The sequence below is a fragment of the Macaca nemestrina genome, chromosome 12 (genome assembly GCF_043159975.1).
Source record: "Macaca nemestrina isolate mMacNem1 chromosome 12, mMacNem.hap1, whole genome shotgun sequence".
In the NCBI taxonomy this organism is placed as follows: domain Eukaryota; kingdom Metazoa; phylum Chordata; class Mammalia; order Primates; family Cercopithecidae; genus Macaca; species Macaca nemestrina.
Window position 1 is genome coordinate 2501 of NC_092136.1, and position 65000 is coordinate 67500.

Genomic DNA, 65000 nt, shown 5'->3' on the forward strand with positions numbered 1-65000 from the left:
CCTAACCCTAACCCTAACCCTAACCCTAACCCTAACCCTAACCCTAACCCTAACCCTAACCCTAACCCTAACCCTAACCCTAACCCTAACCCTAACCCTAACCCTAACCCTAACCCTAACCCTAACCCTAACCCTAACCCTAACCCTAACCCTAACCCTAACCCTAACCCTAACCCTAACCCTAACCCTAACCCTAACCCTAACCCTAACCCTAACCCTAACCCTAACCCTAACCCTAACCCTAACCCTAACCCTAACCCTAACCCTAACCCTAACCCTAACCCTAACCCTAACCCTAACCCTAACCCTAACCCTAACCCTAACCCTAACCCTAACCCTAACCCTAACCCTAACCCTAACCCTAACCCTAACCCTAACCCTAACCCTAACCCTAACCCTAACCCTAACCCTAACCCTAACCCTAACCCTAACCCTAACCCTAACCCTAACCCTAACCCTAACCCTAACCCTAACCCTAACCCTAACCCTAACCCTAACCCTAACCCTAACCCTAACCCTAACCCTAACCCTAACCCTAACCCTAACCCTAACCCTAACCCTAACCTAACCCTAACCCTAACCCTAACCCTAACCCTAACCCTAACCCTAACCCTAACCCTAACCCTAACCCTAACCCTAACCCTAACCCTAACCCTAACCCTAACCCTAACCCTAACCCTAACCCTAACCCTAACCCTAACCCTAACCCTAACCCTAACCCTAACCCTAACCCTAACCCTAACCCTAACCCTAACCCTAACCCTAACCCTAACCCTAACCCTAACCCTAACCCTAACCCTAACCCTAACCCTAACCCTAACCCTAACCCTAACCCTAACCCTAACCCTAACCCTAACCCTAACCCTAACCCTAACCCTAACCCTAACCCTAACCCTAACCCTAACCCTAACCCTAACCCTAACCCTAACCCTAACCCTAACCCTAACCCTAACCCTAACCCTAACCCTAACCCTAACCCTAACCCTAACCCTAACCCTAACCCTAACCCTAACCCTAACCCTAACCCTAACCCTAACCCTAACCCTAACCCTAACCCTAACCCTAACCCTAACCCTAACCTAACCCTAACCCTAACCCTAACCCTAACCCTAACCCTAACCCTAACCCTAACCCTAACCCTAACCCTAACCCTAACCCTAACCCTAACCCTAACCCTAACCCTAACCCTAACCCTAACCCTAACCCTAACCCTAACCCTAACCCTAACCCTAACCCTAACCCTAACCCTAACCCTAACCCTAACCCTAACCCTAACCCTAACCCTAACCCTAACCCTAACCCTAACCCTAACCCTAACCCTAACCCTAACCCTAACCCTAACCCTAACCCTAACCCTAACCCTAACCCTAACCCTAACCCTAACCCTAACCCTAACCCTAACCCTAACCCTAACCCTAACCCTAACCCTAACCCTAACCCTAACCCTAACCCTAACCCTAACCCTAACCCTAACCCTAACCCTAACCCTAACCCTAACCCTAACCCTAACCCTAACCCTAACCCTAACCCTAACCCTAACCCTAACCCTAACCCTAACCCTAACCCTAACCCTAACCCTAACCCTAACCCTAACCCTAACCCTAACCCTAACCCTAACCCTAACCCTAACCCTAACCCTAACCCTAACCCTAACCCTAACCCTAACCCTAACCCTAACCCTAACCCTAACCCTAACCCTAACCCTAACCCTAACCCTAACCCTAACCCTAACCCTAACCCTAACCCTAACCCTAACCCTAACCCTAACCCTAACCCTAACCCTAACCCTAACCCTAACCCTAACCCTAACCCTAACCCTAACCCTAACCCTAACCCTAACCCTAACCCTAACCCTAACCCTAACCCTAACCCTAACCCTAACCCTAACCCTAACCCTAACCCTAACCCTAACCCTAACCCTAACCCTAACCCTAACCCTAACCCTAACCCTAACCCTAACCCTAACCCTAACCCTAACCCTAACCCTAACCCTAACCCTAACCCTAACCCTAACCCTAACCCTAACCCTAACCCTAACCCTAACCCTAACCCTAACCCTAACCCTAACCCTAACCCTAACCCTAACCCTAACCCTAACCCTAACCCTAACCCTAACCCTAACCCTAACCCTAACCCTAACCCTAACCCTAACCCTAACCCTAACCCTAACCCTAACCCTAACCCTAACCCTAACCCTAACCCTAACCCTAACCCTAACCCTAACCCTAACCCTAACCCTAACCCTAACCCTAACCCTAACCCTAACCCTAACCCTAACCCTAACCCTAACCCTAACCCTAACCCTAACCCTAACCCTAACCCTAACCCTAACCCTAACCCTAACCCTAACCCTAACCCTAACCCTAACCCTAACCCTAACCCTAACCCTAACCCTAACCCTAACCCTAACCCTAACCCTAACCCTAACCCTAACCCTAACCCTAACCCTAACCCTAACCCTAACCCTAACCCTAACCCTAACCCTAACCCTAACCCTAACCCTAACCCTAACCCTAACCCTAACCCTAACCCTAACCCTAACCCTAACCCTAACCCTAACCCTAACCCTAACCCTAACCCTAACCCTAACCCTAACCCTAACCCTAACCCTAACCCTAACCCTAACCCTAACCCTAACCCTAACCCTAACCCTAACCCTAACCCTAACCCTAACCCTAACCCTAACCCTAACCCTAACCCTAACCCTAACCCTAACCCTAACCCTAACCCTAACCCTAACCCTAACCCTAACCCTAACCCTAACCCTAACCCTAACCCTAACCCTAACCCTAACCCTAACCCTAACCCTAACCCTAACCCTAACCCTAACCCTAACCCTAACCCTAACCCTAACCCTAACCCTAACCCTAACCCTAACCCTAACCCTAACCCTAACCCTAACCCTAACCCTAACCCTAACCCTAACCCTAACCCTAACCCTAACCCTAACCCTAACCCTAACCCTAACCCTAACCCTAACCCTAACCCTAACCCTAACCCTAACCCTAACCCTAACCCTAACCCTAACCCTAACCCTAACCCTAACCCTAACCCTAACCCTAACCCTAACCCTAACCCTAACCCTAACCCTAACCCTAACCCTAACCCTAACCCTAACCCTAACCCTAACCCTAACCCTAACCCTAACCCTAACCCTAACCCTAACCCTAACCCTAACCCTAACCCTAACCCTAACCCTAACCCTAACCCTAACCCTAACCCTAACCCTAACCCTAACCCTAACCCTAACCCTAACCCTAACCCTAACCCTAACCCTAACCCTAACCCTAACCCTAACCCTAACCCTAACCCTAACCCTAACCCTAACCCTAACCCTAACCCTAACCCTAACCCTAACCCTAACCCTAACCCTAACCCTAACCCTAACCCTAACCCTAACCCTAACCCTAACCCTAACCCTAACCCTAACCCTAACCCTAACCCTAACCCTAACCCTAACCCTAACCCTAACCCTAACCCTAACCCTAACCCTAACCCTAACCCTAACCCTAACCCTAACCCTAACCCTAACCCTAACCCTAACCCTAACCCTAACCCTAACCCTAACCCTAACCCTAACCCTAACCCTAACCCTAACCCTAACCCTAACCCTAACCCTAACCCTAACCCTAACCCTAACCCTAACCCTAACCCTAACCCTAACCCTAACCCTAACCCTAACCCTAACCCTAACCCTAACCCTAACCCTAACCCTAACCCTAACCCTAACCCTAACCCTAACCCTAACCCTAACCCTAACCCTAACCCTAACCCTAACCCTAACCCTAACCCTAACCCTAACCCTAACCCTAACCCTAACCCTAACCCTAACCCTAACCCTAACCCTAACCCTAACCCTAACCCTAACCCTAACCCTAACCCTAACCCTAACCCTAACCCTAACCCTAACCCTAACCCTAACCCTAACCCTAACCCTAACCCTAACCCTAACCCTAACCCTAACCCTAACCCTAACCCTAACCCTAACCCTAACCCTAACCCTAACCCTAACCCTAACCCTAACCCTAACCCTAACCCTAACCCTAACCCTAACCCTAACCCTAACCCTAACCCTAACCCTAACCCTAACCCTAACCCTAACCCTAACCCTAACCCTAACCCTAACCCTAACCCTAACCCTAACCCTAACCCTAACCCTAACCCTAACCCTAACCCTAACCCTAACCCTAACCCTAACCCTAACCCTAACCCTAACCCTAACCCTAACCCTAACCCTAACCCTAACCCTAACCCTAACCCTAACCCTAACCCTAACCCTAACCCTAACCCTAACCCTAACCCTAACCCTAACCCTAACCCTAACCCTAACCCTAACCCTAACCCTAACCCTAACCCTAACCCTAACCCTAACCCTAACCCTAACCCTAACCCTAACCCTAACCCTAACCCTAACCCTAACCCTAACCCTAACCCTAACCCTAACCCTAACCCTAACCCTAACCCTAACCCTAACCCTAACCCTAACCCTAACCCTAACCCTAACCCTAACCCTAACCCTAACCCTAACCCTAACCCTAACCCTAACCCTAACCCTAACCCTAACCCTAACCCTAACCCTAACCCTAACCCTAACCCTAACCCTAACCCTAACCCTAACCCTAACCCTAACCCTAACCCTAACCCTAACCCTAACCCTAACCCTAACCCTAACCCTAACCCTAACCCTAACCCTAACCCTAACCCTAACCCTAACCCTAACCCTAACCCTAACCCTAACCCTAACCCTAACCCTAACCCTAACCCTAACCCTAACCCTAACCCTAACCCTAACCCTAACCCTAACCCTAACCCTAACCCTAACCCTAACCCTAACCCTAACCCTAACCCTAACCCTAACCCTAACCCTAACCCTAACCCTAACCCTAACCCTAACCCTAACCCTAACCCTAACCCTAACCCTAACCCTAACCCTAACCCTAACCCTAACCCTAACCCTAACCCTAACCCTAACCCTAACCCTAACCCTAACCCTAACCCTAACCCTAACCCTAACCCTAACCCTAACCCTAACCCTAACCCTAACCCTAACCCTAACCCTAACCCTAACCCTAACCCTAACCCTAACCCTAACCCTAACCCTAACCCTAACCCTAACCCTAACCCTAACCCTAACCCTAACCCTAACCCTAACCCTAACCCTAACCCTAACCCTAACCCTAACCCTAACCCTAACCCTAACCCTAACCCTAACCCTAACCCTAACCCTAACCCTAACCCTAACCCTAACCCTAACCCTAACCCTAACCCTAACCCTAACCCTAACCCTAACCCTAACCCTAACCCTAACCCTAACCCTAACCCTAACCCTAACCCTAACCCTAACCCTAACCCTAACCCTAACCCTAACCCTAACCCTAACCCTAACCCTAACCCTAACCCTAACCCTAACCCTAACCCTAACCCTAACCCTAACCCTAACCCTAACCCTAACCCTAACCCTAACCCTAACCCTAACCCTAACCCTAACCCTAACCCTAACCCTAACCCTAACCCTAACCCTAACCCTAACCCTAACCCTAACCCTAACCCTAACCCTAACCCTAACCCTAACCCTAACCCTAACCCTAACCCTAACCCTAACCCTAACCCTAACCCTAACCCTAACCCTAACCCTAACCCTAACCCTAACCCTAACCCTAACCCTAACCCTAACCCTAACCCTAACCCTAACCCTAACCCTAACCCTAACCCTAACCCTAACCCTAACCCTAACCCTAACCCTAACCCTAACCCTAACCCTAACCCTAACCCTAACCCTAACCCTAACCCTAACCCTAACCCTAACCCTAACCCTAACCCTAACCCTAACCCTAACCCTAACCCTAACCCTAACCCTAACCCTAACCCTAACCCTAACCCTAACCCTAACCCTAACCCTAACCCTAACCCTAACCCTAACCCTAACCCTAACCCTAACCCTAACCCTAACCCTAACCCTAACCCTAACCCTAACCCTAACCCTAACCCTAACCCTAACCCTAACCCTAACCCTAACCCTAACCCTAACCCTAACCCTAACCCTAACCCTAACCCTAACCCTAACCCTAACCCTAACCCTAACCCTAACCCTAACCCTAACCCTAACCCTAACCCTAACCCTAACCCTAACCCTAACCCTAACCCTAACCCTAACCCTAACCCTAACCCTAACCCTAACCCTAACCCTAACCCTAACCCTAACCCTAACCCTAACCCTAACCCTAACCCTAACCCTAACCCTAACCCTAACCCTAACCCTAACCCTAACCCTAACCCTAACCCTAACCCTAACCCTAACCCTAACCCTAACCCTAACCCTAACCCTAACCCTAACCCTAACCCTAACCCTAACCCTAACCCTAACCCTAACCCTAACCCTAACCCTAACCCTAACCCTAACCCTAACCCTAACCCTAACCCTAACCCTAACCCTAACCCTAACCCTAACCCTAACCCTAACCCTAACCCTAACCCTAACCCTAACCCTAACCCTAACCCTAACCCTAACCCTAACCCTAACCCTAACCCTAACCCTAACCCTAACCCTAACCCTAACCCTAACCCTAACCCTAACCCTAACCCTAACCCTAACCCTAACCCTAACCCTAACCCTAACCCTAACCCTAACCCTAACCCTAACCCTAACCCTAACCCTAACCCTAACCCTAACCCTAACCCTAACCCTAACCCTAACCCTAACCCTAACCCTAACCCTAACCCTAACCCTAACCCTAACCCTAACCCTAACCCTAACCCTAACCCTAACCCTAACCCTAACCCTAACCCTAACCCTAACCCTAACCCTAACCCTAACCCTAACCCTAACCCTAACCCTAACCCTAACCCTAACCCTAACCCTAACCCTAACCCTAACCCTAACCCTAACCCTAACCCTAACCCTAACCCTAACCCTAACCCTAACCCTAACCCTAACCCTAACCCTAACCCTAACCCTAACCCTAACCCTAACCCTAACCCTAACCCTAACCCTAACCCTAACCCTAACCCTAACCCTAACCCTAACCCTAACCCTAACCCTAACCCTAACCCTAACCCTAACCCTAACCCTAACCCTAACCCTAACCCTAACCCTAACCCTAACCCTAACCCTAACCCTAACCCTAACCCTAACCCTAACCCTAACCCTAACCCTAACCCTAACCCTAACCCTAACCCTAACCCTAACCCTAACCCTAACCCTAACCCTAACCCTAACCCTAACCCTAACCCTAACCCTAACCCTAACCCTAACCCTAACCCTAACCCTAACCCTAACCCTAACCCTAACCCTAACCCTAACCCTAACCCTAACCCTAACCCTAACCCTAACCCTAACCCTAACCCTAACCCTAACCCTAACCCTAACCCTAACCCTAACCCTAACCCTAACCCTAACCCTAACCCTAACCCTAACCCTAACCCTAACCCTAACCCTAACCCTAACCCTAACCCTAACCCTAACCCTAACCCTAACCCTAACCCTAACCCTAACCCTAACCCTAACCCTAACCCTAACCCTAACCCTAACCCTAACCCTAACCCTAACCCTAACCCTAACCCTAACCCTAACCCTAACCCTAACCCTAACCCTAACCCTAACCCTAACCCTAACCCTAACCCTAACCCTAACCCTAACCCTAACCCTAACCCTAACCCTAACCCTAACCCTAACCCTAACCCTAACCCTAACCCTAACCCTAACCCTAACCCTAACCCTAACCCTAACCCTAACCCTAACCCTAACCCTAACCCTAACCCTAACCCTAACCCTAACCCTAACCCTAACCCTAACCCTAACCCTAACCCTAACCCTAACCCTAACCCTAACCCTAACCCTAACCCTAACCCTAACCCTAACCCTAACCCTAACCCTAACCCTAACCCTAACCCTAACCCTAACCCTAACCCTAACCCTAACCCTAACCCTAACCCTAACCCTAACCCTAACCCTAACCCTAACCCTAACCCTAACCCTAACCCTAACCCTAACCCTAACCCTAACCCTAACCCTAACCCTAACCCTAACCCTAACCCTAACCCTAACCCTAACCCTAACCCTAACCCTAACCCTAACCCTAACCCTAACCCTAACCCTAACCCTAACCCTAACCCTAACCCTAACCCTAACCCTAACCCTAACCCTAACCCTAACCCTAACCCTAACCCTAACCCTAACCCTAACCCTAACCCTAACCCTAACCCTAACCCTAACCCTAACCCTAACCCTAACCCTAACCCTAACCCTAACCCTAACCCTAACCCTAACCCTAACCCTAACCCTAACCCTAACCCTAACCCTAACCCTAACCCTAACCCTAACCCTAACCCTAACCCTAACCCTAACCCTAACCCTAACCCTAACCCTAACCCTAACCCTAACCCTAACCCTAACCCTAACCCTAACCCTAACCCTAACCCTAACCCTAACCCTAACCCTAACCCTAACCCTAACCCTAACCCTAACCCTAACCCTAACCCTAACCCTAACCCTAACCCTAACCCTAACCCTAACCCTAACCCTAACCCTAACCCTAACCCTAACCCTAACCCTAACCCTAACCCTAACCCTAACCCTAACCCTAACCCTAACCCTAACCCTAACCCTAACCCTAACCCTAACCCTAACCCTAACCCTAACCCTAACCCTAACCCTAACCCTAACCCTAACCCTAACCCTAACCCTAACCCTAACCCTAACCCTAACCCTAACCCTAACCCTAACCCTAACCCTAACCCTAACCCTAACCCTAACCCTAACCCTAACCCTAACCCTAACCCTAACCCTAACCCTAACCCTAACCCTAACCCTAACCCTAACCCTAACCCTAACCCTAACCCTAACCCTAACCCTAACCCTAACCCTAACCCTAACCCTAACCCTAACCCTAACCCTAACCCTAACCCTAACCCTAACCCTAACCCTAACCCTAACCCTAACCCTAACCCTAACCCTAACCCTAACCCTAACCCTAACCCTAACCCTAACCCTAACCCTAACCCTAACCCTAACCCTAACCCTAACCCTAACCCTAACCCTAACCCTAACCCTAACCCTAACCCTAACCCTAACCCTAACCCTAACCCTAACCCTAACCCTAACCCTAACCCTAACCCTAACCCTAACCCTAACCCTAACCCTAACCCTAACCCTAACCCTAACCCTAACCCTAACCCTAACCCTAACCCTAACCCTAACCCTAACCCTAACCCTAACCCTAACCCTAACCCTAACCCTAACCCTAACCCTAACCCTAACCCTAACCCTAACCCTAACCCTAACCCTAACCCTAACCCTAACCCTAACCCTAACCCTAACCCTAACCCTAACCCTAACCCTAACCCTAACCCTAACCCTAACCCTAACCCTAACCCTAACCCTAACCCTAACCCTAACCCTAACCCTAACCCTAACCCTAACCCTAACCCTAACCCTAACCCTAACCCTAACCCTAACCCTAACCCTAACCCTAACCCTAACCCTAACCCTAACCCTAACCCTAACCCTAACCCTAACCCTAACCCTAACCCTAACCCTAACCCTAACCCTAACCCTAACCCTAACCCTAACCCTAACCCTAACCCTAACCCTAACCCTAACCCTAACCCTAACCCTAACCCTAACCCTAACCCTAACCCTAACCCTAACCCTAACCCTAACCCTAACCCTAACCCTAACCCTAACCCTAACCCTAACCCTAACCCTAACCCTAACCCTAACCCTAACCCTAACCCTAACCCTAACCCTAACCCTAACCCTAACCCTAACCCTAACCCTAACCCTAACCCTAACCCTAACCCTAACCCTAACCCTAACCCTAACCCTAACCCTAACCCTAACCCTAACCCTAACCCTAACCCTAACCCTAACCCTAACCCTAACCCTAACCCTAACCCTAACCCTAACCCTAACCCTAACCCTAACCCTAACCCTAACCCTAACCCTAACCCTAACCCTAACCCTAACCCTAACCCTAACCCTAACCCTAACCCTAACCCTAACCCTAACCCTAACCCTAACCCTAACCCTAACCCTAACCCTAACCCTAACCCTAACCCTAACCCTAACCCTAACCCTAACCCTAACCCTAACCCTAACCCTAACCCTAACCCTAACCCTAACCCTAACCCTAACCCTAACCCTAACCCTAACCCTAACCCTAACCCTAACCCTAACCCTAACCCTAACCCTAACCCTAACCCTAACCCTAACCCTAACCCTAACCCTAACCCTAACCCTAACCCTAACCCTAACCCTAACCCTAACCCTAACCCTAACCCTAACCCTAACCCTAACCCTAACCCTAACCCTAACCCTAACCCTAACCCTAACCCTAACCCTAACCCTAACCCTAACCCTAACCCTAACCCTAACCCTAACCCTAACCCTAACCCTAACCCTAACCCTAACCCTAACCCTAACCCTAACCCTAACCCTAACCCTAACCCTAACCCTAACCCTAACCCTAACCCTAACCCTAACCCTAACCCTAACCCTAACCCTAACCCTAACCCTAACCCTAACCCTAACCCTAACCCTAACCCTAACCCTAACCCTAACCCTAACCCTAACCCTAACCCTAACCCTAACCCTAACCCTAACCCTAACCCTAACCCTAACCCTAACCCTAACCCTAACCCTAACCCTAACCCTAACCCTAACCCTAACCCTAACCCTAACCCTAACCCTAACCCTAACCCTAACCCTAACCCTAACCCTAACCCTAACCCTAACCCTAACCCTAACCCTAACCCTAACCCTAACCCTAACCCTAACCCTAACCCTAACCCTAACCCTAACCCTAACCCTAACCCTAACCCTAACCCTAACCCTAACCCTAACCCTAACCCTAACCCTAACCCTAACCCTAACCCTAACCCTAACCCTAACCCTAACCCTAACCCTAACCCTAACCCTAACCCTAACCCTAACCCTAACCCTAACCCTAACCCTAACCCTAACCCTAACCCTAACCCTAACCCTAACCCTAACCCTAACCCTAACCCTAACCCTAACCCTAACCCTAACCCTAACCCTAACCCTAACCCTAACCCTAACCCTAACCCTAACCCTAACCCTAACCCTAACCCTAACCCTAACCCTAACCCTAACCCTAACCCTAACCCTAACCCTAACCCTAACCCTAACCCTAACCCTAACCCTAACCCTAACCCTAACCCTAACCCTAACCCTAACCCTAACCCTAACCCTAACCCTAACCCTAACCCTAACCCTAACCCTAACCCTAACCCTAACCCTAACCCTAACCCTAACCCTAACCCTAACCCTAACCCTAACCCTAACCCTAACCCTAACCCTAACCCTAACCCTAACCCTAACCCTAACCCTAACCCTAACCCTAACCCTAACCCTAACCCTAACCCTAACCCTAACCCTAACCCTAACCCTAACCCTAACCCTAACCCTAACCCTAACCCTAACCCTAGCCCTAACCCTAACCCTAACCCTAACCCTAGCCCTAACCCTAACCCTAGCCCTAACCCTAGCCCTAACCCTAACCCTAACCCTAACCCTAGCCCTAGCCCTAACCCTAACCCTAACCCTAACCCTAACCCTAACCCTAACCCTAACCCTAACCCTAACCCTAACCCGAACCCCAACCCTAACCCTAACCCCAACCCCAACCCTAACCCTAACCCTAACCCTAACCCTAACCCTAACCCTAACCCTAACCCCAACCCTAACCCTAACCCTAACCCTAACCCTAACCCTAACCCTAACCCTAACCCCAACCCTAACCCCAACCCCAACCCCAACCCCAACCCTAACCCTAACCCTAACCCTAACCCCAACCCTAACCCTAACCCTAACCCCAACCCTAACCCTAACCCCAACCCCAACCCTAACCCTAACCCCAACCCTAACCCTAACCCCAACCCCAACCCTAACCCTAACCCCAACCCTAACCCTAACCCTAACCCTAACCCTAACCCTAACCCTAACCCTAACCCTAACCCTAAACCCTAACCCTAACCCTAACCCTAACCCTAACCCTAACCCTAACCCTAACCCCAACCCTAACCCTAACCCCAACCCTAACCCTAACCCTAACCCTAGCCCTAGCCCTAGCCCTCGCCCTCGCCCTCGCCCTCGCCCTCGCCCTCGCCCTCGCCCTCGCCCTCGCCCTCGCCCTCGCCCTCGCCCTCGCCCTAGCCCTAGGCCTCGCCCTCGCCCTAGCCCTAGCCCTCGCCCTCACCCTCGCCCTCGCCCTCGCCCTCGCCCTCGCCCTCACCCTCGCCCTCATCCTAACCCTAACCCTAACCCGAACCCTAACCCGAACCCTAACCCTAACCCAAACCCGAACCCGAACCCGAACCCGAACCCTAATCCGAACCCGAACCCGAACCCGAACCCGAACCCTGACCCTAAACCCTGACCCTGACCCTGACCCTGACCCTGACCCTGACCCTGACCCTAAACCCTGACCCTGACCCTGACCCTGACCCTACCCCTACCCCTGACCCTGACCCTACCCCTACCCCTGACCCTGACCCTGACCCTGACCCTGACCCTGACCCTAACCCTACGGTTTGAGCCGGTTTGATCTGGTTCCATCCAGTTTGATCCGGTCTGAACCGGTTTCATCGGGTCTAATCTGGTTTGAACCGGTTTGAGTCGGATTGATCCGGTTCCATCCGGTTTGATCTGGTCTGAGTCGGTTTGATCCGGTCTGAACCGGTTTGAGCCAGGTTGATCCGGTTACATCCGATTCGATCCGGTCTGAAACGGTTTGTTCCGGTCTGAACCGGTCTGGTCCGGTTTGAACCGGTTTGAGCCGGTTTGATCCCGTTTCAGCCGGTTTGAACCGGTTTCAGCTGGTTTGATCCGGTTCCATCCGGTTTCATCCGGTCTGAACCGGTTTCACCCGGTCTGATCCGGTTTGAAACGGTTTGAGCCGGTTTGAGCCGGTTTCAGCCGTTTTGAACCGGTTTCAGCCGGTTTGATCCGGTTCCATCCGGTTTGATCCGGTCTGAGTCGGTTTGATCCGGTTTGAACCCGTTTGAGCCAGTTTCATCAGGTTCTATCCCGTTTGATCCGGTCTGAACCGGTTTCATCCGGTCTGATCCGGTTGGAATCGGTTTGAGCCGGTTTGATCCGGTTCCATCCAGTTTCATCCGGTCTGAACCGGATTTATCCGGTTTGAACCAGTTTGAGCCGGTTTGATCCGGTTCCATCCGGTTTGAACCGGTCTGAACCGGTTTCATCCGGTTTGATCCGGTTTGAGCCGGTTTGAACCGGTTTCAACTGGTTTGATCCTGTTCCATCCAGTTTGATCCAGTCAGAGCCGGTTTGATCCGGTTTGAACCCTTTTTAGGCGGTTTGATCCGGTTCCATCCGGTTTGATCCGGTCTGAACCGGTTTCAACGGGTCTGATCCGGTTCCATCCGGTTTGAGCTGGTCTGAGCAGGTTTGATCCGGTTTGAACCGCTTTGAGCCGGTTTGATCCGGCTCCATCTGGTTTGATCCGGTCTGAACCGGTTTCATCGGGTCTGATCTGGTTTCAACCGGTTTGAGTCGGTTTGATCCGGTTCCATCCGGTTTGATCCGGTCTGAGCCGGTTTGATCCGGTTTGAACCGGTTTGAGCCGGTTTGATCCGGTAACATCCGGTTTGATCCGGTCTGAAACGGTTTGATCCGGTCTGAACCGGTCTGGTCCGGTTTGAACCAGTTTGAGCCGGTTTGATCCGGTTTCAGCCGGCTTGAACCGGTTTCAGCTGGTTTGATTCGGTTCCATCCGGTTTCATCCGGTCTGAACCGGTTTCATCCATTCTGAACCGGATTGATCCGGTATGAACCAGTTTGAGCCAGTTTCATCGGGTTTGATCCGGTCTGAACCAGTTTCATCCGGTCTGATTTTTGATCCGGTGTGAACCGGTTAGAGCCGGTTTGACCCGGTTTCAGCTGGTTAGATCCGGTTCCATTCAGTTTCATCCGTTCTGAACCAGATGGATCCGGTTTGAAAAAGTTTGAGCCAGTTTCACCCGGTTCTGTCCCGTTTGATCCGGTCTGAACCGGTTTGATCTGGTTTGAACCACTTTCAGCTGCTTTGATCCGGTTCCATCCGGTTTGATCCGGTCTGAACCAGTTTCATCCGGTCTGCTCCGGTTTGAACCGGTTTGAGCCGTTTTGATCCGGTTTCAGCCGGTTTCAACCGGTTTCAGCTGGTTTGATCCGGTTCCATCCGGTTTGATCCGGTCTGAACCGTTTTTACCCGGTTTGAACCAGTTTGATCCGGTTCCATCCGGTTTGATCCGGTCTGAACCGGTTTCATCCGGTCTGATCCGGTTTGAACCGGTTTCAGCCGGTTTGAACCTGTTTCATCCGGTTTGAACCGGTTTCAGCTGGTTTGATCCGGTTCCATCCGGTTTCAGCCGGTTTCAACCGGTTTCAGCTGGTTTGATCCGGTTCCATCCGGTTTGATCCGGTCTGAACCGGTTTGATCCGGTTTGAACCAGTTTGAGCCGGTTTGATCCGGTTTCAGCCGGTTTGAACCGGTTTCAGCTGGTTTGATCCGGTTCCATCTGGTTTGATCCGGTCTGAACCAGTTTCATCCGGTCTGATCCGGTTTGAACCGGATTGAGCCGGTTTAATCCGGTTTCAGCCGGTTTCAACCGGTTTCAGCTGGTTTGATCCGGTTCAATCCGGTTTGATCCGGTCTGAACCGTTTTTATCCGGTTTGAAGCAGTTTGAGCCAGTTTGATGCGCTTCCAACCGGTTTGATCCGGTCTGAAACGGTTTCATCCGGTCTGATCCGGTTTGAACCGGTTTTAACCTGTTTCAGCCGGTTTGAACCGGTTTCAGCTGGTTTGATCCGGTTCCATCCGGTTTGATCCGGTTTCAGCCGGTTTCAACCGGTTTCAGCTGGTTTGATCCGGTTCCATCCGGTTTGATCCGGTCGGAACCGGTTTGATCCGGTTTGAACCAGTTTGAGCCGGTTTGATCCGGTTTCAGCCGGTTTGAACGGGTTTCAGCTGGTTTGATCCGGTTCCATCCGGTTTGATCCGGTCTGAACCGGTTTCATCCAGTCTGATCCGGTTTGAACCGGTTTGAGCCGGTTTGATTCGGTTTCACCCGGTTTCAACCGGTTTCAGCTCGTTTGATCCGGTTCCATCCGGTTTGATTCGGTCTGAACCGTTTTGAACCGGTTTGAACCAATTTTAGCCGGTTTGATCCGGTTCCATCCGGTTTGATCTGGTCTGAACCGGTTTCATCCAGTCTGATCCGGTTTGAACCGGTTTGAGCCGGTTTGAACCTGTTTCAGCCGGTTGGAACCGGTTTCAGCTGGTTTGATCCGGTTCCATCCGGTTTGATCCGGTTTCAGCCGGTTTCAACCGGTTTCAGCTGGTTTGATCCGGATCCATCCGGTTTGATCGGGTCTGAACCGGTTTCTTCCCGTCTGATCCGGTTTGAACCGGTTGCAGCTGGTTTGATCTGGTTCCATCCGGTTTGATCCAGCCTGAACCGGTTTGATCCAGTTTGAACCAGTTTGAGCCAGTTTCATCCGGTTCCATCCTGTGTGATCCGGTCTGAACCGGTTTCATCCGGTCTGATCCGGTTTGGACCGGTTTGAGCCGGTTTGATCCGGTTTCAGCCGGTTTGAACCGGTTTCAGCTGGTTTGATCCGGTTCCATCCGGTTTGATCCGGTCTGAACCGGTTTCATCCGGTCTGATCCGGTTTGAACCGGTTTGAGCCGGTTTGATCCGGTTTCAGCCGGTTTCAACCGGTTTCAGCTGGTTTGATCCGGTTCCATCCGGTTTGATCCGGTCTGAACCGGTTTGATCCGGTTTGAACCAGTTTGAGCCGGTTTGATCCGGTTTCAGCCGGTTTGAACCGGTTTCAGCTGATTTGATCCGGTTCCATCCGGTTTGATCCGGTCTGAACCAGTTTCATCCGGTCTGATCCGGTTTGAACCGGTTTGAGCCGTTTTGATCCGGTTTCAGCCGGTTTCAACCGGTTTCAGCTGGTTTGACACGCTTCCATCCGGTTTGATCCGGTCTGAACCGTTTTTACCCGGTTTGAACCAGTTTGATCCGGTTCCATCCGGTTTGATCCGGTCTGAACCGGTTTCCTCCGGTCTGATCCGGTTTGAACCGGTTTGAGCCGGTTTGAACCTGTTTCATCCGGTTTGAACCGGTTTCAGCTGGTTTGATCCGGTTCCATCCGGTTTGATCCGGTTTCAGCCGGTTTCAACCGGTTTCAGCTGGTTTGATCCGGTTCCATCCGGTTTCATCCGGTCTGAACCGGTTTGATCCGGTCTGAACCAGTTTCATCCGGTCTGATCCGGTTTCAACCGGTTTGAGCCGGTTTGATCCGGTTTCAGCTGGTTTGATCCGGTTCCATCCGGTTTGATCCGGTTTGAACCAGTTTGAACCGGTTTGATCCGGTTCCATCCGGTTTGATCCGGTCTGAACCGGTTTCATCCGGTCTGATCCGGTTTGAGCCAGTTTCATCCGGTTCCATCCGGTTTGATCCGGTCTGAACCGGTTTCATCTGGTCTGATCCGGTTTGGACCGGTATGAGCCGGTTTGATCCGGTTTCAGCCGGTTTGAACCGGTTTCAGCTGGTTTCATCCGGTTCCATCCGGTTTGATCCGGTCTGAACCGGTTTCATCCGGTCTGATCCGGTTTGGACCGGTTTGAGCCGGTTTCAGCCGGTTTCAACTGGTTTCAGCTGGTTTGATCCGGTTCCATCCGGTTTGATCCGGTCTGAACCGGTTTCATCCGGTTTGAGCCGGTTTGATCCGGTTCCATCCGGTTTGATCCGGTCTGAACCGGTTTCATCCGGTTTGAACCAGTTTGAGCCGGTTTGATCCGGTTTCAGCCGGTTTGAACCGGTTTCTGCTGGTTTGATCCGGTTCCATCCGGTTTGATCTGGTCTGAACCGGTATGATCCGGTCTCAACCAGTTTCATCCGGTCTGATCCGGTTTGATCCGGTTTGAGCCGGTTTGATCCGGTTTCAGCTGGTTTGATCCGGTTCCATCCGGTTTGATCCAGTCTGAACCGGTTTCATCCGGTCTGATCCGGTTTGAGCCAGTTTCCTCCGGTTCCATCCGGTTTGATCCGGTCTGAACCGGTTTCATCCGGTCTGATCCGGTTTGAGCCAGTTTCATCCGGTTCCATCCGGTTTGATCCGGTCTGAACCGGTTTCATCTGGTCTCATCCGGTTTGGACCGGTATGAGCCGGTTTGATCCGGTTTCAGCCGGTTTGAACTGGTTTCAGCTGGTTTCATCCGGTTCCATCCGGTTTGATCCGGTCTGAACCGGTTTCATCCGGTCTGATCCGGTTTGGACCGGTTTGAGCCGATTTGATCCGGTTTCAGCCGGTTTCAACCGGTTTCAGCTGGTTTGATCCGGTTCCATCCGGTTTGATCCGGTCTGAACCGGTTTCATCCGGTTTGAGCCGGTTTGATCCGGGTCCATCCGGTTTGATCCGGTCTGAACCGGTTTCATCCGGTTTGAACCAGTTTGAGCCGGTTTGATCCGGTTTCAGCCGGTTTGAACCGGTTTCTGCTGGTTTGATCCGGTTCCATCCGGTTTGATCCGGTCTGAACCAGTTTCATCCGGTCTGATCCGGTTTGAACCGGTTTCAGCCGGTTTCAACCTGTTTCAGCTGGTTTGATCCGGTTCCATCCGGTTTGATCCGGTCTGAACCGTTTATATCCGGTTTGAACCAGTTTGATCCGGTTCCATCCGGTTTGATCCGGTCTGAACCAGTTTCATCCGGTCTGATCCGGTTTGATCCGGTTTCAGCCGGTTTCAACCTGTTTCAGCTGCTTTCATCCGGTTCCATCCGGTTTGATCCGGTCTGAACCGTTTATATCCGGTCTGAACCAGTTTCATCCGGTCTGATCCGGTTTGATCCGGTTTCAGCCGGTTTCAACCTGTTTCAGCTGGTTTCATCCGGTTCCATCCGGTTTGATGCGGTCTGAACCGTTTATATCCGGTTTGAACCAGTTTGATCCGGTTCCATCCGGTTTGATCCGGTCTGAACGGGTTTCTTCCGGTCTGGTCCGGTTAGAACCTGTTTGAGCCGGTTTGATCCGGTTTCAGCCGGTTTGATCCGGTTTCAGCTGGTTTGATCCGGTTCCATCCGGTTTGATCCGGTCTGAACCGGTTTCATCCGGTTTGAACCAGTTTCATCCGGTCTGATCCGGTTTGATCCGGTTCCATCCGGTTTGATCCGGTTTCAGCCGGTTTCAACCGGTTTCAGCTGGTTTGATCCGGTTCCATCCGGTTTGATCCGGTCTGAACCGGTTTCATCCGGTCTGATCCGGTTTGAACCGTTTTGAGCCGGTTTGAACCTGTTTCAGGCGGTTTGAACCGGTTTCAACCGGTCTGATCCGGTTTGAGCCGGTTTGATCCAGTTTCAGCCGGTTTCAACCGGTTTCAGCTGGTTTCATCCGGTTCCATCCGGTTTCATCCGGTCTGAACCGGTTCGATCCGGTTTGAACCAGTTTGAGCCGGTTTGATCCGGTTTCAGCCGGTTTGAACCGATTTCAGCTGGTTTGATCCGGTTCCATCCGGTTTGATCTGGTCTGAACCAGTTTCATCCGGTCTCATCCGGTTGGAACCGGTTTGAGCCGGTTTGATCCGGTTTCAGCCGGTTTCAACCGGTTTCAGCTGGTTTGATCCGGTTCCATCCGGTTTGATCCGGTCTGAACCGGTTTGATCCAGTTTGAGCCAGTTTCATCCGGTTCCATCCGGTTTGATCCGGTCTGAACCGGTTTCATCCGGTCTGATCTGGTTTGAATCGGTTTGAGCCGGTTTGATCCGGTTTGATCCGGTTTCAGCCGGTTTCAACCGGTTTCAGCTGGTTTGATCCGGTTCCATCCGGTTTGATCCGGTTTCAGCCGGTTTGAACCGGTTTCAGCTGGTTTGATCTGGTTCCATCCGGTTTCATCCGGTCTCAACCGGTTTCATCCGGTTTGAACCAGTTTGAGCCGGTTTGATCCGGTTCCATCCGGTTTGATCCGGTCTGAACCGGTTTCATCCGGTCTGATCCGGTTTGAACCGGTTTGAGCCGGTTTGAACCGGTTTCAGCTGGTTTGATCCGGTTCCATCCGGTTTGATCCGGTCTGAACCGGTTTCATCCGGTCTGATCCGGTTTGAGCCGGTTTGATCCGGTTTCAGCCGGTTTCAACCGGTTTCAGCTGGTTTCATCCGGTTCCATCCGGTTTCATCCGGTCTGAACCGGTTCGATCCGGTTTGAACCAGTTTGAGCCGTTTTGATCCGGTTTCAGCCGGTTTGAACCGATTTCAGCTGGTTTGATCCGGTTCCATCCGGTTTGATCCGGTCTGAACCGGTTTCATCCGGTCTGATCCGGTTTGAGCCAGTTTCATCCGGTTCCATCCGGTTTGATCCGGTCTGAACCGGTTTCATCCGGTCTGATCCGGTTTGAACCGGTTTGAGCCGGTTTGATCCGGTTTCAGCCGGTTTCAACCGGTTTCAGCCGGTTTGATCCGGTTCCATCCGGTTTGATCTGGTCTGAGCCTGTTTGATCCGGTTTGAACCAGTTTGAGCCAGTTTGATCCGGTTCCATCCGGTTTGATCCGGTCTGATCCGGTTTGAGCCAGTTTCATCCGGTTCCATCCGGTTTGATCCGGTCTGAACCGGTTTCATCCGGTCTGATCCGGTTTGAACCGGTTTGAGCCGGTTTGATCCGGTTTCAGCCGGTTTCAACCGGTTTCAGCTGGTTTGATCCCGTTCCATCTGGTTTGATCCGGTCTGAACCGGTTTGATCCGGTTTGAAACAGTTTGAGACAGATTCATCCGGTTCCATCCGGTTTGATCCGGTTTGAACCGGTTTCATCCGGTCTGATCCGGTTTGAGCCGGTTTGATCCGGTTTCAGCCGTTTTGAACCGGTTTCAGCTGGTTTGATCCGGTTCCATCCGGTTTGATCCGGTCTGAACCGGTTTCATCCGGTCTGATCCGGTTTGAACCGGTTTGAGCCGGTTTGATCCGGTTTCAGCCGGTTTCAACCGGTTTCAGCCGGTTTGATCCGGTTCCATCCGGTTTGATCTGGTCTGAACCTGTTTGATCCGGTTTGAACCAGTTTGAGCCAGTTTGATCCGGTTCCATCCGGTTTGATCCGGTCTGAACCGGTTTGATCCGGTTTGAACCAGTTTGAGCCGGTTTGATCCGGTTTCAGCCGGTTTGAACCGGTTTCAGCTGGTTTGATCCGGTTCCATCTGGTTTGATCCGGTCTGAACCGGTTTCATCCGGTCTGATCCGGTTTGAACCGGTTTGAGCCGGTTTGAACCTGTTTCAGCCGGTTTGAACCGGTTTCAACCGGTCTGATCCGGTTTGAGCCGGTTTGACCCAGTTTCAGCCGGTTTCAACCGGTTTCACCTGGTTTCATCCGGTTCCATCCGGTTTCATCCGGTCTGAACCGGTTCGATCCGGTTTGAACCAGTTTGAGCCGGTTTGATCCGGTTTCAGCCGGTTTGAACCGGTTTCAGCTGGTTTGATCCGGTTCCATCCGGTTTGACCCGGTCTGAACCAGTTTCATCCGGTCTGATCCGGTTTGAACCGTTTTGAGCCGGTTTGAACCTGTTTCAGCCGGTTTGAACCGGTTTCAACCGGTCTGATCCGGTTTGAGCCGGTTTGATCCAGTTTCAGCCGGTTTCAACCGGTTTCAGCTGGTTTCATCCGGTTCCATCCGGTTTCATCCGGTCTGAACCGGTTCGATCCGGTTTGAACCAGTTTGAGCCGGTTTGATCCGGTTTCAGCCGGTTTGAACCGGTTTCAGCTGGTTTGATCCGGTTCCATCCGGTTTGATCCGGTCTGAACCAGTTTCATCCGGTCTGATCCGGTTTGAACCGGTTTGATCCGGTTTGAACCAGTTTGAGCCGGTTTGATCCGGTTCCATCCGGTTTGATCCGGTCTGAACCGGTTTCATCCGGTTTGAACCGGTTTGATCCGGTTTCAGCCGGTTTGAACCGGTTTCAGCTGGTTTGATCCGGTTCCATCCGGTTTCATCAGGTCTCAACCGGTTTGATCCGGTCTGAACCAGTTTCATCCGGTCTGATCCGGTTTGAACCGGTTTGAGCCGGTTTGATCCGGTTTCAGCTGGTTTGATCCGGTTCCATCCGGTTTGATCCGGTTTGAACCAGTATAAGCCGGTTTGATCCAGTTCCATCCGGTTTGATCCGGTCTGAACCGGTTTCATCCGGTTTGAACCGGTTTGAGCCAGTTTCATCCGGTTCCATCCGGTTTGATCCGGTCTGAACCGGTTTCATCCGGTCTGATCCGGTTTGAACCGTTTTGAGCGGTTTGAACCTGTTTCAGCCGGTTTGAACCGGTTTCAACCGGTCTGATGCGGTTTGAGCCGGTTTGATCCAGTTTCAGCCGGTTTCAACCGGTTTCAGCTGGTTTCATCCGGTTCCATCCGGTTTCATCCGGTCTGCACCGTTTCGATCCGGTTTGAACCAGTTTGAGCCGGTTTGATCCGGTTTCAGCCGGTTTGAACCGGTTTCAGCTGGTTTCATCCGGTTCCATCCGGTTTGATCCGGTCTGAACCAGTTTCATCCGGTCTGATCCGGTTTGAACCGGTTTGAGCCGGTTTGATCCGGTTTCAGCCGGTTTCAACCGGTTTCAGCTGGTTTGATCCGGTTCCATCCGGTTTGATCTGGTCTGAACCGGTTTGATCCGGTTTGAACCAGTTTGAGCCGGTTTGATCCGGTTCCATCCGGTTTTATCTGGTCTGAACCGGTTTCATCCGGTTTGAACCGGTTTGATCCGGTTTCAGCCGGTTTGAACCGGTTTCAGCTGGTTTGATCCGGTTCCATCCGGTTTCTTCAGGTCTGAACCGGTTTGATCCGGTCTGAACCAGTTTCATCCGGTCTGATCCGGTTTGAACCGGTTTGAGCCGGTTTGATCCGGTTTCAGCTGGTTTGATCCGGTTCCATCCAGTTTGATCCGGTTTGAACCAGTATAAGCCGGTTTGATCCGGTTCCATCCGGTTTGATCCGGTCTGAACCGGTTTCATCCGGTCTGATCCGGTTTGAGCCAGTTTCATCCGGTTCCATCCGGTTTGATCCGGTCTGAACCGGTTTCATCCGGTCTGATCCGGTTTGATCCGGTTTCAGCCGGTTTCAACCTGTTTCAGCTGGTTTGATCCGGTTCCATCCGGTTTGATCCGGTCTGAAGCGTTTTCATCCGGTTTGAACCAGTTTGATCCGGTTCCATCCGGTTTGATCCGGTCTGAACCGGTTTCATCCGGTCTGATCCGGTTTGAACCGGTTTGAACCTGTTTCAGCCGGTTTGATCCGGTTCCATCCGGTTTGATCCGGTCTGAACCGGTTTCATCCGGTCTGATCCGGTTTGAACCGGATTGAGCCGGTTTGAACCTGTTTCACCCGGTTTGAACCGGTTTCAACCGGTCTGATCCGGTTTAAGCCGGTTTGATCCAATTTCACCCGGTTTCAACCGGTTTCAGCTGGTTTCATCCGGTTCCATCCGGTTTCATCCGGTCTGAACCGGTTCGATCCGGTTTGATCTGGTTTCAGGCGGTTTGAACCGGTTTCAGCTGGTTTGATCCGGTTCCATCCGGTTTGATCCGGTCTGTACCAGTTTCATCCGGTCTGATCCGGTTTGAACCGGTTTGAGCCGGTTTGATCCGGTTTCAGCCGGTTTCAACCGATTTCAGCTGGTTTGATCCGGTTCCATCCGGTTTGATCTGGTCTGAACCGGTTTGATCCGGTTTGAACCAGTTTGAGCCGGTTTGATCCGGTGCCATCCGGTTTGATCCGGTCTGAACCGGTTTGATCCGGTTTGAACCAGTTTGAGCCGGTTCGATCCGGTTCCATCCGGTTTGATCCGGTCTGAACCGGTTTCATCCGGTTTGAACCGGTTTGAGCCGGTTTGATCCGGTTTCAGCCGGTTTGAACCGGTTTCAGCTGGTTTGATCCGGTTCCATCCGGTTTCATCAGGTCTGAACCGGTATGATCCGGTCTGAACCAGTTTCATCCGGTCTGATCCGGTTTGATCCGGTTTCAGCCGGTTAGAACCTGTTTGAGCCGGTTTGATCCGGTTTCAGCCGGTTTCAACCGGTTTCAGCTGGTTTGATCCGGTTCCATCCGGTTTGATCCGGTCTGAACCGGTTTCATCCGGTTTGAACCGGTTTGAGCCGGTTTGATCCGGTTTCAGCCGGTTTGAACCGGTTTCAGCTGGTTTGATCCGGTTCCATCTGGTTTGATTCGGTCTGAACCGGTTTCATCCTGTCTGATCCGGTTTGAACCGGATTGAGCCGGTTTGAACCTGTTTCAGCCGGTTTGAACCGGTTTCAACCGGTCTGATCCGGTTTAAGCCGGTTTGATCCAGTTTCACCCTGTTTCAACCGGTTTCATCTGGTTTCATCCGGTTCCATCCGGTTTCATCCGGTCTGAACCGGTTCGATCCGGTTTGATCTGGTTTCAGGCGGTTTGAACCGGTTTCAGCTGATTTGATCCGGTTCCATCCGGTTTGATCCGGTCTGTACCAGTTTCATCCGGTCTGATACGGTTTGAACCGGTTTGAATCGTTTTGATCCGGTTTCAGCCGGTTTCAACCTGTTTCAGCTGGTTTGATCCGGTTCCATCCGGTTTGATCCGGTCTGAACCGTTTTTATCCGGTTTGAACCAGTTTGATCCGGTTCTATCCGGTTTGATCCGGTCTGAACCGGTTTCATCCGGTCTGATCCGGTTTGAACCGGTTTGAGCCGGTTTGAAGGTGTTTCATCCGGTTTGAACCGGTTTCAGCTAGTTTGATCCGGTTCCATCCGGTTTCAGCCGGTTTCAACCGGTTTCAGCTGGTTTGATCCGGTTCCATCCGGTTTGATCCGGTCTGAACCGGTTTGATCCGGTTTGAGCCGGTTTGATCCGGTCTGAACCGGTTTGATCCGGTTTGAGCCGGTTTGATCCGGTTTCAGCCGGTTTGAACCGGTTTCAGCTGGTTTGATCCGGTTCCATCCGGTTTGATCCTGTCTGAACCGGTTTCATCCGGTCTGGTCCGGTTAGAACCGGTTTGAGCCGGTTTGATCCGGTTTCAGCCGGTTTGAACCGGTTTAAGCTTGGTTGATCCGGTTCCATCCGGTTTGATCCGGTCTGAACCGGTTTCATCCGGTCTGATCCGGTCTGAACCGGTTTGATCCGGTTTGAACCAGTTTGATCCGGTTCCATCCGGTTTGATCCGGTCTGAACCGGTTTCTTCCGGTCTGGTCCGGTTGGAACCTGTTTGAGCCCGTTTGATCCGGTTTCAGCCGGTTTGAACCGGTTTCAGCTGGTTTGATCCGGTTTGATCCGGTCTGAACCGGTTTGATCCGGTTTGAACCAGTTTGAGCCGGTTTGATCCGGTTCGATCCGGTCTGAACCGGTTTCATCCGGTCTGAACCGGTTTGAACCGGTTTGCACCTGTTTCAGCCGGTTTGAACCGGTTTCAGCTGGTTTGATCCGGTTCCATCCGGTTTGATCCGGTTTCAGCCGGCTTCAACCGGTTTCAGCTGGTTTGATCCGGTTCCATCCGGTTTGATCCGGTCTGAACCGGTTTGATCCGGTTTGAACCAGTTTGAGCCGGTTTGATCCGGTGTCAGCCGGTTTGAACCGGTTTCAGCTGGTTTGATTCGGTTCCATCCAGTTTGATCCGGTCTGAACCGTTTTCATCCAGTCTGATCCGGTTTGAGTCAGTTTCATCCGGTTCCATCCGGTTATATCCGGTCTGAACCGGTTTCATCCGGTCTGATCCGGTTTGGACCGGTTTGAGCCGGTTTGATCCGGTTTCAGCCGGTTTGAACCGGTTTCAGCTGGTTTGATCCGGTTCCATCCGGTTTGATCCGGTCTGAACCGGTTTGATCCGGTTTGAACCAGTTTGAGCCAGTTTCATCCGGTTCCATCCGGTTTGATCCGGTCTGAACCGGTTTCATACGGTCTGAGTCGGTTTGATCCGGTTTCAGCCGGTTTCAACCGGTTTCAGCTGGTTTGATCCGGTTCCATCCGGTTTGATCCGGTCTGAACCGGTTTGATCCAGTTTGAGCCAGTTTCATCCGGTTCCATCCGGTTTGATCCGGTCTGAACCGGTTTCATCCGGTCTGATCTGGTTTGAATCGGTTTGAGCCGGTTTGATCCGGTTTGATCCGGTTTCAGCCGGTTTCAACCGGTTTCAGCTGGTTTGATCCGGTTCCATCCGGTTTGATCCGGTTTCAGCCGGTTTGAACCGGTTTCAGCTGGTTTGATCTGGTTCCATCCGGTTTCATCCGGTCTCAACCGGTTTCATCCGGTTTGAACCAGTTTGAGCCGGTTTGATCCGGTTCCATCCGGTTTGATCCGGTCTGAACCGGTTTCATCCGGTCTGATCCGGTTTGAACCGGTTTGAGCCGGTTTGAACCGGTTTCAGCTGGTTTGATCCGGTTCCATCCGGTTTGATCCGGTCTGAGCCGGTTTTATCCTGTTTGAACCCGGTTTGAACCAGTTTGAGCTGGTTTGATCCGGTTCCATCCGGTTTGATCGGGTCTGAACCGGTTTGATCCGGTTTGAACCAGTTTGAGCCGGTTTGAACAGGTTCTATCCAGTTTGATCCCGTCTGAACCGGTTTCATCGGGTCTGATCCGGTTTGAACCGGTTTGAGGCGGTTTGATCCGGACTGAACCGGTTTGAGCCGGTTTGAACCGGTTCCAGCTGGTTTGATCCGGTTCCATCCGGTTTGATCCGGTCTGAACCGGTTTCATCCAGTCTGATCCGGTTTGAACCGGTTTGAGCTGTTCTGATCTGGTCTGAGCCAGTCAAAACCGGTTTGAATTGGTCTGATCCGGTTTGATCCGGTCTGATCCGGTTCGATCCGGTTTGAACCGGTCTGATCCAGTTTGATCCAGTCTGAGCCGGTCAAAAAGGGTTTGAACTCGTCTGATCCGGTTTGATCCGGTCTGATCCGTTTTTTACCGGTCTGATCCGGTTTGATCCGTTTCGAACCAGTCTGATCCGATCTGAGCCGGTCAAAACCGGTTTGAACTGGTCTGATGCAGTTTGATCCAGTCCGATCCGTTTCGATCCGGTTTGAACCGGTCTGATCCGGTTTGATCTGGTCAAAACCGGTTTGATACGGTTTGATCCGGTCTGATCCGGTCTGAGCCGGTCAAAACCGGTTTGAACTGGTCTGATCCGGTTTCATCCGCTCTGATCCGGTTCGATCCGGTTTGAACCGGTCTTATCCGGTTTGATCCGGTCAAAACCGGTTTGAACTGGTCTGATCCGGTCTGATCCGGCTCCATCCGGTTTAAACCGGTCTGATCCGGTTTGATCCGGTCAAAACCGGTTTGAACTGGTCTGATCCAGTTTGATACGGTCTGATCCGGTTCGATCCGGAGTGAATCGATCTGATCCAGTTTGATCCGGTCTGAGCCGGTCAAAACCGGTTTGAACTGGTCTGATCCGGTCTGATCCGTTTCGATCCGGATTGAACCGGTCTGATTCGATTTGATCCGGTCTGAGCCGGTCAAAACCGGCTTGATGCAGTCTGATGCGGTTTGATCCTGTCTCATCTGTTACGATCCGGTTTGCAACGGTCTGATCCGGTTTGATGCGGTCTGAGGCGGTCACAACCGGCTTGAACCGGTCTGATGCGGTTTGATCCGGTCTGATCCGGTTTGAGCCAGTGAAAACCGGTTTGATGCGGTTTGATCCGGTCTGATCCGGTCTTAGCCGGTCAAAACCGGTTTTAACTGGTCTGATCCAGTTTGATCCGGTCTGATCCGGTTCGCTCCAGCTTGAACCGGTCTTATCCGTTTTGATCTGGTCAAAACCGGTTTGAACTGGTCTGATCCGGTTTGATCTGGTCTGATCCGGTTTGTACCAGTCTGATCCGGTTTGATCCGTTTCGAACCGGTCTCACCCGGTCTGATCCATTCTGATCCGGTCTGAACCGGTCTGATCCGGTTTGATCCGCTTGTATCTGGTGTGATCCGGTCTGATCTGCTCAAAACCTGTTTCATCCGGTCAGATCCGGTTTGATCTGGTCTGAACCGGTTCGATCCGGTTTGATTTGGTCCGATCCGGTCTGAGCCGGTCAAAACCGGTTTGAACCCGTGTGATTCGGTCTGATGCGGTTTGATCCGGTCTGATCCAGTTTGATCCATTCTGATCCTGTCTGACCCGGTCTGATCCAGTCTGATCCGGTCTCATCCGGTCTGACCCGGTCTGATCCGGTCTGATCCGGTCTGAACCGGTCTGATCCGGTTTGATCCGCTTTTATCCGGTATGATCCGATTTGATCCTGTCTGATCCGGTCAAAAGCGGTTCCATCCGGTCTGATCCGGTTTGATCCGGTCTCATCCGGTTTGATCCGGTTTGAACCGGTATTATCTGGTTTGATACGGTCTGATCTGGTCACAACCGGCTTGAACCGGTCTGATCCGGTTCAATCCGGTTTGATCCAGTCTGATCCGGTCAAAATCGGTTTGATCCGGTCAAAATCGTTTCCATCCGGTCTGATCTGGTTTGATCTGGTCAAAACTGGTTCGATCCAGCCGCCACCACCTGCCCGCCCCCCTGGCTTCTGGGAGCCCCATCGCCGGGGGGTCAGGCACCCCCCACGATCGGGCTCCCAGCCACCACCACCGGCCAGCCCCCCTGGCTTCTGGGAGCCCCATCCTCGGGGGTGCAGGCACCCCCCGCGATCGGGCTCCCAGCCACCACCACCGGCCAGCCCCCCTGGCTTCTGGGAGCCCCATCCTCGGGGGTGCAGGCACCCCCCGCGATCGGGCTCCCAGCTGCCACCCCCGGCCCGCCCCCCTGGCTTCTGGGAGCCTTGTGGACTCACAGCCTCTTTCTGATATTGTGAGTAATATCATCTCCCCATCTGAAAATTTTCATCTCCTTCTCAGACGATTGTACACCCCCAGTGTGCACATCCTCAGAAGGAGTAACCCCCTCTGTATTAGGAGTCATATCAGCCTCTTCCTCCCTGAATATTCAGAACAGTAACCCAGGGTTGTTTCTACTTCCAGTGGTACTGATTGTCATATCCTCCTCTCCCAAGCAGAAGTTCGAAACACTATTATGGGGGGTGTACACCGTCTGTGATATAGAAATTAACATCGTCCTCTCCCCGGTGGATATCAGGAACAAGTCTATTAATCATTAATATTAGTAATTATATTAATATTAATAATAATTATTGATATTAATGATCACAATAAAGACAGTAAAAATTAATACTGGTTTAAAATGTTAATGATTTGTAACAATAATTATTAGTAATATCACTATTAATAAGAATATTATATTAGCAATTAATGTGACTTAAATCAATACCCAGTGATGCTGGGAATCAAATAATAATTAGTATTAGGAACTAATAATATTATTTGATGACATTAATATTAATAATTAATTGAAAGCATGCATAATCATGTATTTAAAATCATTATCCGGAATTAATAATGGTATCCTATAAATTTTTAGTATCATTCATAATTATTAAAATCGATCATTGATGATTAATAATCATATTATTATTCCTAATTCCACAGGAAGTGTAAACCTACTTGTGATGCTGTTCTTAATATCCAGGGACGGAAAGCAGGATTTTAGGTTTTTTTTGGTTTTTTTTGTTTTTTTTTTTTTTTGAGATGGAGTCTTGCTCTGTTGGCCAGGCTGGAGTGCAGTGGCCGGATCTCAGCTCACTGCAAGCTCCACCTCCCGGGTTCACGCCATTCTCCTGCCTCAGCAGCCTCCCGAGTAGCTGGGACTACAGGCGCCCGCCACCTCGTCTGGCTAGGTTTTTGTATTTTTTAGTAGAGACGGGGTTTCCCCATGTTAGCCAGGATGGTCTCGATCTCCTGACCTCGTGATCCGCCCGTCTCGGCCTCCCAAAGTGCTGGGATTACAGGCTTGAGCCACCGTGCCCGGCCGGATTTTAGTTTTAATATCACAGTAGGTGTACGCTCACCACCTGATGCTGATCCTAATATAAAGTGGGGTAGAGTATCACATGACTCCAAACATAGCAATGAATGGATAGCTACCCGGTAATATTGCTCCTAATATTCCCGGAAGAAGCCTATGCTATTAGTCCGAATATGGCACTGAGGGTACAGCTCTTCTGAGATACTGTTCCTAGTATGCAGAGGGGGAGAGGATGATAATAATTCGCAGGCTGTGTGCTCCCGCCCAGTGATATTGTAATTACTATCCTGGGAGGGAGAGGATGATATAGCACTCTGTACAGCAGGAGGCGTACACCCAGTCTGGGATATTGTTCCTAATATCCATGGAGGGGACAGGCTGATATTACTCGCAATGTGGCACAGCGTGCACATTCACCCTGTTTCATCCTTCTCAATATTCCAAGGCCGAGAGACTGATATTAATCTCAGTATCACAGACACTGTACAACCCCTTGTGATACTCTTCCAAATATCCAGATCAGGTTCCCAGCAGCCACCCCCAGCCAGCCCCCCTGGCTTCTGGGAGCCCCGTCGCCGGGGGTGCAGGCATGCCCCCCTATCGGGCTCCCAGCCGCCACCCCCAGCCCGCCCCCCCGGCTTCTGGGAGCCCCGTCGCCGGGGGTGCAGGCATGCCCCCCAATCGGGCTCCCAGCCGCCACCCCCGGCCCACCCCCGGCTTCTGGGAGCCCCATTGCCGGGGGTGCAGGCACCCCCCGCGATCGGGCTCCCAGCCGCCACCCCTGGCCCGCCGCCCCGGCTTCTGGGAGCCCCGTCGCTGGGGGTGCAGGCACCCCCTGCGATCGGGCTCCCAGCCGCCACCCCCGGCCCACACCCCTGGCTTCTGGGAGCCCCATCGCTGGGGGTGAATGTCCCCTTTGTCCTTATCAGCATGTAGCTAGCAATATTGTGACATTTTTACTGCAGAGTGAATGATGACTGGGGCATCTTAAGAGGAGTTGTAGGGTGTTTCTTTCTGCATAGGTACCTCTTCTCCCTCCTACCCGCAATTGACAAGTGCCCATCCACTCCAGCATTAGAGATGCTACTAATATGTGAATTTTTGGTGGTCCCTCCAGGTGAGCCTTCCCAGACTTTCCCTTTTCCAGGAGCTCAACCTCCTGTTCATGTCTAGCTGTCTATCTACTCTAACAGAGCCCACTATCCTGTGTCTTTCCCAAAAATAGTGAGGGAACAATGAATTGGAAACCATAGCAAATGATATACATGTAGATGAAAACTTTACAACTTACACAAATAATCACTCAAAATCATCCTTACACTAAAAATGCAAGACTATACAATTTCTAGAAGAAACTATAGAAGAAAAGCTATGTGCCTTTGGGTTTGGTAATGAATTTTAACAAATGGCAAAAAAGGTTGATATACCCAGAAGAAATGACAATGTGAATTTCTTAATATTTATAAATATTTAAAGTTTATACTCTGGAAAATACCTTGTGAAGGGAACAAAAAGACATGTCACATATTGAAAGAAAATATTTGCAAAATACAGATCTGAGAAAGACTTTGTATTCAAAATACATACAAAATTCTTAAAACTGAACAATAAGTTAAACAGCCCAATTAAAAATGCACACAGATCTGAACGAACACCTCACCAAAGACGATCTACAGAAGGCAAGTAAACATACCAAAAGATGCTCAACATAGTACATAACTGAAAACCACAATGAGATAGCACAGCTGGTCTATACCTCTTACAACTGCTAAACTCTTTAAAAAATGACAAATTGCTGGAGGAAAAACAAGAACTCTTTTCATTGCTGGTGGGACACTGTGTATAAGACCAAAATATGCCACCCTAAAATATAATGGCAGGAAACCAGAATATGCCACCCAAAAATATGTCCCTTTGGCTTAAGAATTATTCCAAGCTGATTATTTTGGAAAAAAAAAAAAAGCCAACAAAGGAAGTTCTGAAAACAGAGTAGAAGTTACCCTTGTGTAAGGAAAATTTACATCTATAAAGGAAATCCCCATTTAAAAGCTACCTCTCTCTCTCAGCACCAAGAAGAGAAGGGTAACTAAATCACTAAAGAGTCTTATCAATAAGGTATACATGTTTTTAAAACTTTTCTGTTTTTCTCATTTTAATCTGTTGTTTGTTACAGAGGGTCCTATCTAAGAATTCCAAAAACACAGAAAATTGTATGTCCTCCCCTATTACAAGTTGGGTAGTTTTTTCCAAAGCTAAACAACTCTCACCTTACAATCCAAAAATCACATTCCTAAGTATTTTGACAACTACTTTGATGTTATTTCTAAATAAAAGCTACCATGCAGTTATTTACAGAAGCTCTATTCATAATGACCAAAGGACAAAAAGAATCAGAAAGTCTTATAGTAGATGACTGTGTGGGAATCCACTCAGACATCGAGAGTTCTTATAAAGATTATTTAAACGAAAACATTTGAGATACTGAAGATAAAGGAAGAAATCTTACCAGAACTTACTTTATCCAATTAAAGCAGAGCTCCCAGAAAAATACAGCTGCCATTAACTCCATCCAAGGAGTTTCTTGCAAATTCAGCTGCCATGAAGACAGTGTACTCTTTCCCATTAGCATTGATAAATGAAAATGAAATCCTAAGCTCCCAACTGACTGAACAGACCAACTCTTGGATGAGGGAACCCCAGAGTAACTTTCAAAACTGAGTTCTCAGCTTGGCCAGGATGGGATGATGGGGGTCAGATACACCGCGTTATTCCCCCTCGTTTGCTAACCATGATGAGGCTTTCTTCCCTAAGGATTAAACAGAAACCAGCCCTTTCAAAGGTGCCACCACTGATATCAACCCCTCCTTTCTTGCCTAATAAGAGACCACCCATGATGGAGAGGTTCTGGCCTGTGTACAGAGGATGCACAGAGCGAGTTTTCATGTCCTCTGCTTCACCTTTTAATGTCAGAGGGCTGAAAACTCTACCCTGGGATCGTGCTAACACTGCCATCTTTTGTACATGGGACCCATGAAGAAGCAAGAAACTCAATTGCACAAGCATGCATTTCTCCTTTCATAAATATTCATGACTCCTCCTAGAGTTTATTAAATATATGTTTTTGCCAATTCCACTCAGCATAAATTACTATTTCCTTTACATCTCCCTTGAAGCATCTGTTTCTGGCTTCTGGCTGGAGGCTATGCTTCCCAGTCTGTGAGAAGGACAATCCTGCAGGCTGCAACTCTTTATAGGAAATAAATCTCTCATTGGGTGTGGTGGCTCATGCCTGTGATCCCAGCACTTTGGGAGGCCAAGGCAGGTGGATCACCTGAGGTCAGGCGTTTGAGACCAGCCTGGCCAACATGATGAAACCCTGTCTCTACTAAAAATACAAAAAATTAGTCAGGCTTGGTGGTGGGCATCTGTAATCCCAGCTAATTGGGAGGCTGAGGCAGGAGAATCGCTTGAACCCAGAAGGTGGAGGTTGCAGTGAGCCGAGATCGCACCATTGCACTCCAGCCTCGGTAACAAGAGTGAAACTCTAAAAACAAACAAACAAAAAAAAAAAACCATAAAAATAAGAAATGTCTCCTTTCCAAATTTATGAAATTGTCATTTTGTTAATCATTTTGGATGCTGAAGAACTTGTAATCCAATGAGTAGAAATGTTGGTAGCCCATTTATGGCTGTCAACCTGCCAATTCTGAGGAGTTTGTATGATCCTTAATCTGAAAGAATCTCATCCCATTAGGATTCTTGTCTCCTTTTCTGTTGCCTTTGCCCACTGGCTCTGCCAACAGGGGTCTTTCTTTCTCCTTGGCTATCTTTGGATAGGGGGGCTCCATCTTCTGTACCACCTTAAGGAATGCCTTTTGCATGCATGGCTAAGTCATTGAAAAGCCTACAGTTTCAGTAACATTTTGAGTGAGTACTCTGTGAAGCTGGGTTGGAATCTCAGGCGTCTTTGTCTGGAAGGTAACTCTTGGGATACAAGTTTCTTATCCTAGCTTTGGTTTTGAGGCCTCTGTGTTCTCCTCTTGGGTTGGAAGTTAATCCTGGCTTTTTGTTTCATGGTGTCTCTGTGATCTTGATCTTGCTCTTTTCATGGGAACTTCTCAGTTGACTAAATTCTCCCTTCTCAAACCTCTGCTGACTATGTGTTCCACCAATATGGAGCTAATTCTACTTCCTTTCCTGTTTGCATGACTTTACTAAGAATAAGAATTATTTAGAACTTTAATGGCTCCTTTGAGAAAATTTTTATCTTCCAAACTGCCTCCTTTTAGATCTTTCCCTTCCCATTTGAGTCTCTCAACTCCCTACAATCACTGAAACTTTAGGCACCCTGCTCCATGCCTTGGAGGCTCTCAACATGCTCAAGAATCTGCAAAAGCAAACACCTGGGGCTGAAAAATAAAACAGAAAAAAAAATTATTTCTCAGCCTCTGTAAGATTGTATGTCAAAACAAAAGAAAATCTTACATATCTCCAAAATTATTAGCGAGAAAAAAGCTTTAGCCCTCATATGAAGAAGGTAAAAACTTGTTCCATTTTCCAGAAACACAGTTATAATACAAATAAAAAATGGGGCAAAGACAAAAACCAAGTCTTCTGTATAAACTAGTAAATTTTGTATTATTGTAATCACATTAGTCAGGGTTCTCCCGAAAGGCAGAATCAATGTGATATATGTAGATAGATAGATGAGAGAAGACTCATTAGGGGAATTGGTTCACATAATTATGGAGGCTGAGAAGTTCCACGATAGCCTATCGCCAAGTTGGAGAACTAGGAAAGCGTAGCATGGCTCAGTCCAGGTCAAAAGGACTCAGAATGAGGGAAGCCAATGGTGTAACTCTCATTCTGAGGCCAAAGGCCTGAGACCCTAAAGTTCTGATGTCAAGGGCAGGAGAAGAAGGATGTTTCCATTTCAGAAGGAGATAATTCCCCTTTCCTCTTCCTTTTCGTTCTATCTGTGTTCTCAACCAATTGGATGGTGCCTGTATTCATCCATTTATACACTGCTATGAAGAAATACCCGAGTCTGAGCAATTTATAAAGAACAAAGCAGTTTAATGCGCTGACAGTTCCACATGGCTGGAGGGGCCTCACAACCATGGTGGAAGGGGAAGCAAAGACGTCCTTCTTCACATGGCAGCAACAAGGAGAAGTGCTGAGCCAAATGGGAAAAGCTCCTTATAAAAACATCAGATCATGAGAACTCACTCACTATCATGAGAACAGCATGGCAGTAACCACCACCATGATTCAATCACCTCCAACTGGGTCCCTCCCACGACATGTAGGAATTATAAGAACTACAATTCAAGATGAGATCTGAGTGGGGACACAGCAAAACCATATCTGTGCCCATCTACATTGGGTCAGGGTTATCTCAGTGTCTTCCAGAAATACCCTCACACATATGCCCAGAAATTGTGTTTTACCAGCTGTGTGTCTCTTAATCCAATCAAGTAGATGTCTAAAATTAACCATCAGAATATTTATGCCTGATTCATGGCTGAAATTTCAGGATGAAAGCTATGAAATCTCTATTTGTGTTTGTATGTCTATTAATGTGTGTTATGTATATGTGATATTTTCTTAACTCAGGTTAGCGTTGCAAAATTCATTTATAAAATTCTTTAAAAGTGTTCTATTCTAACTTGGCTTGGAAAAACATAAGCATTTATAAATAAATATTCACCAAACTCCTAGAAATATAGGAACTGGTCAAATGTTTTTTAAGTTAACACGATTTGGATAAAACTTAGTTAAATAAGGTTAATATAATATTTTTGGTGTAATAAAACAACTATGTCTTCAAAGTTACCACTATCGAATATAAAACAAACATAAATTCCTATTCTGCTTGAGTTCTACTCAAATAAGCTAATATTATACTTACTAGAAACGTAAAATCTTAAAGCTTTTAAATTTGATTCTAATTAAGTTGTCATTCTTATGAAAAACATTATTTCTTTTTTATGGTGAAAAGATATACATATATTTAGAGTTAGTCAGTTGGACTCGGTTTAGATGATCCCAATTTTGTTGCAACATCCAAAGCATCATAATCAGGAGCGAGTCGAACATATGCCTTCTTCTCTTTATCAGGTCGAATCAGGATGTTGACTGTGGCCACATCCATGTCCCAGAGCTTCTTCACAGACTGTTTAATCTGGTGCTTGCTGGCTTTAACATCCACAATGAACACAAGTATGTTGTTTTCTTCTATCTTCTTCATGGCCGACTCAGTGGTCAGTGGAAACTTGATGATAGCATAGTGGTCAAGCTTGTTTCTCCTGGGGGTGATCTTCCGAGGATATGTGGGCTGCCTCCGGAGTCGCAGTGTCTTGGGCCACCTCAAGGTGAATGACATGTGGATCTTCTTTTCTGTATGTTGCTGTGGACACCTTTCAACACTGCCTTCTTGGCCTTTAAAGCTTTGGCTTTGGCTTTGGCTTTAGGAGGGGCAGGAACTTCCTTCTTCACTTTCGGTGCCATCTTGTGAAAAGCGAAAAACATTATTTCAAAAATAATTTGTTTATTGTAAATCTGCTTAATAGTAGTTTCCAAAATACTTTTGGTAATTTTTAACCTTAAAGTTAAGCTAAGTAAAAGATTTGCATTAAATATCTAGACCATTTATAAATAAGATACAATACTAAAACATTACTTACTGAACATAAATAATTCAAGTTTATATAATTTTTGCTTCTTATTTTTACAGAGAGACTAAAGATATTTTGGACCATTAATAAACATGTTTTTGTCTACCACAATGAGAAATTGTACGATGAGGAAACTATTCATGTAGATGTTGGGAGATGGTATATGTAGATGTTGTAGATGTTGGGAGATGTAGATGTTGGGAGATGGTATACTCATACATTTTCTAACCTACTATGGAATGCTAATATATGACAGTTTATAACTGTTTACTTGTTAGTTTTCTCTGGAAAATAAAAGATTACTAAGTATTAAAATTATAATCAATATGTGTAAATAAAACTACTAGAAGCAATAGAATAACTAGAAACAACTCTATGCAAAGCATGCAAGAAAAGTAGGGCATGATTCACAAGTAAAGTAGGATGTATTTTTTATAAGGAAAACCTTACAAAAAATACAAATAAAAAGAGATATCTAACCTTCCCTGTGTTATATTTGTATCAGTAAAATGTTGTTTTCAGAAATTATATAAAATTCCTGGAAATTTGTCAATGTCCTCCTGATCCATGCTATGTGCCAGTATAGAGTTATGAGTCATAATTCCAATTATTATTTTAAATGTTGTGCCGGGTGCAGTGGCTTATGCCTGTAATCCCAGCACTTTGGGAGGCCGAGGTGGGTGGATCACAAGGTCAGGAGATCAAGACCATCCTCGCTAACACGGTGAAACCCCATCTCTACTAAAAATACAAAAAATTAGCTGGGCGTGGTGGCAGACACCTGTAGTCACAGCTACTCGGGAGGCTGAGGGAGGAGAATGGCGTGAACCTGGGAGGCGGAGCTTGCAGTGTGCTGAGATCACGCCATTGTACTCAAGCCTGGGTGACAGAGCGAGACTCTGTTTCTAAATAAATAAATAAATAAATGTTGTATGCCACAGAAAAAATCAAATATCCTTGTCAACTGTGGTATAATCACAGACATTTCATACTCTTTGTCATTTAGATATTATTTCTCCCTGATGCTTTCCTGAAAGCTCCTGCGATCAGCTACAGGTCAGAATGTTCATCTCCGATACAGGACTCCCTCTGAGACTCATGGAAAAGAGTATGACAGGTACTCTGGTTAAAGACTTCTGATGATATTGCTTAAATAACTTTAAGACCATACACTTGACTCAGTGAAGATCTCCAGAAGCCTGGTGGAGAAATTGATGGGGTCATGAGACTGCTAACCCAAGATCCAGCAAGACTGGAATTGATTACGTGGCACTGAATGAACTGATGAAAATTGATTATAATTTTATAGCTTTTTAGAGCATTGCTAGTTCTTTAATATTCTAGTTTCTGAATTTAAGAAATCTCTTTCTCGTAATTTAACTGTAACTTACAACAATTTGGTAGATTATACTTTTGTAAACAGAAATGAAGCGTTTACATTTTTTTCCCTGCCTAATCTCTCCAGAATTTTGAAATTCTTACTGAATACTCTTTTTTTCATGATGATATAGTTATTAGCAAAAGTCCAGTAAGAATCTGTTCACCTTATAACAGGACATAATTGGAAAATTTGGTTATATTATCAAGATTTTTACTGGAACATCATATTTTAGAAGTGTACCTAAGATCAGTTACGACCAGCAATTTTAAGGAAGTAAGGTTGACTATTATGGAGACAATGCTTACAAAACACTGTGAGAAATGGGAAAGTTCTTCTTCAAAGATTGTAAAAAGTCACAATTTCTTACTATAAGATTGCTATCCACTGTATGTGTGTGTGTGTGTGTGTGTGTGTGTGTGTGTGTGTGTGTGTGTGTTCCAAATCAGTTGTCCTAGCTTGCTCCGGCATGCCTGGACAGAACTAGACAAGCCCCAGCCCATAGTGTATGCCATTCCTTATTTGGAGATGCTTCCTTAACTATCCCTGGCAACTTCCTTTTCTTTCTTTGTTCTATTCCCCTTACCTAATTGAGAAAGTTTTAAACTAATAGCCAATTGGGTAAAGTGTAAAATGTGAGGTCCTATTCCAGCCAATGGTAACTGGACACAGCAGTAGGGTAGACACATCAGGTTATAAGTAACTCTGTCTCCTTTGTTCGGTGTGCTCTTGTGGCTGGACAGCTATTGAGTAGCACCCTTTCTGCAGAAAGTAAAGCTCGCCTTGCTAAGAGATTATTTGTTCCCATGTTAATTCTTTTTTTTTTTTTTTTTTTTTAGAACACCAAAAACTTCATTCCCAACAGCACTCTGAGAAAAGTCAGCCTGATACTTACATTACAGGGATCACAGCGTTACAGGTTAGTAAAGAAGGTCATTTCCTGGTAGGCCCAGGAATTTAGGGATATTTGGGGGGACTCAAGAAGAGAGGAATTCACACAAAGATATAAGGACTGCAGCTGAAATTTGATAGTATGTTCTTAGCTTGGCTTTTAGCCTGAATGAGGCCTTTGAAAGTCAAATCTGAGATTCTGTATGAAAACTTCCAGCAAAGAAACTTTAAAGCACCTATGTGCTCATCTCCTGTTCTTGCTACACTTACGTAAATAATCAAGCAAAATCTAACAAAACTATACTTGAATTTAAAACAAGAATAGTCTTACTTTGATTATGGTCAAAAATGATGGTTACTACAGAGAATAATTTTATGTTTCAATGGAAAACTATAACTTGGCCGGGCATGGTGGCACATGCCTATAATTCCAGCACTTTGGGAGGCCAGGAGTTCTAGATCAGCCGAGGCAACATGTTGGAAACCCCGTCTCTACCAAAAATATAAAAATTAGATGGGCACGATGATATGTGCCTGTAGTCCCAGCTAATCAGGAGGCTGAGGAGGGAGGATCACTTGCACCAAGGAGGTAGAGATTACAGTGAGCCGAGATTGTTGCACCTTTGCACTCCAGCCTGGGTGACAGAGCCAGACCCTGTCTTGAAAAAATTTTTTTTTTTTTTTAAGGAAAGCTATAGTTATTGTGGGTTATCAGATTCTAGTCTTGTTTCTTGTTTTGGGGCTATTTTTACCTCTTTGTAAACTGGATCCTGCCATCTGATGAATTTTGTCCCACAATGATACTTGTGGAATAAGAAGCCAAGTATTGTCTCTCCTACTAATATATCTATTGTCAGTTAATTTGAAGGTCTCCAACCCTGGAACAAAGTTAGAAGAGGTAGGTTTTGCTCCCCAAAATGCATAACTAAACTGTGGTACATTCATGCAATGGAATACTATTTAGCCATAGAAAGGAACAAGCTATCAACTCACACAAAGACATGAGTGAATCTTGTATGCACATTGCTAAGTGGAAGAAGACAGTCTGAGGAGAATACACACAGTGTGACCTCATTTAATGAGACACTGCAGAAAGCAAACTACACAGATGGGAAACCATTGGCTCCATGGGGTGGGGGTTTCAAGCATTTCATATGATACTTTAATAGTGGGATACCTACCACAATGCACTGGTCAAAATACGCAGAATTTTACAACCAAATGGGTAAATCAAACTCTATTCAAATTAAACAAAATTACTCAGGATGTGGAGTATCCCAGGACAGAATACATCATGTGAAAAATAATTTAACTATGCTACAAATTACTGTGGTTTGGATGTGGTTTGTCCCTGCAAAAACTCGTGTTGAAATTTGACCCCCAATGTGGCAGTGTGGGGCAGTGGGGCCTAGTGGAAGGTGTTTGGGTCATGGGGACGGATCCCTCATGAATAGATTAATGTTCTCCTTGGGGATGAGTGAGTTCTGCTCTCACAGGAATGGATTAATTCCTGCAGGAGTAGGTAGTTAACAAGAGTCTGGGTTCCTTGGCTTCCCTCTTGCTTTCGTTCTTGCTATGTGATCTCTGGTGCACCCCTTGCTCCCCTTCCACTTTCCACCATGAGGTGAAAAAGACTGAGACTCCACCAGATGCAACTGCCCAATCTCAGACATTCCAGCCACCAGTATTGTGAGCCAAAAGGACCTTTTTTATTTATAAATTACCCAGCCTCAGGTATTCTGTTACAGAAGCACAAAACAGACTAAGACACAAATGTAGGAAAAAACTCACTGAAGGTGTAGGGAAAATGGTGTTGACCTAAGTCACTTTGAAAATTAATAGAATCCGTATGCTGAAGGCAAACAAACTATACTTCATCACTGGATTCTATTTTATAAAATTCTTTCCAAAAGAAGCAATTGTGAACAATTGTAAAACCACAGTATCTGTATCTGGAATAAAACAATGACTTACATAAGTCGCAGATGGTAGTAACCAGGTTTCTCACTGTTGAAGTGGGAGGTTACAAATTAGCAAGGGGAGAAGGCTAGAATGATTCATGTGCTATTGAACGTAAACTTATGTTTAGTTTAATATAGATACACACAGTTCTACATAGAAAACTTTATAATTAGGTGTGTATAGGTAGGTTACACACACACATATACTTCCTAGCATTACTAATGAGGAACAAGTGCTCATTCAACAATGTGCTCATTCGGCAGCCAGATGTAAGTTTTCCTACCATTCTGAAAGGAATGAGGCTCTTTGAAGAAATGTCTGATACTAGAACTGGGACGGTAAATATAGGAGTCGGGATAATCTTGAAGTATCAGAAAGTAAGTACTAAAAAAAATTAAAATATATCAAAGAAAAATAATAGCCAATAAAAACAGCTACTGATGGCCAACACAGGAATGAATTGTAGTGTTGAATAATAATTAAAGCTGAAAGTAATTATCTAGGTGTCTGTATTTGTATACACAGGTGAATAAGAAAACAGAGTTGCATAGAAATCTCCTTTGCAAAAGAATTCCAAGTAATTGATGTAGACACTCAGCCATCAATAATGTGGAGCCAACTCCTCACTCCGTAAGTGTGGGCTCTGCATAGTGACTTGCTCCAAAAGAACACATGCAGTATGGGCAAGGAGGAAAAATAACTTCACAGTGGAGAAACCTGACAAACAGTAGCTCTTCCAAATGATTCAAGTGAACATAAAAGGTGACAGTTCACCTTGAGAACATGCAGTGACAATGGAGGACATTCTACAAAATTCCTGACCAATCCTCCTCAGTACTATCAAGGTCATCATGACATGGAAAGCCTGACACACTGTCACAGCCAGGAAGAGCCCACAGGGACGTGATGACCACATGTCATGCGTGATCCTGGATGGGATCCTGGGTCAGAGTAAGACAGAACCAAGGGCATCCAAATGAAATATGAACTTTAGTTAATAATAGTCTATCAGTATTGGTTCATTAACTATGACAAATTATGTAAGATATTAATAAGCCATGTGAGACACACTGATAGAAGATGTTAATAAGAGATGAAACTAGGTTGCAGCTACATGGGAAATCTCTGCATTTTTGGGGGGGCAATTTCTGAGTAAGTAAAAAAAATGATGTAAAATAAAACTTTATTGAAAACAGTTATAATTTTTGAATACTTCTTTGTTTAATTATTTATACCACGAATGACTAGTAATTGACACTGATAACTAGTCCTGTTTTTTTAAATAAGAGCATTTATGACACAAAAAATTAAACAGTACAGATTGATATATAAATCAAATGCTCTTTACATGTTTTCTGTTAGAGTAGTCACACATATGTGTAAACTTAATTATCATACTTTTTTCTTGTGCTGTAGTTGTGTCCTGGTTCATTCTCTAAAATGCTGTTCGCCTTAGACCGGGAAAAAAAACCTTACAGACTCTGTTTCAATTCATGGCTAAATATTTTCAAAACAGTGACTTTGTAAAAATATGTTCCAATGGAAAATTGATTCATTGTGATGGGATCACTTATTCCAAAGACTTCCTGTCTTCATTTCGTGTCCATGGCTACCTTTTAGCCATAATACAAAAGAATTGCCCATGTGTTTCTTGTTGTTCTGAAGGGTTATAGATATACAGGGGTTGGTTATATTCATGTTTATTTACATATATGTTTAAAATTGTCCATATAAGGGTTTTAAAGATTCCATTGGAAGCCTTATGTTTTAAAATGTACTCAGGGCCGGGCGCGGTGGCTCAAGCCTGTAATCCCAGCACTTTGGGAGGCCGAGACGGGCGGATCATGAGGGCAGGAGATCGAGGCCATCCTGGCTAACACGGTGAAACCCCGTCTCTACTAAAAAATACAAAAAACTAGCCGGGCGAGGTGGCGGGCGCCTGTAGTCCCAGCTACTCGGGAGGCTGAGGCAGGAGAATGGCGTAAACCCGGGAGGCGGAGCTTGCAGTGAGCCAAGATCGCGCCACTGCACTCCAGCCTGGGCGACAGAGCGAGACTCCGTCTCAAAAAAAAAAAAAAAAAAAAAAAAAAAAAAAAAAAAAAAAATAAAATAAAATAAAATGTACTCAGAATTTGTTTTAACCAGGGATGTTAAGACCTGCAGACATGGAAGTGACTGTCCCATTCAAACTCATAGATCCCTAGAAATAGGAGGCACAGGGACGCCCCAGGCAGAGGCAGGAGAGGGGAAGGCACGGGCAGGATCCTCTGCTGTAGTCTCTGTGGGACAGCAAGGGCAGGTAGGGCAGGCAGGCTTAGGCTGCACAGCGTTAATAGCTTCAGCAGGCTCTGGGGCATAGGGGCCATTTCTAGTTGTCTAGTACCTCACCCTGTGGTGATTAAGGAAGGGCGGTATTGTCTCCTACAGTATCAGAGCTAGATAAAGTAGGTGGTTAGGAGTATGGGTTCTGAATTGGTAGTTTAATTGGCTGCCTGGGAAAGACAATCTTTTCCCAGTATACACTAGATGCTAGAGCGTCAAGAAAACAGAAAATAAGAAAATATAAGTAATGCATTCTGTGTGTACAGATGGAGTCTTCTTTTGCTTCCCCAAAGGAAGAGTCCACAGAAGCCTGGCACTCCTGGACCTGAGGAAACCCTGAAAATGTTGGTATCTGCAGATCCTCTCCAAAAAGAGGTCGCCAATCTCCTAAGACTACAAGCTGATCCAAGCATTCTGGGAGCCAAGAGGGAGAAAGAATCCGCTGATCTCCCTGCTCAGTAAATTGGCTTTCACTAAATACTGTCTTTGCATAAGCAGCATTATCCTGGAGCTTAGAAAAGTTCTGTTTCAGTATCTGAAGAAAATAAATTGTTTCTTTTTCTGATGTCAGGGAGGAGCATTTGACTGCCAGTGTGGACTGAGGGGTCTTGGGATCAGTCTTCCCAATGTGCTTTGAACCGACCCTCTGTGTCTGCCTCACCATCTCCTCAGCTTACCTAGATACTTGGGAACCCTAACACAAGCCCTTCTAGGAGTCTGTGGTGTGGCTTAGCTGCCTCTGTAGGAATCTCTTGGGGTTAAACATTTTCCACTCTGCTAAGTCAGTGCCATCTGTTCTTTGGCTTCATCTTCAGAAGACCCTGAGCCCTTCCCCACCCTCCTTGCCCCACCCTCCACACCAACTGCGTGGCGCCCTTGAGGCCATAGGGTTGCTACCATAGGATTTTTGTATTGAGTGCTCTCATTCCAAGCAACTGTGAGAGATTTCTATGGCAGGGCCTCCGGGTTCCTGTCAAATTAAATTGTAGTTGAGTGGTGGGTGCTATTTAAGAAGCATCCCCCTTTCTCCTTCCTAACAGAGCCCTGAATTATTCAGTCACGTGGTTTGAAACGTGGGGTGGGTCCCGGTTGACTTAACCAGCACTGTCTCACCCTGTGTCACAGTTACTGGTTCCAAAGTGAGTGTATAACTGAGGCTCATGCCAGGTGCCACACAGCACTCCCTTGGTCCCCCTAATGGACTTTGGGATGGGCGGGGTCTGAGTTGTTCCAATTAGAGTCAAATACAAGTTGCGCTAGGTTGTTAGGAACAAGAGTGTGCTTGTTCATGCTCCCTCTTTGGTGAAGAATGCAACCTCAGAAATTGTTCCTGGAGATTTTGCCACATGCAGAATTATTCTGGCTTCACTGAAGGCAGAGCAGAAAATTGGGAAGAGACTGAGTCCTGGTAGCATCCATGAGCTTCTGTGCTCAGATTCACCCTGAAGCCTGGCCTCCTTCTGAACTACCCACCTGAGTCAATAAATTCCCTTGTATTTAAAGTAAAATTGAGCTGGATTTTTAGTTACTTGCACCTGCAGGTGTTCCGTGAAGCTGGTACTGTGAGTTTGCATCTGAGAATATTTACAGTGTTTCTCTCATGGTTGAGTCAATCATTTCAAGGATGCTCTGAGGGTAAAAAGAACGATGAATTGTGAAGCAGTGAATTGTGCTGCCAGGCACAATTCATTGGACAATAGAAAGCCTCATCTCCTGGGCAGTAGAAAGTTTCATTGTACATAAATTACATATCTTGTTTCTGTCTCAACCTCTTATTTTTTCATATGCAAAGGAGGTAAGGAAATCCAAATAAGTCCAGCAGCTAATATGCCTCTCAGACATGATCCAAAACAGAATTGAATTATGTAAGCCTTGTTAAAATTCATCATCATCATTCATATTTCTGAATATTTAAATTAGAAATTCTGAAAAAGTAGTTTGTTTCAGAGGTAGTTTGTATGTAGGTAGGTATTTTTTCAGGATCAAAAGTTTATTTTTTATTATCTCATTGAGTTTAATTTACATATAACAAAATTTAGTAATTTTAAGTGTACAAATCAATGCATTTTGACAAATATACATATAGTCATATACACAACAGTACCATTAAAATACATTTCATTACCCCCAAAATTCTCTTGCATGCTGCTGTAGTCAGTGACCCCTGCCCCACACCACAGCTTCCGGCAGTTGCTTTCTTTCACTCTAGTTTTGTTTGTCTTAGAATATGATACAGGCCACATGCAATGACTCAGGTCTGTAATCCTAGCACTAGATTGAGAAGTGGGGATCACTTGAGCCCAGGAACTTGAGACCAGCCTGGGCAACATGGCAAAACCCCATCTCTTAAAACACACACACACACACACACAAATTAGCCAGGTGTGGTGGCACACCCCTTTGGTCCCAACCCCTTTGGTCCCAGATACTCAGGAGGCTGAAGAATCACCTGAGCCTGGGAAGTCAAGGCTGCGGTGATCTGTGATCATATCACTGCACTCCAGCCTTGGTGACAGAGTGAGATGTTATCTCAAAAAAGAAGTATTTGATATAAATGGAATCATATAGAATATTCTCTTATACCTAGTTTCTTTCAGGTATTCTAATGCCTTTGAGATACGTCCATGTGATTTCCAGTGTATATGTCATTCTTATGTTGGGCAGTAACCGTTGTAGGAATATATTACAGCTTATCTACTCTTCAGTGATAGACTATTTTAAAAATATTTGGCTATTAAGAAGAAAGTTGTTATGAATACTTATATTCAGACCTTTGTGTCAACAGATTTTCACTTCTCTTGGTTGAAAACTTAGGAGGAATTATTATTTTTTTAGGTTATGGATTTTTAAATGATTGTCAGTTGCCAGTTACTTTAAAAAAAAATGTAAGTTCTTAAATTTTAAAGTTTAGGATGCCTGACTACCCTGACAAAAACAAGCAATGGGGAAAGGATTTCCTATTTAATAAATGGTGTTGGGAAAACTGGCTAGCCATATGCAGAAAACTGAAACTAGACCCCTTCCTTACACCTTATACAAAAATTAACTCAAGATGGATTAAAGACTTAAACATAAGACCTAAAACCATAAAAACCCTAGAAGAAAACCTAGGCAATATCATTCAGGACATAGGCATGGCCAAAGACTTCATGACTAAAACGCCAAAAGCAACGACAACAAAAGCCAAAATTTACAAATGGGATCTAATTAAACGAAAGAGCTTGTGCACAGCAAAAGAAACTCTCATCAGAGTGAACAGGCAACCTACAGAATGGGAGAAAATGTTTGCAATCTATCCATCAGACAAAGGGCTAATATCCACAATCTACAAGGAACTTAAACAAATTTACAAGGAGAAAAAAAACCCATCAAGAAGTGGGTGAAGGATATGAACAGACACTTCTCAAAAGAAGACATTTATGTGGCCAAGAAACATATGAACAAAGGCTCATCATTACTGGTCATTAGAGAAATGCAAATCAAAACCACCATGAGATACCAACTCATGTTAGTTAGAATGGCGATCGTTAAAAAGTCAGGAAACAACAGATGCTGGAGAGGATGTGGAGAAATAGGAACACTTTTACACTGTTGGTGAGACTGTAAATTAGTTCAACCATTGTGGAAGACAGTGTGGCAATTCCTCAAGGATCTAGAACCAGAAATACCATTTGCTCCAGCAATCCCATTACTGGGTATATACCCAAAGGGTTATAAATCATTCTACTATAAAGACACATGCACACGTATGTTTACTGCAGCACTATTCACAATAGCAAAGACTGGGAACCAACCCAAATGCCCATCAATGATAGACTGAATAAAGAAAATGTGGCACATATACATCATGGAATACTATGCAGTCATAAAAAAGGATGAGTTCATGTCCTTTGCAGGGACATGATGAAGCTGGAAACCATCATTCTTGGCAAACTAACACAGGAACAGAAAAGCAAACACCGCATGTTCTCACTCATAAGTGGGAGTTGAACAATGAGAACACATGGACACAGGGAGGGGAACATCACACACGGGGGCCTGTTGCAGGGTCGGGGCCTAGGGGAAGGATGGCATTAGAAGAAATACCTAACATAGATGAAAGGTTGACATGTGTAGCAAACCACCATGGCACGTGTATACCTGTGTAACAAACCTGCACGTTCTGCTCATGTATCCCAGAACTTAAAGTATAAAAAAAAAATAAAAGTCACAGGATGTTTGATAGTATCTATTACACTGATGTTGACATCACACATGGCTGACTATTTGGAGACTCCAAGTGAAATTTCTTGCAGTTCTCAGTGCCAGGAAAATATGTATTTCTGGATAAAAACTCAAAAATTTTAGAAAAACTTCCAAGTTTCATAGTCTAGAGCTCTAACACTGGAATCTTCCAAATTTAAGGATTAATGATTTACCTAAATCTAAAAATAGTAGGTTGCAGATGTATTTAAACAGTGTGCCTAGGTAGTATGCTTATATATTAAGATTAAAATGGTCTTCTAAAGTTTATTAATTCTAATATAACCTTTATTGTTTCATGTAGACATATCTTTCTGGTTCCCAGGATAATTTAAACAATTAATTCTAAGCAACTATTAACTTAGTTCTAGATTGGGATATCTATTTATGCATTTGAAGCTTTAGATATGTATTTCAAATCAGAAATGTGTGCTGGTCATGGAAAGTTGTGACTTAGAGCCTCAGGTAAGTTTTTTTTCATGTGAACATACTGCTTCCAATTGTTGTTATGCCCAGAGCAGACAATTAATAAATACCCTTGGAACTGAATGAGTGATTAACTGCAAATATCACAATACATCTTCTTAGCGGGAATGATAATTAGACATATTTAGTCCTTGCTGTAACCTAAGAAAGGAATTCTTTTCATTAAATGTTTAATGTCTCACCCTGTTCATACAGCCGGAGTTACTGATTCAGTTTGATGTGAATTCAGTCTTATAACAGACCCATCATTAAAACCTGCACTTATGCTTCCTATAGTATTGGAACTTCCAACTTGTATACAAAGTAGATATCCTTCATATTCTTAAAAACCACAAGAAATCTCCCTTTATTCATAATAAACACAGAATTAGGTATTCTATTAAACTGAACAATAGAACTCACTGGGAGTGACCACATAAACTATATCACGAATTGTCAAAGTGTCTGGAAAAGTCAGTGGGCCATTTCGCTCCACGCTGTGCCATGAGCCAACCAAGAGGGTTGTCAGTGACTCTGCGTGGGTCACCCAGGGCACGTGGTGCTGAGGCTGTCAAAGAGCAAGACGGGGCTGCATCTAAACTCAGGCCTCTGCTAAGTGTCCGAACTCGGGCAAGATGCTGAAGACTTTAGAGACGTTTCCTTTTCTATGATTGGGGTTATAACACTCACCCTGTCAGGTTCTCGTGTGCGTTGACAAGGCCGGCACGTGACACACCAGGGGCAGAGCTGGACGGGAACCTTCTTCCTCAGACATCAGGGTCCTCATGAGCATCAACAAAATAAAGAGAGCAGGAGAGCAGGAGAGCGGGAGAGCGGGGGAGCGGGGGAGCGGGGGAGCAGGGGAGCAGGGGAGCAGGGGAGCAGGGCATCTCCAGCTGTGTCGGGACTGCAGCAGGGACTCAGCAACAATCAGTCTCTTTCTCTTGTTTCATCCAAATCATATATTTAAAAAATAGGTGGGGTTATCATGGATGTTTATATTGATTCCTGGGATCAGACAAATATACCTTTCCTTGTCATGCTGTTTTCTCTTCCCAGATGGTTTGAAGAGCTTCGTTTTGGACTTGATATTCCTGGAGTGCATTTCTTTTTCTAATTAGTTCAGTCTTGACCCTGAGCCATCAACCCTCCAGAGTAGCAGGATATTCCACTCCACCATTGTTGGGGTGCCACAATTTCACTACTAATCAAAGGCTCCTTGGTTACTGAAAAATGAGAGACGTACCTCTAATAATCAGTCTAGATTGTCACTGCTCACTTCCTCATTTTCCAGTTCCACAGGGGCCCCCCAAAGCCCGGAAGGTCTCATTTCAGACGTCTTATAGACCATGGGAACCAGGAAACACTGGGAACCCTAGGGCCAGCACCCACCTCATTTGCACCCTGTCTCTGTTTCCATCACCCTCTAGATATTGCCACAGAGCAGTGTTGGGACCCACTGGAGATCTGACTGCTCCCAGTCTGGGAAACTGCCTTCTCTCCCTCCACTGATATCGTATTTCTACTTTCCACCCCACAGAAATCCTTGAACTAATCACAAAAGGGATTGGTAGTTACCTGGTGTGAAGCAGAGCTGAGCCAAAGGATGAAGCAATATTGCAATGGACTCTGTCATTGATATCACTAGTTCGCAAATCTGTTACCACTATGGTCAAATTTTTATATTCACTTTAAAATTATAACTCATTCTGCTCATTGTATTCAAGGCAACATCTACCCTAAAATATACTCAGGCATTAATTTACGCTCTTCTGTTTACAAATGAGAATTCATAAGCAAATTGAGGTAGCAATTACATTTTTTTAAACTGAAGGCAAAACAGAAGACATACACACATACGTCAGTGAAACAAAACAAAGAGCCCAGAAACAGACTGAAATACAGCCAGCTGATCTCTGACAAAGGAGCAAAGGCAATTCAATGGAGAGAGGAGAGTCTTTTTAACAAATGATGCTGGAACAAATGGACATCCATGTGCAAAAAAAAAAAAAAAAAAAAAAGAATCTATAAACGGACCTTACACCTTTTACAAAAGTTGATGCAAAGTAGATATTAGATCAATATATGAAATGCAAAATTTTCAAACTCCTAGAAGATAACATAAGGAAAAACTCTAGATAACCTCGGATTTGGTAATTCTTTTAGATACAACACCAAAAGCATTATTCACGAAGAAAAATATTGGGAACTTGAACTTTAACATAAAAAAACTTTAGTTTTGTGAAAGATACTGTTAAGAGAATAAAAAGACAAACCAGAGACTGTGAGAAAATATTTGCAAACTATATCTAAGGATTCATATCTGAAATATGCAAAGAACTCTTAAAACTCAATAAGAAAACAAACAACCCAATTAAAAATGGGTAAAAGCTGAACATTTATGCAGATGGAAATTAAGTATATGAAAAGATGCTCTGTATAATGTCTTATTAGGAATTGCCAATTAAGACAACAGTAAGATACCACTACATACCTATTAGAATGGCCAAAATCCACAAGACCAAAAACAGCAAATGCTGGTGAGGATGTGGAGCAAAAGAAACTCGCATTCATTGCTGTGGGCATTATGTGACATTTTGGAAAAGGGAAAATTACATAGATAGCGAAATGATCAGTGGTTGACAGGGGTTGGGGAGAGGAAAGGATGGATGGGCAGAGAGCCTTGGCTGTTTAGGGCAGTGAGACCACTGTGTGCGATTTCACAATGGTGGACCCATGACAGTGTGCAAATGCCCACACCCATTGAATGCAGACCACAAAAAGGTATTAATTACATAAACCATAAACTTTCATAATGAAATAAATGTTTTTTAAAAGAAGATAGTGTTGTTCAGTTACTGTCTACTTTCTGAAATGGAGATGGTGGAGCGCTTCCATGGTTGTGAGGATAAAAATAGATTAGAGAATGTAATAACTAAAATAGGTGTATAAACATTGTTAAACTATTTTATTCTCATTTTAAAAACATGCCTTAAATATATTTGTTATGCTTTACAATTGAGCAAGTAGTGCAAACACATTAATATAATTCTCCTCTAGCTCCACTGAGAAGTCAGGACTGCAGGGCTTCAGTGCAGGACTGCACAGCTCCACCTGCACCTGCCAAATGCAACAACCTCTTTCAGTGTCATTAAAATATTTCAATAGGAGGATTGAGTTTAGATCCAACCTGTGTTTTCTCCCCTGGAAAACAAAGGTTTTTTTGAAACAAAGAAGGTCTTTACCGTCTTCATCCGAAATGCTGAGGCATCTGCAATGTCTGCTGTAAGTGACACCAGGCTCTCCTCTGAAATCTAGCAATGGGAAAATAGACTGTAGATTCTGCTTTCAGAAAGGTGGGAATCAGAACTAAGTCAAAATGCCATGTCCTCATTCATAAACATCTTATTTTACAAATTCCACAGGTTTAGTTATTTTGGGATTAATATGGGCCTATATTAAAGTGCATTTATTAATTTAGCATGAATTGTTCAAATGCATTCTGGATCCTGAGCTGACATCCAGCAATGCTGAGTGTGTGCCTGTGTGAGTCACCAGCAATGAAGAGCCTCAGGTTATTGTATTTATAAAATGAAGGGGTTTAGGCTTGCTCTGATTTTTTAAAAACCATTTTTAACAGTAAAAACTGTTTTTCTTGCTATATAAAAATGTACAAGAAAAACTCAAACATTACAAATGATAAATTATAATTTTATTAATATAAATATTTTTGTGAGCTCAATTTATATGACTTAGTTATTATAAAAGAAATAAGCAAGGCCAGGCGCGGTGGCTCAAGCCTGTAATCCTAGCACTTTGGGAGGCCAAGACGGGCGGATCACGAGGTCAGGAGATCGAGACCATCCTGGCTAACACGGTGAAACCCCGTCTCTACTAAAAAAATACAAAAAAACCAGCCGGACGAGGTGGCGGGCGCCTGTAGTCCCAGCTACTCGGGAGGCTGAGGTAGGGGAATGGCGTGAACCCGGGAGGTCCAGAAACACCGTTTTTACATTGCCATAGCTAATGTTAACATCTCCTAGAATAAAGGGGGAATCACCACCAAGGGTCAGTTCTGGAGTGAGGGCATTATTCTTTTTGCATATAATGCAGTGACTCCACATTGCACCAGTGGCTTGGTCAAAAAAGACAAAATTTCTGGGGAATTAGTGTTGATTATTTTTAGATATCATAATCTTGGCTTTATGGACACCTTATATTAAACAGATCTCACTTGCCAAATGCCACAGGATGCAGGCCAACAGACAGGCTCCGAGGGCTCTTGTGAGCTGGAACTGCCATATAAGCAGAACCACAAGAGAGAGGGAACACTGCCCATATCCAACACAGCATAGCCACCCTGAAAGCCTCACCCTTTCTTTTAGAAATGTGTTTAGATTTTATACACTTTTGCTAGATTTTGTTATGTAAGATTTATGTATTGAAAGGTCTTAAAGATTTTTAAATGTTGAGTAAAATGTTCACGAGTATAGTTTATATATATAGATGTATATGAAACAAACCTGTCATATAATTTATTTTCTTTAAAAACAAGGCACTGGCTGGGTGCAGTGGCTCACGTCTGTAATCCCAGCACTTTGGGAGGCTGGGACGGGCAAATCACGAGGTCAGGAGTTTGAGACAAACCTGGCCAACATGGTGAAACCCCGTCTCTACTAAAAATACAAAAAATTAGCTTGGCATAGTGGCAGGCACCTGTAATTTCAGTTACTTTGGAGGCTAAGGCAGGAGAATCACTTGAACTCGGGAGGTGGAGGTAGCAGTGAGCCAAGATCATGCCACAGCACTTCAGCCTGGGTGACAGAGTGAGACTCCATCTCAAAACAAAAAACAAAAAACAAGACCCTTATACAAATTACCCTTGGAACTTTTATTTAGAATTTAAGGTTATTTGGGGTTTAGTGTCATGTAAACAAAATTCTCCCAATTGCTAGGGTCCTCTTGGGGTGCTGCATTCCTGTAAGACATGATCATGCCAGAAAAACAGACCCTTCTCCATCTAGGAACTCAAATGCCAAGGGTGATGCCAGATCAACTTTCATTACTGAGTCATATATTCCTAAATTCAGTGTATCATAGAAAAACAGACATACCCTTAACAGTTTAACCTGACAAGTTCTGAAATACTTCCGTTGCAATAAAAGTTGTGAAAAGGCTATCTTGCTAGAGATCTCTGACTCAGAGAAGAAAGTGAAGGCTGGGCACGGTGGCTCATGCCTGTAATCCCAGCACTTTGGGAGGCGGAGGCAGGTGGATTACTTGATGTCAGGAGTTCGAGAGAAGCCTGGGAAACATGGTGAAACCCTGTCGCTACCAAAAATAAAAAAATTAGCTGGGCATGGTGGTGGGTGCCTATAACCCCAGCAACTCGGGAGGCTGAGGCAAGAGAACGGCTTGAACCCTAACCCAAACACGAACCCTAACCCTAAACCTAACCCAAAACAGAACCCGAACCCTAACTCGAATCTTAATCCTAACATGGAACCAAACCCTAACCCTAACCCAACCCCAACCCTAACCCCTAACCCGACCCCGACTCCGAAACTGACCCTGACCCTAACCCCTAACCTCTAACCCTCTAACCCTCACCCTCGCCCTCGCTCTAGCCCTAAAACCCTAACCCTAAAATCCTAACCCTAACCCTTGGGTGGAGAGAACCTCTGTGCGCAGGATTCAGAGGGGATTTCGGTTTCCCGTTTTCCACACTGAACCATTCTAAGTAGTCTCTGACCTTCGTTATTCAGGGCTAGAAACAGGAGTATTTTATTCACTGTGGATGCGGCCCCGAGTTGTTCCAAAGCGAGGCGGTGCCGCCAACGTCTGTGCTGAGCACAACGCAGCTCCGCCCTCGCGGTGCCCCCCACGCCAGGGTCTGGGCAGGGTAGAACGCTGCTCTGTCTTCACGGTACCCCCGAGGTCTGTGCAGAGGAGAACACAGCTCCGCCCTCGCGATGCTCTCAGTGTCTGGGCTGAGGAGAATTCAGCTCCGCCCTCACAAACGTACAGCACCGGTGCTGGCGCAGAGTCGCACGCCAGGCGCGGGCGCAGGCCGACGCAGGCGCAGAGTCGCAGGCTGGCGCGGCGCAGGCACAGAGTCGCGCACCAGGCGCGGCGCAGGCCGGCAGAGTCGCAGGCCAGCGCGGCGCAAGCGCAGAGTCGCACGCCTGCGCGGTGGGGGGAGGGGGGGGAGGGTCGCAGCGCAGGCGCAGGCGCAGAGACGCATGCTGCGAGGGGAGTGGTGGAGACGGGCGAAACATCAGTAATCTGAAAAGCCGGGCTCCGGTGACCTCTGCTTGCAGCCGCGCACTACAGGGCCCCCTTGATCACAGTGCTGTGCCAGTGCGCCCCTTGCTGGCGACTACAGCAACTGCAGGGCCCTCTTTCTTGCAGTGGTGGCCAGCGCCCCCTGCTGGCGCCGGGGCACTGCAGGGCCCTCTTGCTCGCAGTATAGTGATGGCCCGCCACCTGCTGGCAGTTGGGGACGTTGCAGGGCTCTCTTGCTCACAGTGTAGTGGCAGCACTCCCGATGCTGGCAGCTGGGGACACTGCCCGGCCCTCTTGCTCCAAGTGAAGTGGCGGCTGGCTCCCCAGCTGGCAGCTGGGGACACTGCCAGGCCCTCTTGCTTGCCTTGTAGTGGGAGCACGCCTCCTTCTGGCCGCTGGGGGTACTACAGGATCCTCTTGCTCAGTGTGGTGGCAGCACGCCCCCTGCTGCCAACCAGGACGCTGCAGGGTCCTCTTGCTCATAGTGTGGTGTCCGTGCGCCACCTGCTGGCAGCTAAGTACACTGCAGGATCCACTTGCTCACAATGTAGTCGTCGTACGCCCCCTGCTGGCAGCTGGGGACACTGCCGGGCCCTCTTGCTGGCAGTGTCGTCGCAGCACAACACCTGCAGGCAGATGGGGACTATGCAGGGCCCTCTTGCTCCAGATGTGATGGCTGGCGCCCCCTACTGGCCACCTTCTGCACCACTTAACGTTGGAGCGCCAGTTATTAAGCGCCATCAGTTCTGGAAATTCAAACTGAAACGGAGCTATTACTGGGGAGAGCTGATGTCCCAGTTCTTGTCTAACTTGGAAGAAGTATTTTCACCAAGAGGCAGTACAAAGATGGCAGATAACTTCATTGAAAAAAATACAGTGTGAAGAGCTTATTGTAGAAAAATAGGAAGGAGTAGGCTGATCGTGCAGGAAAGCAGCCTAAGAGTCCTGTGCAGGGAATTTTATTTTGGACTTCTTCACATTCCTGCCTCTGTCTCAAGTCTCCACCTGTTTTCTTTGTCTGGTTTTCCTGCTACTGCCTTAGGTCCCCAACTTGCCCCACTTAGGCTTGTGGGACCTCCTCACTGTTGATTGAGGCACATGTGTGGTGATCAATTCGAACTCACTCTGGCACCAGGCTCCTTCCCGCCATCCCAGGCAGGCTGACAGCAGTCACATTTGCATCTACTGTGCCTATCTCTTTTGAATGTCCTTCTCTGCCCTAATCTGTACTTATGGTGCCAGGTTTCTTTTAAGAATGTCCCCTTTGTCCTTATCAGCATGTAGCCAGCAGTATTGTGACATTATTACTGCAGAGTGAATGATGACTGGGGCATCTTAAGAGGAGTTGTAGGGTGTTTCTTTATGCATAGGTACCTCTTCTCCCTCCAACCCACAATTGACAAGTGCCCATCCACTCCAGCATTAGAGATGCCACTAATATGTGAATTTTTGGTGGTCCCTCTAGGTGAGCCTTCCCAGACTTTCCCTATTCCAGGAGCTCCCCCTCCTGTTCATGTCTAGCTATCTATGTGCTCTAACAGAGCCCACTATCCTGTGTCTTTCCCAAAAATAGTGAGGGAAAGATTAATGGAAAGCCATAGGAAATGATATGCATGTAGATGAAAACTTTACAACTTACACAAATAATCACTCAAAATCATCCTTATACTAAAAATGCAAAACTATACAATTTCTAGAAGAAACTATGGAAGAAAAGCTATGTGCCTTTGGATTTGGTAATGAATTTTAACAAATGACACAAAAGGTTTATATACACAGAAGAAATGACAATGTGGATTTATTAATATTTAAAGTTTATACTCTGGGAAAGACCTTGTTAAGGGAACAAAAAGACAAGCCACATATTGAAAAAAAAATTTGCAAAATACAGATCTGAGAAAGAATTTGTATTCAAAATACATACAAAATTCTTAAAACTAAACAGTAAGTTAAACAGCCCAATTAAAAATGCACACAGATCTGGACACCTCACCAAAGACGATCTACAGATGGTAAGTAAACATACAAAAAGATGCTCAACATAGTAGATAACTGAAAACCACAATGAGATAGCACAGTTGGTCTGTATCTGTTAGAACTGCTAAACTCTAAAAAAATGACAAATTGCTGGAGGAAAAACAAGAACTCTTTTCATTGCTGGTAGAAGACAGTGTGTAAGACCAGAATGTGCCACCCCAAAATATGTCCCTTTTGGCATAAGAATTATTCTGAGCTGATTACTTTGAAAAAATGCTAAAAAAGGAAGTTCTGAAAACAGAGAAGTTACCCTTGTGTAAGGAAAATTTACATCTATAAAGGAAATCCCCGTTTAAAAGATCTCTCTCTCTCTCTCTCTCTCTCTCTCTCAGCACTAACCAAGAAGAGGATAACTAAATCATTAAAAGAGTCTTATCAACAGAGAACGCATGGAGTTAAGTCTGTATAAGAAAACTTACCCTTGTCTACTGTGCTTTTGCTTGCTATGTCCCCACTACTGAGCCTCAAATCTTCTTTCTTTAAGTTGAAGATAGCATTTACACTTGAATTGAAAGCCACCTACTGGGGATTTACTCATTTTTCCCTAAGTATCTCCCATGTATCCATATGGTATACATGTTTTTAAACTCGTCTACTTTTTTCTCATTTTAATCTGTAATTTGTTACAGAGGGTCCCATCTAAGAATTCCGTAAAGGTAGAGAGAAAATTATTTTTCCTCCCCTATTACTAGTTGGGCAGTTTTTCCCAAAGCTAAACAAGTCTCACCTTACAATCCAAAAATCATATTCGTAAGTATTTTGACCACTACTTTGATATTATTTCCAAACAAAAGCTACCATGCAATTATGTACAGAAGCCCTATTCATAATGACCAAAGGAAAAAAAGGAATCAGAAAGTCTTACAACAGATGACTGTGTGGGAACCCACTCAGACATCAAGAGTTGTTATAGGGGCCAGGCACGGTGGCTCGCTCTTGTAATCCCAGCACTTTGGGAGGCTGAGGCAGGTGGATCACAAGGTCAGGAGATCAAGACCATACTGGCTAACACTGTGGAACCCTGTCTCTACTAAAAAAAAATACAAAAAAAATTAGCTGGATGTAGTGGTGAGCACCTGTAGCCCCAGTTACTCAGGAGGCTGAGGCAGGAGAATGGCATAAATCTGGGAGGCGGAGCTTGCAGTGAGCCAAGATCACACCACTGCACTCCAGCCTGGGTGACAGAGAGAGACTACATCTCAAGGAAAAAAAAAAAACTTGTTTGTTTTATATTTAATAGTGATAACTCTGAAGACATAGTTGTTTTATTACACAAAAAATATTAAATTTATTTTATTTAAGTTTTATCCAAATCACATTAACCTGAAAAACATTTGGATCAGTTCCTATATTTCTAGGAGTTCGGGAATATTTATTTATAAATGATTTTTTTTTCCAAGCCAAGTTAGAATAGAGCACTTTTAGAGGATTTTATAAATGAAATTTGCAATGCTATCCAGAGTTAATGTCCGGAGCTGCACGCCCCGGCCATAGCGAATAATAACTGACGATTAAAAACACCTGAGCTATATTCATTTCCACCCCACACCTTCTCCCTATCTTTGCCTTTTTTCTCCTGTACTAATACCTCGTTGAAGATGGCGCTCTTCCTGCTTCTTCTTCACCCATTTTTCCCGCGCCTGTGAAAATTACTACCTGACAGCGCAGGTGCAACATGACGTTCGACCAGAGAAACCAATACCTATCTGGCCACGCCTCCACTATGAGATCATTTTCGCCTTGGCCCAACCCCTTCCCCTCCAAGTGTATATAAGGCACTGCATTACCGCCATGAAACGAGACTTGATCAGAGCACTGTCTTGTCTCCATTTCTTGTATCTCTTGTTCCCCAAATTCCCACACCCTCCTCCAGGGCCTGCTTCGACTATCCCGCGGGCCGGGATACGTGGCGCCCGAACAGGGACCTGGAAACGAGGGACTCCGTGAGGAAGAGGACGCCAAAGGACGGTCGACCGCTAACAAAGACAAAAGGAATTAAACTGATCACCGCGGGAACCTGCCGCATCTGAATCAAAGGTAAGTGACGCGTCTGAAATGGGACAAGAATTAAGCCAACATCAAATATATGTAGGACAATTAAAAGAGGCTTTAAAGATACGAGGAGTAAAGGTTAAAGGTAATGACTTGTTTAAATTTTTTGATTTTGTAAAAGATACTTGCCCTTGGTTCCCACAGGAAGGAACTATTGATATCAAAATATGGCGTAGAGTAGGGGATTGTCTTCAGGACTATTATAATACTTTTGGGCCAGAAAAAATTCCTGTGACCGTTTTCTCTTATTGGAACCTCATTAGAGATTTAATAGATAGGAAGGAGGTCAATCCGCAAGTCATGGCTGCGGTCGCTCAGACAGAGCATATTTTAAAGGTGAGCTCCTGTTCTAACCTTGCAAAGCCTCCGCAAGATACGGAGGAGGATCTCATTTCCCTCGAAAGTGATCATGAGGAAATCAAGTCTCCTTCTGTAACAGAAAAAGAAATGCCACATGAAAACAAACCAAAAAAATACCCAATTTTACAGATGCTTGAAAAAGAGGAGGAAATTAATAAGCCTAATCAATCGGATATAAATTGGGATGATTTGGAGGAAGAGGCGGCTAAATATCACAGCCCTGATTTGCCTCCCTTTACTTAATACCTGCCTCCATATAATAAAACACATAATGAGGCTTCTGCGCACATTGTTATGGCAGCAATAGATCCCAAAGAAGAATTAAAACAAAAAATTGCTCAACTAGAAGAACCAATTAAACTTGAAGAGTTACATCAATCATTGATAATTAGGCTCCAAAAGCTAAAAACAGGAAATGAAAAAGTACCCAACTCAGACGCTATGGAGGGTTCCTTGCGCCCACCTCAGTGGCCTGGACAACATGTTCCAAGAGGGGGGTTAGTTGCTAGCCGACATAGAGAAGACTCCTCCCCCAAAGATGTTTTTCCGGTCACTGAAACCATAGATGAGCAGGGACAGGCTTGGAGGCATCATACTGGATTTGATTTTACTATTATAAAAGAGTTGAAAATTGCTGCCTCTCAGTATGGGGCTACTGCTCCATATACTCTTGCTATAGTGGAATCTGTAGCTGAGAATTGGCTCACTCCTACAGACTGGAATACCTTAGTCAGGGCAGTCCTTTCTGGGGGAGACCACTTAATTTGGAAGTCAGAGTTCTTTGAAAATTGTAGAGATACAGCTAAAAGAAATCAACAGGCAGGAAACGGTTGGGATTTTGATATGTTAACTGGTTCAGGTAATTATGTGGACACTCAGGTTCAAATGCAATATGATCCTGGATTGTTCTCACAAATCCAGGCTGCTGCTACAAAAGCCTGGAGAAAACTTCCCGTTAAAGGAGATCCAGGGGCCTCACTCACAGTGGTTAAACAAGGACCCGATGAGCCATTTTCAGACTTTGTGCATAGACTTATGACCACGGCAGGTAGAATCTTTGGAAATGCAGAAACGGGTGTAGATTATGTTAAACAGTTAGCTTATGAAAATGCTAACCCCGCCTGCCAAGCGGCAATCAGACCCTATCGAAAGAAAACAGATTTAACAGTATACATTCGCCTTTGTTCAGATATTGGGCCCTCATATCAACAAGGCCTAGCAATGGCCACCGCTTTTAGAGGCCAAACAGTAAGAGACTTCCTCATTAACAAAGGTAAAGATAAAGGGGGATGTTTTAGATGTGGTAAAAGGGGACACTTTGCAAAAGATTGCTGTGAAAACCAAGATAAGAGTCCAGAAGCAAAAATCCCAGGCCTTTGCCCAAGGTGTAAAAGAGGAAGGCACTGGGCAAACGAATGTAAATCTAAAACTGACAGTAAAGGAAATCCTTTATCCCCCAGGCAGGGAAACGGGATGAGGGGCCAGCCCCAGGCCCCGAAACAAGCATATGGGACAGTCAGCTTTGTTCCAGCCAGCAACAGCAATCCATTTCAAAACTTAGTAGAGCAACGCCAGGAAGTGCAGGATTGGACCTCAGTTCCACTTCTCACACAGTATTAACACCTGAAATGGGACCGCAAACCTTAAATACTGGAATATATGGACCCTTACCACCTAACACTTTTGGGCTACTTTTAGGAAGAAGTAGTGTCACCATGAGAGGCTTACAAGTCCTCCCTGGAGTTATCGATAATGATTATGATGGAGAAATTAAAATTATGGCTAGAGCTATTGATAATATTATTACTGTCCCTCGAGGAGTTAGAATAGCTCAGTTAATCCTGCTACCTTTGGTTAAAACAGATAATAATATTCAATATTCTAATAGAGATATAAAAGGTTTTAGATCATCAGATATATATTGGGTGCAACCAATTACAAATAAAAAACCCTCTCTAACCTTATGGTTAGACGGGAAGGCATTCACTGGACTAATAGACACAGGGGCTGATGTAACGATCATTAAGCAGGAAGATTGGCCCTCTCATTGGCCTACTACAGAGACTTTAACTCACTTGAGAGGAATTGGACAAAGCAGTAATCCTAAACAAAGTTCTAAATACCTAACATGGACAGATAAAGAAAACAATTCAGGCCTCATTAAGCCATTTGTCATCCCTTACCTACCTGTTAACCTTTGGGGGCGAGATCTGCTCTCTCAAATGAAAATTATAATGTGTAGTCCAAATGAGGTAGTTACTGCACAAATGTTAACTCAAGGATACACTCCTGGTAAGGGTCTTGGAAAAGGAGAAAACGGTATCCCACAGCCTATATTGGTTTCAGGACAACTTGATAAAAAGGGGTTTGGAAATTTTTAGCTCAGGCCACTGACATACCTGCACCCCAAAGGTGCGCTGACCCCATTACTTGGAAGTCAGATGAGCCCGTTTGGGTTGATCAGTGGCCTTTACTCAATGATAAACTAAGTGCTGCTCAACAGTTAGTGCAGGAACAACTGATAGCAGGACATATTGTAGAAAGTAATTCTCCTTGGAATACACCTATTTTTGTTATTAGAAAGAAGTCTGGTAGATGGAGGCTCTTACAAGATTTAAGAGCAGTAAATATCACTATGATCCTTATGGGTGCCTTACAACCAGGATTACCTTCACCGGTTGCGATTCCTCAAAAATATTTTAAAATCATTATTGACCTTAAAGATTGCTTTTTTACAATTCCCCTTCACCCTGCTGACCAGAAAAGATTTGCCTTTAGTCTTCCATCTACAAATTTTAAACAACCAATGAAACGCTATCAATGGAAAGTCTTACCTCAGGGTATGGCTAATAGTCCTACCTTGTGTCAAAAATATGTAGCTGCTGCTATAGAGCCAGTCAGAAAAACGTGGGCACAAATGTATATTATACATTATATGGATGATATTTTAATAGCAGGAGAAATTGGCGAACAAGTCTTACAGTGCTTTGCTCAACTCAAACAAGAGTTAGCAGCAGCTGGACTACAAATAGCCCCAGAAAAGGTACAATTACAAGATCCATATACCTATCTTGGTTTTCAAATTAATGGACCCAAAATCATTAATCAAAAGGCCGTTATACGTCGTGATCATTTAAAAACTTTAAATGATTTCCAAAAATTACTGGGAGACATAAATTGGCTTCGGCCGTACTTAAAACTCACTACAGGAGAGTTAAAACCTCTTTTCGATATATTAAAAGGAGACTCTAATCCAAAATCTCCCAGGTCCATTACTAAAGAAGCATTAATGGCACTCCAACAGGTAGAACATGCCATTGCAACACAATTTGTTACCGGTATTGATTATTCTCAGCCATTAATATTCCTTATTTTTAACACAACAATAACCCCTACTGGCCTATTTTGGCAGAACAATCCCATTATGTGGGTACACCTGCCCTCCTCCCCTAAAAAGGTTTTGTTGCCTTATTATGATGCCATAGCTGATCTAATTATCTTGGGAAGAGAAAACAGTAGAAAATACTTTGGAATAGAACTCTCTACCATTATACAGCCCTACACTCAATCACACATTCATTGGCTATTACAAAATACGGAAGCCTGGCCAATTGCTTGCGCTTCTTACACTGGCTCAATTGACAACCATTACCCACCTAACAAACTTATTCAATTTTGCAAACTTCATGCGTTTGTGTTTCCCCATATTACCAGCAAAGAACCTCTCAATGACGCATTATTAATTTTCACTGATGGATCTTCCACAGGACTTGCCGCTTACACTTACAATAATGTAGTCATTAAATTCCAGACCACTTATACATCAGCCCAGCTGGTCGAATTGCAAGCTATAATTGCAGCACTATCAGCTTTTCCTTGTCAGCCACTTAACATTTACACAGACAGCACCTACCTGGCTCATTCAATACCCCTCTTAGAGACCGTGCCTCAAATTAAACATATTTCAGACACAGCTGACCTATTTTTACAATGTCAACAACTTATTCGAAAAAAGACTACTCCCTTTTTTCTTGGGCATATTAGAGCACATTCAGGATTACCGGGACCTTTAACACAAGGTAACGCAACAGCTGACGTGGCAACAAAAATCATAGCCACAGTCACTACAGACAATTTGCAACAAGCACAAAAAGCACATGCCTTACATCATTTAAACGCCCAAACCTTAAGACTCATGTTTAAACTTACCAGAGAACAAGCTCGACAAATAGTTAAACAATGCGCCAACTGCATAACGTATTTGCCTGTTCCCTATCTAGGAGTTAACCCCCGAGGACTCATCCCCAACGAAATTTGGCAAATGGACGTTACTCACCACTTAGAATTCGGTCAGCTAAAATATATCCATGTATGCATAGACACCTATAGTGGATTCATCAGTGCAACTCTCCAAACAGGAGAGGCCACCAAACATGTCATAGCTCATTTATTGCATTGCTTTTCTATTTTAGGAATACCCAAACAAATCAAAACAGATAATGGCCCTGGTTATATAGCCAAAACCTTTTTACAATTCTGTAATACCCTACAAATTAAACATACCACAGGTATTCCCTACAATCCCCAAGGACAAGGTATAGTAGAAAGAGCTCATCTGTCTTTAAAAACTGTTATCACAAAATTAAAAGGGGGGAGCTGGTACCCCATGAAGGGTACCCCTAGAAACATACTCAATCATGCCCTGTTTATCCTTAATTTTTTAAATTTGGACAGTCATGGAAAATCGGCTGCCGATCATTTCTGGCATCCTGAATCTCAAAAACAGTTTGCAATGGTAAAATGGAAAGATCCACTTGATAATTCATGGCATGGCCCCGATCCAGTTTTAATTTGGGGAAGAGGCTCAGTATGCATCTTCTCACAAAAAAATGATGCAGCCAGATGGCTGCCTGAAAGATTGGTAAGACAAATAAATCATAACCATTGTCAGTCCAGGGAAGATAAATCTCCCTGAGAAGTTCTTTCCTTTTTGTTTTTCAGAAAATGAAGCCTAACATGAGATTCCTTTGGAGAATAATCGCTCTATATAACATAGTGACAGTCTATGCAGGTTTTGGTGACCCTCGTAAGGCAAGAGAATTATTATGAAAACAATACGGCCAGCCTTGTGATTGCAGAGGGGGACAGGTATCTGAACCTCCGTCAGACAGAATCATCCAGGTGACTTGCTTGGGCAAGACAGCTTACCTAATGCCAGACCAGTCATGGAAATGAAAAGTGCTGTTTTTACGCCAACAAATCCGGAATCGTCAGAGATAAGATAAAGACTTTACAGGAAGAACTAGAAGAGCGCAGAAAAGGTCTGGTCGCTAATCCCTTGTGGACTGGACTCGATGGACTTCTCCCCTATCTCCTGCCATTTCTTGGTCCTTTACTTACTCTTCTACTCTTTCTCACTCTCGGGCCTATAATCTTTAATAAGCTTATGGCATTCGTCAGACAACAAATTGAGGCCTTCCAGGCAAAACCTATACAGGTCCATTATCATCGCCTTGAGATGACTGAAAATGGTGAGTCTTACTTACCTTAATAAGACCACCTCCCCTGTGTGCTGAACTGGACAGTCAATGACGGGTAAGAGGACACTATCTCTATCGGAGCCTAAGACAGGAGGGCCGCCCTTGCTGCTGCCTTATCCCATGACGGGCCTAGAAGGTGGGGATGAGTTGACCCAACCTAAGACAGGCGCAGTTCCCGAGGGGTCGTTTTCTCATTATAAAATAATTAAAAGGGGGACCTGTCCGGAGCTGCACGCCCCGGCCATAGCGAATAATAACTGACAATTAAAAACGCCTGAGCTATATTCATTTCCACCCCACACCTTCTCCCTATCTTTGCCTTTTTTCCCCTGTACTAATACCTCGTTGAAGATGGCGCTCTTCCTGCTTCTTCTTCACCCATTTTTCCCGCGCCCGCGAAAATTACTACCTGACAGCGCAGGTGCAACATGACGTTCGACCAGAGAAACCAATACCTATCTGGCCACGCCTCCACTATGACATCATTTTCGCCTTGGCCCAACCCCTTCCCCTCCAAGTGTATATAAGGCACTGCATTACCGCCATGAAACGAGACTTGATCAGAGCACTGTCTTGTCTCCATTTCTCATATCTCTTGTTCCCCAAATTCCCACCCCCTCCTCCAGGGCCTGCTTCGACTATCCCGCGGGCCGGGATAAGTTAAGAAAAATCAAATATACAAAACATACATTAATAGACATACAAACACAAATAGAGATCTCATAGCTTTCATCCTGAAATTTTAGCCACGAATCAGGCATAAATATTCTGATGGTTAAGTTTAGATGTCTGCTTCATTGGATTAAGAGATACTAACATAGCTGGTAAAGCACAGTTTCTGGGCATAAGTGTGAGGGTGTTTCTGGAAGACACTGAGATAAGGAAGATCCACTCTGACCCAATGTGGATGGGCACTGATATGGTTTGACTGTGTCCCCACCCAGATCTCATCTTGAATTGTAGCTCCTATAATCCTTACATGTTGTGGGAGGGACCCACTGGGGGACGATTGAATCATGGTGGTGGTTACTGCCATGCTGTTCTTATGATCTGATGGTTTTATAAGGGGCTTTTCCCCTTTGACTTAGCACTTCTTGCTGCTGCCATGTGAAGAAAGACATCTTTGCTTCCCCTTCCGTCATGATTGTGAGGCCCATCCAGCCATGTGAAACTGTCAGCCCATTAAACCTCTTTGTTCTTTATAAATTGCTCAGCCTCAGGTACTTCTTCATAGCAGTACAAAAATGGACTAATAAAGGCACCATCCAATTGCTTGAGAGCCCAGATAGAACAAAAAGGAAGAGGAAAGGTGAATTATCTCCTTCTGAAGCTGAAACATCCTTCTCTTGTCTTTGACATCAGAACTTCAGGGTCTCAGGCCTTGGCCTCAGAATGAGAGTTACACCATTGGCTGAACTGATTTTGAGCCCTTTGGACATGGACTGAGCAATGCTACCAGCTTTCCTAGTTCCCCAACTTGGAGACAGCCTATTGTGGACTTTCTCAGCCTCAATAATTATGTGAACCAGTTTCCCTAATGAATCTTTTCTCATCTGTCTATCTACATAAATCCGAGGGATTGTGCCTTTCTGGGGAACCCTGACTAATGTGATTATAATAACACAAAATTCACCAGCTTATATAGAGGACTTGGGTTTTGTCTTTACCCCATTTTATATTTGTATTATAACTGTGTTTCTGGAAAAAATGGAACAAGTTTTTATCTTCTTCATATAAGGGCTAAAGCTTTTTTCTCACCAATATTTTTGGAGATTTTTACGATTTTCAAGATTTTTCTTTTGACCCTAACCCCTGAACCAAACCCTCACCCCTACTGCTAAACCCTAACCCTAACCCCTACCACTAAACCCTAACCCTAACCCTAAACCCTAA

General features: G+C 45.9%; 1 pseudogene; it reads right to left on the reverse strand.

Moving 5' to 3' along the window:
- Positions 1-32491: 32491 nt before the first annotated feature.
- On the reverse strand, positions 32492-52203 carry LOC139357389 (large ribosomal subunit protein uL23 pseudogene; annotated as a pseudogene).
- Positions 52204-65000: the final 12797 nt, after the last annotated feature.